The 72089-nt window shown below is 37.4% G+C and overlaps 1 protein-coding gene across 1 annotated transcript; it reads left to right on the plus strand.

The window, feature by feature from the left end:
* The first annotated feature begins 11529 nt into the window (after window positions 1-11529).
* Window positions 11530-33628, plus strand: LOC143554035 (plant intracellular Ras-group-related LRR protein 7-like). The gene is made up of 10 exons (XM_077043898.1): window positions 11530-11630; window positions 14061-14130; window positions 14374-14420; window positions 14653-14761; window positions 16251-16336; window positions 16905-16995; window positions 31063-31148; window positions 32891-32977; window positions 33066-33201; window positions 33470-33628. The coding sequence occupies exons 1-9, from the start codon at window positions 11532-11534 to the stop codon at window positions 33174-33176; spliced, it is 786 nt and encodes a 261-aa protein (XP_076900013.1). The 5' UTR covers window positions 11530-11531; the 3' UTR covers window positions 33177-33201; window positions 33470-33628.
* Window positions 33629-72089: the final 38461 nt, after the last annotated feature.

Raw genomic sequence — 72089 nt, forward strand, 5'->3', positions numbered from 1 at the left:
TCAACAATTCTCATGAAGCAATACCATGATGAGGACAATTTTTAATCATCATGTTAAACCTCTCGAATGCTTCATGAAACATTTCCCCCGATTGTTGTTGGAAGGTTCTCAAACATCTTCTCGCATCGTTTGTCTTTTGGGCCGTGTAAAATTCTTCCAAAAATCTTTGTTGCATTTCGGCCCAAGTATAAATAGACACGGAAGGCAAAGTGTAAAACCATCTCTTTGCCTTATCTTCCAAGAAAAACTGAAATAAAACCAACTTTACCTCATCCGATTTAAAACCTTGACCCCCAATTGTGTTGCAAATGGAGTCATATGCCTCCAAGTGGAAGTAAGGTTCCTCCGTTGCTAGACCTCTATACTTCGGAAGACTTTGAAGGGAATTGGTTCTTACTTCAAATGTCCTCCCTTGATGATTGAGAGGGATAATCACCGGAGACGAATTATTAGTAATTATGGGTCGGAAATGGGCTTCAATCCCCCTTACCATCTCTCTTGCATGCCTTCTTGGTACCCCCATGGGTACTCTTGGTTGACCCATTTGCCTATAAACGGGCCTTGGTTGCGCATATTATTGTTGAAACTGTGGTTGGGGCATTTGCGGTTGGAATTGTTGATCTTGAGGTTGCCCTTGTGGTTGTTGAATAATCGGTGGTGGTTGAACTTGATTAACAACAACCGGTGGTTGTTGTTGATCTTGTATAATTGGTGGTGGAGCTTGTTGAATTGGTGGTGGTTGTTGTTGAATAACCGGCAGTGGTTGTTGTCGATTAAGCTCTTGCAATTGTTGGGGTTGTTGCCATTGACCATAACCAAAAGTTCCCGGATTTACCATTGTTCCTCCATCACCTCCCATGTAGTAACCTTCTACTTCATACCCTTCAAATTCACTGTCAAACCCATAACCGTATCCGTCACCTTGTGTTCTTGAATGTTGCATGAAATGTTGGGGTTGATATTGGTAGCTTGATTGTTATGGTTGAAAGGGTGGTTGTTGATGTTGTTGAGATGATGATGATGAACCAAATGTAGGAAAAAGGCTGGTAATAGGTGGCAATGTGGATGATGTTGTATAGGTGAATTAAGCATTGATGGGTTCAGTTATAGGTGGTGGTTGGAGTTCACTTGATGCTGTAGGTATATTAGTACTGATTGGTGGAGGTGGATTTGGTGGAGGTGTGGTTGGAATTGTTTGACCTGAAGTGGGAACTGGTGAATCCATGTTGTTTGATGCAGTTGGAGAACCAAGAAGCTTGTTCTCCCTAAGTAAGACTCGGTTTCTTCGAAGTGTTCTGTCAATCTCGGGATCAATAACTAGCGGTGATGACCTGTTAGAGCTTCTAGTATGCATACACCTGTAGGTACCTGCACACTAACACAACCAGCGTAAACCCGAAAATAACAAACACAAAATACTAAAGTTAACACACGTTGCGCACTACTCCCCGAAAACGGCGCCAAAATTTGACGTGAGGTCGAAGACTCACTCAAAAATAAACCGAATACAACTAGTTAGATAGCGGTAAGCGGTGTATCGAACACAGGGAGTTTGTGGAAATTGTGTTACCAAGTAGTTATGGAATTTATCTAAATTAAACTAAGTGCAAAAAGTAAATTCAAAGATTTAGTTGTTTGGTTTTGATTAACAAAAATAGCTAAAACAATTAAACAAGTTTTAATCAATATGCGAAAATATGCCTTCCCTCGGTTTCAGGTTTCCATGAATGTTATGGTTAATGTTTAATTGAGATGAACAATTTATAAAGTTCGTGTTTATATAAACGATTGCGATAATTGAAGATCAAGTACTTGGATTCGCAAGGTAATCACTCAAAAACCAATTAGTTTATCCAACCCTAAATCCCTCCCGATAAATCTCGATTACTTAAAGAACCAAGAACTGACGGTTTAGAACACAAAATCGATAAACTAATAATCTATCAATCAATACATCAACACCATAATAATTTAATCAATATGATCAAACTAATATCTCAGAAATTTCATAAACAATCAACCAAACAAACATAAGAAAACCTTACAATCCGAGGGAAAACACAAAGAGAATTAGTCGAGAATGATTCGATTCATCATCCCTTCGATTATAGTAATCATATGAATTAAAATCGAGTCTTTAGTGGTTACACCACTCACAATTGATCTAAGGCACCTCAAATTCGCCCCTAGGTCATCCTTGGATGAATGAAAGATAATGATTAGAATGTCAAAAGCCAACCCTAAAACGAGTTTATAAGGTTGTTACAAGTTTCAGCGTCAGTCCCACCGTAAGCTACGGTGGCCACCGTAGCTTAAGTTGGCTTCAAAATGCCCTACGGTGGCTTAAAACTGCCATACGGTGTAATTTTCTTTAGAGGCCACCGTAGCTTACGGTGGCCACCGTAAGCTACGGTGGCTTCCATTCTTGCCTCCTTGTTTTCTTCATAACTTTATCGTTTCAACTCCGTTTTCTTCACCGTTTTCGCCCACGTTCTCGTAATTACATCCTTTATCTTCTCCTACCTGCAATTATATGAGTAACCATAGTAAACTAATTCCACAAAATAAACCGATTGTATGCATGGTTATTAACGGTCTTATATCACTTAAGGGTTGTCCCATGGACCACCCGTCATAAAGACACTCTCGACTAACTCGGGCATGTTTAAATTAAGTGGAATGTCTTTTTCAAAGAATACTTTGCTTAGACCTTTTAACTTAAACACTCGACCAATGTTTTCATTAAAAGAAGTTGGATTGATGAAACCTAGGAAATTCGCATTAGAAATCTTTGGTTTTTCTGATTTCTTAGCCTTAACCTTTGCTGATTTTTCCTTTTTCACTTTAGATGTATTTGAACCATACACAGCCTCCTCAAATTCTTGAGGTTCACACAGAATGTGATTCGAATGTGGAATGTTCTGGTCTTTGTGCACAATTTCGGGTTCAACTACATCCTCAATGAGTACATTCTCAACAAAAATTTTGTTTCTTTGAATATGTGGTTTTTAAGTTGAAAACGAAGCAACAAATTTGTCATCACTACTTTGTTTAGGTTTCTCTTCATCCATGACTTGTTCATTTACAATTTCTTCTTTTCTCGCAAACGGATTTTGGGAATAGTCATCATGAAATGGTGGAGGAACTTCAACAAATCCTAAACCATTTTTAAAACCCTTTTGCTTTCCTGATACTTCAATTATTTCATTTAACAAAAATGACTAGTTTATAAACTTGTCTAATTTACTTTTCAACTCTATAACCTCATTTTCAAGCTTAGTTATCTTAGTTCTTTGGTTGAGAATTTCTTGAAATTGTTTATCATTAATGGTCATTTTCACTGAAAGTTCTGCTTTCAGATCATGATTACTTATAGACAATCCCTCAATTTTTTCCCTAGATCTCATTTGTGACTCTAAAGATCGTCAATATGTATCATTGATTGAAGCAAGTTCTTTCATTAGTGAATCACTATGAGCATTAATTAAATCAATTTTTGACTTAACATTTTTCCAATCAGAACATGACACAATTTCAGATAATTTCATAGATTAAGAACTAACCTCATCGATTTTAGCCATGCATGCAAACGATGTTGGCTGCATATTGCTAGAATCATCAGAATTTGATTCTGTATCAGATTCATTCTGATGGCAATCCATTTCCACTAGCATCTTGAAAATTTTTAGTTTGCTCGAACATTGCCAGATTAGATTGACCTCAATTTCCCAACAGTCGTTGATTCCAATCTATCCCTTCAACAGTGAGCAAAGCTTGTGATCCTGCATCCTTTGAAGAATCTCTCCCAGAAGGTTTATCTTTCACCTCAGTAAACGTCTTTCCTGAACTTCTGCCTTGAGAATAAGGACCATTGTATTCCTTCTGTGGCTTATCACATTCCTTAGCAAAATGACCAAATCTTGGCAATTGTAACATTTGACCTTCAATTTATCAAAACCAACCCGTTTGTTCAAAGATGACAAATCTTTTCTAGTTCATTGCATAAACTTCTTTTCTTTCCGTACAATCATAGCCATGTTCCATTTGAGATCCATTAACTCTAAATCATCAGGATCAATCTGATCATAATCTTCATCAGTCAATTCACTTGTAGAAATCTTGCTACCCACCAAGTTTTCATAGGATGTCATGAAAGCACTGAGGAAAGCAAAATTATGTTCAGCCTCCTTCATGTTTACATTAGGTGATGTAGTGAAGACATTAGTAGTAGATCGACCAGAGATGTCATCAAACCCGTAAGCCATGAAACATACATTCTGATCACTATAGGAAGATGATCCCTCTTGTGAAGTTTGAGTAAGAAATGCATTAATTGGAGCTGCAGAACTACTCAAAGGTAACAAACTCAATATTAAGTAGGGTCTTGAGTTTCTTTTCATGACTTTTGGCATTTCAAGTCATACTCTCTATCTTCAATCTTTTGCATAAATTCCATTGCAGTAAGATCTTCATTTTTAAAGAAACTATTTTCTTTAAGTACCATGAGAAATGTCAAGTAAGAACTTGGAAGAGCGTTATTCACAGTATAAATCTTATCAACTTCACTCGGTTCCATCTTTAACTTATTCATCTCAGCTATAAGATGATTGAATCTTGTAAGCATTTCCTCCACAGTCTCTCCTTTCAACAAGTTAAAATTTCGAAATTGAAACTTTAGCATCACCTTTTTACTTTCTTCAGTATTACCCATACTTCTCACTTTAATGTGTTGAAACAAAGATGCACAAATTTTAATACTTCCCATTTGATGGAAATATTGTCAGGTAATGCCATTGTTAACGTGGAATATGCCTTTGTTTCAATCTCTAAAGCTTTCTTTTCATCTTGAGAATATTGAGAAAACGCCTTTGGTGTAAAACCAGTAGTCTCATTACCAACCATAGGCACAATGTACACATCATCAAGACATCGCGAACAATCATGGTGTACGGACCCTAGATGTGCTCTGAATCGTGGTTCCCATTTAGCAAAATCGCTAAACTTCATTAAACGAGGGCATTTTGAATGAGATCCCATCTCAGCATCAAGATGTAACATTTGTTGCATCAATACGTTCTGATAAGCCAATGCGTAATAACCAACTATCTCAAAATGTAGATTAAAGTTTAACAATGTCCAAACTTAATACTTAGAGGTTTAAAATGAAAAATCAATAATGAATGGGAGGACAAATGGATGATAATGTAACGAATGATGTACAGTGGCAAATGACGAATGAAGTGATGAATGGCTCTTAATCTTTACGATGAGGATAATGGATAGCTATCACGAATGAAGGGTCAAAGATGATTAATCAACACCCGAATAGCTTAGCAAATGGTTGACGAATGTGTTAACGAATAAGATAACGGATGGTATGATGTCTATGTAGCGAATGAATTTGGCACGTATGTGTTTTTGTGACGAATGAGGATTCACTGGATGACGAATGAGAGATGACGAATGAGTTTCAATCATGAATAGCTAATAACGAATCAACTATAGTAACGAATTAGGTTGGTTTTTAGTTGTAACAAACTTGACACGTGGCACGAGTCGGTTAGATCCTGATAGCGGATGATTATCAATCTTATAGAGAATGGATAAATAAGACATAACGAATGTGTCTATGAATCTTAAAATCTTCAAAACCAATTTCCAGATCTGGAAAAACCCGTATTCAAACAATGATCCAAACAAATATAAACTTATGAATAAATCAGCCAATTCTCAACCAAATCACGCAATCAATAGCTTAATCAACTCGTCTCAATCATATGAACAATCCCAAACCATTCCGAACATCTATAATCAGTCCAAATTTAGTCCAAAATCCAAAATAAAAAAACAGACTCCTCTGTTCTCGTAACACACTACTTCAATCCAACTCCATTTCAATTCACGTTAATAACACAATTCAACCACCACACAATCCAAACAACCAATACCGAATCTAATTTCAATCAATTCCTCATCTAATTAACATCTCATCATGTTAATTCAATGAAAATCAATAAAATCAAATTTGAATCAAAAATCAACAATCAAACTGTGAATTAAGAATCAATTCATGCTGAAATACCTTAACACATACACAATCTAACCCTGGTAAGCTTTGATACCACTTGAGAATGCCTATGAGCTTCGATAAATGAATTAATTCATAACAATTGATCACCGGATCTAGTTATATGATATATGTATGTTTATAATAATCTTAATTAGGTTAACGAAGTGTTGAGTAATCAGTTGGACAGAGTAACGACAAGGAGAGAATAATCTGAAAACACTTAAATTAATATGCAGGCTGATATGCCTATTTATGGAAGACAAATGTCATTCGTTACACATTTCGTAATGAATAGAATTCATTCGTCTTCATTACATAAATAACAAAATAGTATAGCGAATGACTCATTCGTTGCACCCTATTCGTCAACATTCCATGACGAATGGATACATATCAATAACGATTAAGGTCCATTCGTTAAACATCATTAACGAATGGACAATGATAATTACTATTGGTCTCATTCGTTAAACATCCTTAACGAATGATCCATAACATTAACCAATGGGACTTATAAATTACTAAAATACTCTTACATTAAAATAATAATAATTACAAACGATTACAAAGACTCGAGACGACCAAAACCGTGCACTAACAAAAGAGGTCAGGAAGAGCCTTTTAAAAAAAGAAACACCTCCTAAAATAATCCATCTTCTTGCTGATTGCGCGCCACGTGCCCCCCCATTCTCCCTCTATCACTACGCACGGTCTTATAATATCATGTGGATTTTATAATCGTTAAGTGTGTTTCTTTTCAATGAAAATTAATAAAAGAGAATGCCAATCACTATCGAGGTTCAGTTTATTTTTGAAAGAACCCATTTTAAGCCATGGTTATCTGTATGCTGTGCTATCAAAACTTAAAAGCAGAGACAAAGTGAAACTACTCATTTTCTATAAAGGGGGTAAACTTTCAAATAAAACTACATATGTTGCATAGAAAGAAATATTTAGAGATTTATGAAGCCCTAAAAATATAATTGTTATTTATCATATGGTGTAGTGTGTAATTTATCCAACTATAATACATCTTTATATAATCTATCTAAAACACATAATTTATAATTTGTTTCTACAAAAAATAATGAGACAAGGGACGTATACATCTATGGGATTGTTGGTTCGTCACCTTGGCGGCTTCCTCTGGCAACATGAAAGAACTCGTTAGAAAACGGGCCAAAGATTGGGCACCTTACTTAGACCTAGTATTCTTTTTTGATAGAAAATCCTCCATTGGGATTGGATTCTAATAAAAGTAATATACCAAGACCCTTGACCCTTCTGTTCTAAAGAAAAATTCCATATAAGTCTTTTTCATTCCGTCGAAAATCTATTTTACGGTATATACACTTATGACCTCCCCCTCTATGCCTTGCGGTAATGATTCCTCTGGCATTACGATCTTTTCCACAATGATGTTGTCCATAGATCAAATTATTTCGTGGATTGGATTTCACTTAACTATCTACAGTTCCATTGTGTGTGCTCGGGGTAGAATTTTTGTATAAATGTATCGCCGTGCTATTAAGTATTTTGATCTGGACCAATTTCTGACGCTCAATATTAGTATAGATATCACATGAGAATACAAGTAAGACAACACATATAAGTATCTGTACAAGATCAAGAGCATGGAAACATGGTCTCTACATAATAAATGAAAATTTGCTGCTAAGAATCTTAGAAAGCATATTGGAAATCATATTGACAGAGCCTCCCTTCATTCTAGTTCATCAAACTTGCCCCTACTCGATGGAATTCTTTTTATTGAGACAGTCGTTTTCTTGGCATGCTAGGTGCTTTGGAGATGTAGGAACACATCCATCTTTCAACCATCCAAGCTAAGAAGCAGAGAGATTTTTGTCTCTATTTTGTATTATTCGTACCGTAAAGTTTTATTTTCTTGGGATGAGTGGTTAAAAAACCCTCTTCTCTTTATGTAAGTTGTTTGTTTTGTTTTCGGCTTCTTTCCGAATTCAACGTTTTTTAATATAATCTCGATCGTTCAAAAAAAGAGCATGAAAACATGGCCACTTGGCTGCTTTCCTTAGCGATGAAGTTCTTCAGCAGCTCAAAGACTATTTCTACAACTATGTAGATACAACAGGAGAGAGAGAGAGAGAGAGAGAGAGAGAGGTGCAGATGATATTGAAGTGTGCCAAATGCACCCTAAATATAGAGGGTTGTTGAATTAGTAAACTCTTTGTAATAGCTGGAAGACCATAAGAACTTTGCTGCCATATGTTTTCGACCTTTGCACAAAAGGCTTACTACGTTGGGGAAGTGAGGCTTATTATTCGCTGGATAATAAGAGACCTTCCTTTTGATGTTGCCATGTCGTTGTAATGCTAGAATGATGTCGTTCGAATCTCTAAAGCATTCAAGCATTGAATGTATGAATATGCCATGAGTATTGGACTTTGAGGCTTTGGTCTTTTGGTGGTGTCCCCACCATGTCATTATAATTTATATAAGTTTATATAAACTTTCAACACTTTAGAGCATTCTTAACAGTTCTTTTTAATTTTTGTGAAATAATTTTGTAAACTATAGAATATGGCAAAGAATGGTTGAGTAGAGAAGAGTAAAATATTAGTGATTTTTTTTAAAAAATTTGGGAAAAATTTGTTTTCCTCATTTATCTTTTAATGTTTGTTGAAATTAGTTGTGAGTAGGAATAAGAGAAACTATAATAATCAATACAAAAAAATAATATTTAATTAAACATTGAAGAGAAATATAATGTGGTGTTTTTTAATGTAATTATAGAGAGATGAGAATGCTCTTAGGCTATGTGTAATGGGCGACAAATATGGGGCGACGGTGACGATAATTTTGTAAACTATAGAGCATTCTTAACATATCTTTTAAATTTTGTGAAATAATTTTGTAAACTATAGAATATGGCAAAGAATGGTTGTGAATAGACAGGAGTAAAAAATTAGTGATTTTTTTTTTTAAATTTGGGAAAAATTTGTTTCCTCATTTATCTTTTAATGTTTGTTTAAATTAGTTGTGAGTAGGAACAAGAGAAACTATGATAATCAATACAAAAAAATAATATTTAATTAAACGTTGAAGAGAAATATAATATAGTGTTTTTTAATGTAATTGTAGAGATATGGGAATGCTCTTAGGCTATGTGTAATGGGCGACAAATATGGGGCGACGGTGACGATAAGGGGCACGAACACCGCCCCTGGGCGACTTTTGGGGTAAAAAGGGGTGGGGCGAGGAGAATTACTCGCCTGTTTGTGTGTGTGTTTATTAATATTTTATATGTGTGATATATATATATATATATATATATATATAGGGGTGGGTTAAAATAAAAATAAATAGTTTTCTAGGAAGAGTAAGAATAAATCTAGACCATTGGATTTAAGATCTAATGGTTGAGATTGGTAGTTTTTAAACTAACAAATAGTTTCCTAGGATTAAGGATTTATGCTACATAGTTTCTTAACTCTAAATTTTGTGTTATTCCTACTCTTCCTACAAAACAATGTATTTTTATTTTAACCCCTTTCTATATATATATATATATATATATATATAAAGGGGTGAGTTATTGTACAATAATGACTTATGGTACATTACGTACGCGACATTGCTGGTCATCGATTTCAATTTCACGCGGTGGCAGTTTGGTAAATAACCCAAACAGTAGTTCACGATCAAATTCATCGATATAAAATCGATTCCGATCCAAATTCAGAACTCCTTAATCTATCTCATCCAATTTCTAAACTCTAATCACAACTTACAGTATGAAATCTCAAGTCAAAACCCAAAATTGAAAAGAACGTCACTGAACATTAAAAATCTTCAAATTGATCAAAAATTGATGATTTAATCAATCGAATTGATGTGTAAGAGGCTTTAGAATCATCAATCGATTATGAAAATACAGATTAACACACTTAATTGAGCTATGATTAGGGTTCATGTTTAAACGTTCTGACCAAAATAAACACCAAAATGATGATTAAACAATCGAATTGATGTGTAGAAGCATTTAGATTCATCAATCAATTATGGAATTGCAGAAATAACGCACTCAATCGAGCTCTGATTAGGGTTCAAAATATTATGTTTAAACGTTCTGAAACAAAACTGAAGACCTTTAAATGTTCTGACCAAAAAAGAACATCTTTAAACGTTCAAATACATTCAAAGAAGTTTTGGGTGCTCAAAAAAAACGAACATCTTTAAACATTCTAATACGTTTTAAGAAGTTCAGGGTGTTTAAAAAATTATTGAAGTTCTGATAAAGTTTAGAAGTTCTAAAAAGTTCTGGGTGTTCAAACTGGTAAAGTTTAGAAGTTCTGGATGTTCAAACTGGTAAAGTTTAGAAGTTCTAAGAAGTTCTGGGTGTTCAAAACTAATAAAGTTTAGAAGTTCTAAGAAATTCTGGGTGTTCAAAACTTCTAAAACTAACAAAAAAAAAGTTAAACACCTGTAAACATGATATTGAACTTTGAAATCACTTCATATAATCTTATAATCATCAAACAATCGTCAATCGACCGTTAATTTGATCATTGATTCGATCATATGAACAAAATATGAAACGTCTGCAACTGGGTTTACTCAAAACTCAAAATTGATTAATTGAAACTTCAAATTGATGATTAATTGGACCAATTTCAAAGTTTAATTGATCAATTAGTTCAACAATTTCAATTTCAATTTGTCAATTTTATCAACTGACCTGTGAAAAAGGCGTGACGAGGAAGATGGTGTTCACGACGGTACCGTCGACGGTTGCGGCGGTAGATGCAATCATTGGACGGTGACGGTGAAGGCGTACGGAATAGATGGAGCAGTGGAGCACAGGATTAGAACGATCGCGTGTTTTTTGAAAATCGATGGTGAAGAAACTCGCGTACGTATTGTATGATAAGAGATTATTGTATTTGATCCTTTATCTATCTATCTATATATATATATATATTATATATGACTACAACACCATTACACCCTAAAAACAAAAATCCACCATTTGCTGACCGGGCGTCATTTGACGCAAATCGCCCAATTTTGTAGCCCCTCCACTACACATAGCCTTATAGAGTTTAAATAAATTTATTTATTTTAACCCCTGTTACATAGTATATCAAACCTAGTATAATACTATTAAATGAAAAATGAATTAAACTAGTAAATTGTATTTTTCACATAACATTGTATATTGCCTTTCCAAAAAAAAAATAAAATTGTATATTACGAATTAGGTATGAGAAAAATGAAAAACACTAGTAACATTGATTTAAACATGTACATCATTTGTAAACAAACCGTGGCGTTGCATAAAAACAAAAGTGATGATATGTTGTTTACCAAAAAAGCAAAACAACATATGTTGTTTTCCAACATTAGATCGATCGTTTTGTCCTTGAAAAAGTCTCTCCCATTTCAATTTCAAAACCGTCTTTGTGAAGGGTTGGGTTGATTAATGGGGTGTGCAGCCAGCAATTCGGCTGATTCTAAAGCCGACCGCCTCTCACGCTGGCAAGCCACCGGCATTGTCGGCTTGCGTGACGCCAAACTGAAGGTAATATCTTCCTTCTTCCATTTTCTTTTTTTTTTTTCCTTTTTTATTAATGATTAAAAAACACACACGTGATATGATCCATCATCAAATGGATAATCTATGTATGAATAGCTAGGAAGCACGGAAACACGAAACAGGGTGGAGTCCCCGTCCCGGGGACGGGTAAGCCGGGGAAACGCCGCCCGGCCGTTCTGAAAATCGGGGACGGGATGTTATAAGTTTCCGGGCTTGGGTACGGCGTCGTAGAAGTTTTTGAAACGTTTCCTTGAAATTTTGGGCTTTTTAATTAATTTTTCAAATTTCTTAAATAGGTTTATAAATTAATTATAATAGGAGACGTTTGAGTTTAGTTTGACGGCTGGAGAAAAAGCAAACAAACTGTCCATATTATACAGGCCGGCCCAATAGTGTAGAAAACTAAAGCCCTAGCTTTAGGCCCCCAAAATTTTAAAGCCCATTTAAAAAAAATATTCCTTTAACATTCATATTATTTTATACTTGCATTTAATAAACAATTTATACGCAGTGTAGTGGTATTTTTGGTGTTTTATTCCATGGGGGGCATAGGGTCGAATCCCCTTCCTGTTTCCATTGGTTCTTTTACTTCTTAAAATATGCGTCATATAAATTTCTAATACTTGTTTCCTATTATTAAAATATTAAATTTGATCTGAATACATGTTCGCTATTTGATCTGAAAAAAAAATTTATCATGTTGGTCATTATGATTGTTTCTTTTTAAGAGTGCTATATTATATTTTTATGATATACATCGTCGACCCTCACAACTCACATTTAACAGACTTTCATGGGTTAAGGTTTTTAAAGTTTGATTATTTTCATCAATCTTTCATGATTGAAGGATTCATTTTCATGATTCAAAGATTCATGCTTAGTTGATTTGGCATAATTTTTCTCCTTCATTAAATCTACTAAGTTCATTAGTTGGTTTATGTTAAAGTTCTTTTTACTTGTCTTATTGTTGTCGATTTTAAAACGAAGTAGCTAAAACACCATCCCATATAAAATATTATTAGTTAATTTCATCATATTTCGACGTGCTATGATCGTAAGCAAAAAAATTATATATTTTGGAGAAAAGCCCCATATATTTTAATTCGCTTTAGGCCACTAAAAAGGTTGGGCCGCCACTAATATTATATGATATATCTTCTCATACTCCATAATTTCAAAACCGTGAGCAGATCTCCATATTATATGCACTTTTTTATATATTTTTTGGTCGTACCCTTGCCGTACCCGTTTCTTGGATTTTTGATTTTTGCCGTTTCCCGTACCCGTAAAGTCCCCGTTTCCTTGTCCCGTACCCGTTCCAACAGTTTAAACAATCGGGAAGAATTTTAAAGGTGTAGGGTTGACGGCCCGAAAGTGATCAAACACGAGAAAACGTGTCTTGACAACCAACGCTTGTTTATTCCATTCACATTTAATACTTTTGTTTTCTTAGTGCCTGATGCCGTAGGGTTACTTAGTTGATCCCACGTTCTATTAGTTTTGCCCGTGTGCCTTCTGTATCGTTGTAAATGCTACTTTTTAATGGAATAAAAACGTGCTAATCAAGTTGGTGGGTTGTAATAAAGGTGGATAAACGTGTCTTTGGACTCGTTAATAATTAGTTTATCACTAACACATATTAATAATTAATAATTATTATTAGTCCAAAAATTTCCAACAATTTAAACAATCGGGAAGAATTTTAAAGGTGTAGGATTGACAGCCCGAAAGTGACCAAACACGAGAAAACGTGTCTTGACAACCAACACTTGTTTATTCCATTCACATTTAATACTTTTGGTTTTTTAGCACCTGATGCCGTAGAGTTACTTAGTTGATCCCACGTTCTAAGAGTTTTGCTATCCTAAAAGGGCTAGCGACGCAGCTTGTTGCCCGTGTGTCTTATGGTATCGTTGTAAACGCTACTTTTTAATGGAATAAAAACGTGCTAATCAAGTTGGTGGGTTGTAATAAAGGTGGATTAAATGGGTTAGTGGGTTGGTTTGTTTAACTAAACAAGTTGGTGGGTCGACTTGTTTAACCAAACGAGTTAATTAGGTCAACATGAAGAGGACACTTATTTTTTTTGTGTAAAAGATAACAACCCAAACCTGCACACTCTTAAAAGTTATAATCGTGTAACCCGAACACGATTCGTTTAACCCATTTATTAAACATGTCAAACGGATTGGCAGGTGACGACCAATTTTGAAACTTGTTAATCGAGTTAGTGGGCCTACCTGGATGACTAAACGGGTTAAACAGATCCACCCGTTAGATATGTCAACCCAAAACCTAGTTATGTTTGTGTTTGTGTTTGTGTTTGTGTTTGGGCTGTGTCTAAAATTGCCGCCGTTAAGGAAGATAAAAGATTCGGGTGTTTAAAGATATAATTTAGTTTATTTAATGAAACAGTCATTTCCAGATGAAGTTCTTGAGCTGGATCGATCTGTACGGATGCTTGATTTGACAAACAACAAAATAGGTACTTATTTCTCTTTTTAATCAAATTGTGTTATGGGTTCATCATGATTTTGCTTGCTATCATATGATTGTTTTCTATAATGTTTATTTATAATTTTTTTGTTAATTTTGTATTTTATGGTGTGTGAACTTGTCATATGTATTTATTGGATGTTATCAATCTTTTAAGGACTTAATGGTCATTTGTGTTGGATTTTATCAGTCTAATAGTTTTTAATAAAATTCTGATAAATTTTTTGAACAGCTGATATTCCTGAGGAGATCAGCAAACTAACAAACATGCAAAGGCTGGTATGTTTTATAAGCTACCACTATTTTTTTATTTATGTGTACATTTTTCTGTATTTTTGATCCTCAATTTTAGAAATTTAATTTTGATATGGTTTTCTTGAATTTATTGGCAAGTGGACCAAGTTTGTGATTTGACTTTTGTCATTTATTAAGATATGTTCTGTTTGTGCTTTCATGATAATTTGTTTAATTTATAAAATATTAATGTCTTACACATATTTTTTTTTTCCAGATTTTGGCTGGTAATCTTATCGAGCATTTTCCAACGAACACGGGCAAACTACAGTCATTAAAGCTGATTAATCTCGATCAAAATAGAGTTTCTATTTTGCCTGATGAATGTAATAACAAAAGTTCATCCCTGCAACAATTTAACTTTTTTTTGAAGCCCTAAAAACCAGATAATATAACTAATTTCTCTTATAGATTGGTTGCTTCATAGAACCTTCTATTTGTTACCCACCACTCTCAACTTTCACCATATTTGTCATTTATTAAGATATTGGTTTTTAATACTCACAACTTTCACTCGTGGATGAAATCACTCCCAACTTTCGATTTGTCACACACTAGTTCCAATTTTCACCCTATTTGTTTTTGTCACTCCCTCTCTAACAGATGACTAACGTCGTTAGTGAAGATGCCGATGTGGACGTGTTGTGGATGAGTTGACATGCCTACGTGGAAAATACCCTTTAAAAATTATAATCTCATTTAACCGCCCTTTAATAACAATAATAATAACAATAAGTGGGTCCCACCCTACCACCCTTTTCTTCTTCCATTACCCCTCCCCCCCCCCTCCTCTTCTTCCTTCACTTATGCATACCTGCAACTAACGGGTCCGGTATAGTTGTCGGGATGGACGATGATGTTTTCGAGGCGAGTTTTCTTCGACGGTTCTGGTTGATTTGAAGGGCTTGGTGGTGGGTTGTATGTTGTTGGTGGTGGTGGATTGCAGCGGAGAACGATTTTTCGATCACCATGGTGGTGTTAAGGTTTGAGTTACCAAAAGATGATGCATAGAAATGATTGAGAATAAGTTGAATGGTGGAACTGAACGGTGATAGGATGGATTTGAGGGCAAGGTTTTAAATTTTGAAATTGGGGATTTGAAATCAGGTAAGGAACAAAACCTGGATGTGAAAATGCTTTAAAAAGTTGCTCTTATGTCCACTTTATTTGATAACCTGGAATTAGTAAATGAAGAAGGATGAGGAGATGGTTGGTGAGGGTTGCAGGTGGAAGAAGAAGAAGAAGAAGAAGAAGAAGAAGAAGGAGGAGGAGGAGGAGGAGGAGGAGGAGGAGGAGGAGGAGGCCACTTATATTATTATTATTATTATTAAAAGGTGGTGAGATGAAATTAGGATTTTTTTAAACGAGTATTTTTCACGTAGGCATGCCAGCTCATCCACAAAATGTCCAAATCAGCATCTCGACTAACAACGTTAGTCGTCTGTTAATGAAGGAGTGACAAAAACATATAAAGGTGAAAGTTGGGAGTGGTGGGTAACAAATCGAAAGTTGGGAGCAATATCAAACAACGAGTGAAAGTTAGGAGTATTAAAAACCAATATCCCATATAAAAAAAATATAATATTTTTTTTATCATAATTGATGCGTTATTAATTTACAAACAAAATAAAATTAATTGTGGACAAAAATGTTTTATAGGTCAGCCCGACCTGTACTGACCAACATCTAATAATTACGGTTTTGACCCATTACCCGATCCACCTATTAAAATGTTGCAATTTTCTTGAGTTTATTTTTCATAAATTTTTACATTTTGTTACAAATTTTGTTGATTTTTTACAGTTTTTTGTTCAGTGGGACAATTGGTGAGACTTGAAAGATTATCCATCTCAGGTAACCGGTTAACTTCCCTACCAGAAACTATTGGAAGCTTGCGCAATGTAAGTGACTTCCTCTAAGAACATGCAAAAGGAACCAAGCCTGAGCTCGGCTTGTTTTGACTCACAAGATCTCGAGCTCAAGCTCGGCTCGTTTCAAGCACTTTTTCCAAAGCTTGAGCTTGGCTCGTTTATTATTAAATAATTAGTTTATATACATTTCTAATTATCTTTATATATTATATTAAAATTATAATATTTATATGTAACATAATATATTTAATTCAGTGATTTTTATCGTACCGAGATATATATATATATATATATATATATATATATTATAAATATATACTTACTACATTATAAAAAAGTTATATACAGAAGAGGTTCGTGAGCTAGCTTGAGCTTGATAAGTGAAGCTCGGGCTCAGGCTTGTATTGAAAAAACTTATTTTAAGGCTCGAACTTATTTAAACCCGGCCTGATTTGAGCTTTTAACGAGCCGATCTCAAGTAGCTCACATAACAGGCTAGCTTGGCTCAAATCATTTATGCCCCAACTTGCAACTATTTTTGAATGTTAGTATTATTTTTTTTATTTTATTTTTTAAAGTTTAATTGTTGAAAATGCAGTTGTTGCTGTTAAATGTGTCTAAAAATCAGCTGAAGTTTCTTCCTGAATCTATTGGAAGCTGCTATTCATTAGAAGAGCTACAAGCAAATGGTACTTATTATCGTCATGAAATTTTTTAATCATTAAAGTTTATGCAGTGATAAAGATATCAATTTGAGTTTGTTTTTGGTCTTAATTTTCTATTAATTTGTCCATTTTTGTTGAAAAAAAAAAGGATTGCTAGTTTTGCACAAGAGGTGGCAACTAGCAAAACAGGCAAGTGTTGGGTGACGGGTCAACACAAGTATTATGCATGGGTTGGGTTTAGGGGGCCGTTTAACCCATTTAGTTTTTTTAAAATGTGTTTAATGTATTAAAAGTAGTTATAATATTATTAACTAAATTTATGCTAATCTAGACACTAAGTGTAACGCCCTGGAATTTGACTGGTAGACAAAAATCAAGGAATCATCGGAAACTATACACTTTGGGGTTCTGGACGATAAGTTCGGAACCCATATCATTGGAGAAATCTGCTTTTATCATTTGAAATGTTTATTTTATAAAACGACATTTACGCCTGGAAAATATTAATTTTTATGCTTTTGAAAAATAAAATGTTCTTATTTAAAAAAAAAAAAAAAAAAAAAAAAAAAAAGATTTTAAATAATTATTCGGAAAATGGTTTATAAAAGTTTTGCTGAAAAAGTTTTAGTTTGTTTAAAAACTTATGAACTCGACTAGTCTTGACCCGTCGGTAGCCTAAACCCGAACCCGAGTCACCCGAGTATTTAAGCGGAAAATCAAGTATTCTTACACCATCTCTTTCATTTCCACCAACACTTCCCACCCAAACACTCCCACTTCTAGAGAGAGAGTAGTGAGAGAAAGTCATCCAATCTAAGATTCGAGTCCACCAATCTGTTTATCGTTGTTGTCGGTAAGATCTTCTTGAAAATCATACGTTTTTACAACCAAAACCCGCCCCGAATCGAGCAAAAACTCCGACTTTTGTGTCAAGTGTGTTCTTGGTCAAAAACCGTCATTTTTGGTGTCAAAATGCAAGCTTTTGTGTTTAAAAGTACTAGGAATCGATACCCCTTTCAATCCCGAGCATTTCCATGTCAAAAACTTCGATTTTGGGTCAAAAATCTGGAAAATCTGGAAAACCCGTGGGTATCTCCGTCGCCCAGCTTTCAGTCGATCGAATCAGTTCATTCGATCGAACCAGTCGATCGAATCAGTTCATTCGATCGAATGTGTCGATCGAACCAGTCCAGTCGACCGAATAGGAAAGCAACCGAATGGTCTCCAACTCATTCGACCGAATGAGCTTCGTATTCGATCGAACGTCTGTCTATTCGATCGAATGTGTTTCTATTCGATCGAATGTGTGTCTATTCGATCGAATGTGTTCCTATTCGATCGAATGTGTGTCTATTCGATCGAATGTGTTCCTATTCGATCGAATCAGGTCAGAACCAAGCTGTTTCGTCTTTAAAACCTAGTTTTTGCTCGAGATCGTGTAAGGCTTACACTCTTAGACTTAAACTGCGTTGTTAACTTATTATGTCCTTGTCTAGACTTAGAGGATCGACGTTTGACAGCACCCGACCGCCCTAGCAACCACACCTAGTCAACAAGGTGAGTTCATAGTCCCCATTTTTCTTTTAAAGCCTTTCAAATCATTGGGGGTGAAAACATGGTAAATGTACACGTTTTGACAAAACACATTTATTCAAACATTACTTATCATAAACACTTGACAAATCTTTTGCAAACAATGAACATTGGGAAAACAAGTAATCATGGCAGGTTACGCGTACCTTAACTTTCTCGGAAGTTGTGTATGCATAATCAAATATTCAGGAGTAAATATGGGAATCACTCAGCGTTTAGGGAACATTGGACGTTTGGAAATCAAAGTCATGTACCCGTTATACTTTATCATGAAAACACATTATTCATTGGTCAGTCTTGTGATCGTGTGAACAGTGGCAATATAGGTCACAATAGTGCATAGGTTTGATCTCCAAGTGGTCGATTGGTAGACAGGCCGTCACTAGATGTGGGATTCTAAAGTGATCGATTTAGAATACACGTGACCTATGGGGTTCTTAAGTGTTCGATTAAGAATCCGAAGGATCTCTTAAGTGTTCGATTAAGGATCCGAAGGATCTCCTAAGTGATCGATTAGGAATCCAAGAGATACTAAAGTACGCTTTAGAATTCTCTCATGGTACCCAAAGTGATCGATTTGGGTTACCATCAAGGAAATCAAGTAGCATAGTGTGGTCTTGTGTGGGGTCGATGTCAGGTCTTGTGTGATCATTATGCATCATTATCATTTTTCATCATGGCATGGTTACATATGATTCTTGGGTATCTTATACATATATCCTTGATACCGTTCCTCCTGCATGCATGGAAACAATAATTGGAATCTTTATACGAAACTCTTGCAGATTCAGTTGAGATGATAAGCATACCAAGCATAGTAGGATAAGTTGTAGGAGTGGTGGGTTAGCCGATGGTACACCCTATATATAAACCCCTACAACTTAGCCTAGTATGCTTGTGTAGGGCTTATCACTACAGTATTAGTTAACCTATGAATTCACTCATCTACTTTTTGTAGTTGACGTTTTATTACATGTTTTCAGGAAATGAAGCAGGAAGTAGCTAATAGCTGATAGAGGCCTTAGAGAGATGAAGGCTAGGCTAGGAGTTGTTTGGAAACTTGATATTTTGTATTAAAACAATTTGTTTCATGTTACCTGGATGATGTAATATTTGACAGTTTGGTTATGTTTATGCATTTAGACTTTTATACTATTGTGCTCAATCAATCACGACCTAGTCGCCACGCCTCGGTTTTCCGCCATTACGACCGGGGTGTGACAGATTGGTATCAGAGCCAATGGTTATAGGGAATTAGGAAACCGACCTAGACTATAACCTAGGACCCTTAACTCTAGATAATTCATGCATCACTATCACACGCCCACACTTATGTGCTTGCTATGTGCTTATGTGCTGCATCTTTAATTGTGTCTATCGTAGCGATGTATTCTTTGGCTATTCCTTATCCTGTTATTCTTATTCCCGGTATCATTCTTGCGCGTTCTTTTTCTTTTTCTGAATGCCTCCTCGTCGCTCGTCCGTTAATGCTGACCCTGCTGACCTCGCTGCCATCATAGCGCAGCAAATTGCAGCAGTTCTTCCGGGTCTGGTTAACAACCTAAGGCAAGAAGGAACCTCGGGCGCGCCACAAGCCCCAGAACCGAATCCTACTCTTCAGGCCGACAGGCTCTATAAGGCTTTTACTAACACTGGGCCTACGAGCTTTAATGGATCCGAGGGAGCTGCTGGTCTTCTCCAGTGGTTCGAGAAAGTCGAAGCTTCATTCAACATGTGCTCTTGCCCGGATGAACTCAGGGTCAAATTCGCGGCGAGTATGTTCCACAAACGGGCTCTCACGTGGTGGAATATCGAGATTAGAACCAGGGGGCGAGACGCGGTCTTAGCCTTGCCCTGGGCCGAGTTTGTTGAGCTAGTCACGCAGGAGTTCGTTCCGAGAACCGAACTCCAGAAATTGGAGGCTGAGTTTAGGGCGCACACGATGAAGGGCGCCGATCACATGAAGTACACGGAGAGATTTCATGAACTCTCCCTATTGGTGCCCCACATGGTTACCCCAGCTTCTCGCGCTGTCGAGCAATACATCAGCGGTCTTCCGGACTCTATGAGGGGCATTGCGGTTGCAGTTGACCCCACTACACTTAAGGCAGTGATCGATCTCACTGCCCGTTTGACCAGGGAACAGCTCAGGTCCGGTGTTTTGCATCAGGATAAGGGCAAATCTTCCGATGGGAAAGCGAAAAAGGGGAACAATAGGAAGCGGAAAGCGACCTACTTAACTGCGATCACTGGTGCTACGCCTATCAACTCCATGGCCCCCGTTTCAGCCGCAACAGTCCAGGGAAGACCGAGAAAGGAATATACTGGGCCGCATCCCAAGTGCAACTTATGTTCTTATCATCACCCAACAAGTGAGTTGTGCCGCAAGTGCACAAATTGTGGACGATTCGGACACCTGGTGGAGCGCTGCAGGAGTCCTGGCAACCAATTGGCTGTGGGGAATGCTAACCCTCAGCCTAACCCTGCTCGAGGCTGCTTCGAGTGTGGCGCGATGGACCATTACAGAAATCGATGCCCTCGCGTCACCAACGTTCCTCCGGCTCGCGGGAGGGCCTTCACCATTGGAGCTGCCGAAGCACGCCAAAACCCCGATGTTATTACTGGTACGTTTACTCTTAACAACAATTGGGTGTCTGTCCTATTTGATACAGGAGCTGATAGGAGTTTTGTCTCTTGCGAATTGGTTCCTTTGCTGAAATTAAAAATTTCCGAGTTGGAACCTGCCTTGGTTGTTGAACTTGCTAGTGGAGAGTCCACACAAGTGAGGTCTGTCATTCGATATTGCACCCTTACTCTTGTCACCACATCGTTCAGTATTGACCTTATACCTTTTCGTCTTGGAAGCTTCGATCTAGTTGTGGGAATGGACTGGCTGTCTAGCAATCGCGCGGAAGTAATCTGCGCCGAGAAACTTATTCGTATCCCTCTGTCTTCTGGTGAAATTCTAACCATTCAAGGGGATAGGTCGGGTGGATGCCTAAGAATCGTTTCTTGCTTAAAAGCCAGTCGGTACCTTCAAAAGAAGTATCCCGCATTTCTAGCCCGTGTTACTCTCAAGGAATCCAAAGTCAAGAGACTGCAGGACTTCCCTGTCGTGCGTGAATTTTCTGATGTTTTTCCCGATGAGCTGCCTGGACTTCCTCCTAGCAGGCAGGTGGAATTTCGTATCGATCTTATTCCTGGTGCTCTCCCTGTTGCTAAGTCTCCTTATCGTCTAGCTCCGCTGGAACTTCAAGAATTATCGAATCAGCTTCAAGAACTTCTTGGCAAGGGATTCATTCGCCCTAGCTCGTCTCCATGGGGAGCCCCAGTACTCTTCGTCAAAAAGAAGGATGGGACTTTCCGTATGTGCATTGACTATCGGGAGCTTAATAAACTGACCATCAAAAACCGGTACCCGTTACCGAGAATTGATGATCTCTTTGATCAGCTTCAGGGTGCTACGTTTTTCTCTAAGATCGATCTGCGTTCTGGTTACCATCAATTGCGTGTTCTGGAAGAGGATATCCCGAAAACTGCGTTCCGAACTCGTTACGGTCATTACGAGTTCATGGTTATGCCTTTTGGAATGACCAATGCCCCCGCCATTTTCATGGATCTGATGAATCGCGTTTGCCGTCCATATCTCGACCAGTTTGTCATTGTTTTCATAGACGATATTCTCATTTATTCTCGTTCGAGGACCGATCATGAGCTTCATCTCAGGCTTATTTTGGAGCTTCTCAGGAAGGAACAACTATATGCCAAGTTCTCCAAGTGCGAATTTTGGCTAAAGGAAGTTCAATTCTTGGGACATGTTATCAATGTCGACGGTATACACGTCGACCCTGCCAAGGTAGAAGCCATCAGAAATTGGGTAGCGCCTAAAACACCTACCGAAATCCGTTCATTTCTTGGATTGGCTGGTTACTACCGCCGATTTATCTCAAACTTCTCCAGGATTGCCTTGCCTTTGACCACTCTGACTCAGAAGGGAGAACCCTTCGTGTGGGGACGAGATCAAGAGGAAGCCTTCCAAACTCTGAAGAATAAACTTTGCCGTGCACCGATTCTATCGCTTCCGGAAGGTGACGATGACTTTACCGTTTATTGCGATGCTTCAAATCAAGGCCTCGGTTGCGTTTTAATGCAACGAGGGAAGGTCATCGCTTACGCTTCTCGACAACTCAAGGTGCACGAAAAGAACTACGCCACGCATGACCTCGAGTTGGGTGCTGTGGTGTTTGCCTTAAAAATCTGGAGACACTACCTGTACGGCACGAAGTGTGTCATCTATCCCGACCACAAGAGCTTGCAGCACATCCTCCATCAGAAAGAGTTGAACATGAGGCAGCGACGCTGGGTCGAACTTCTCAGCGATTACGATTGTGAAATCCGCTACCACCCGGGAAAGGCTAATGTGGTGGCTGACGCATTGAGTCGTAAAGAAAGGACCCAGCTGCACTCTATTAGAATTCAATCCAATCTTCCCTCCTTAATTCGCGAAGCTCAGAATCAGGCGCTTGTGAATGGAGATCTCAAGGGCGTTTTGTCGTGTGGAGCCGAACAGAAATTCGAAACCAAGTTGGACGGCATCCTCTATTTTCTTGATCGAGCATGGATCCCAAACTCTGAGCCTCTTCGAACGCTTATTCTAAGTGAAGCCCACAAGTCCAGATACTCGATTCATCCCGGCAGCAGCAAAATGTATCAAGATCTTAAACCTCATTATTGGTGGCCCGGGATGAAGAAAGACATCGCTTTATACGTGATGAGATGTTTGACTTGTTCGCGAGTCAAGACAGAGCATCGAAGGCCGTCTGGGCTGCTTCAGCAACCTATTATTCCTCAGTGGAAGTGGGAAGAGTTAGCTATGGATTTCATCACCAAGCTACCGCGGACGCCTAGCGGTCATGACTCAATTTGGGTTATTGTGGACATTCTAACTAAATCCGCTCACTTTATCCCGGTTCGTGAGGACTACACTACGGAAAAGTTGGCGCGGATATACATTCGTGAGATCGTTTCCCGTCATGGTGTGCCTAAGGGCATTACGTCTGATCGCGACAGCAGTTTTTCTTCCAGGTTCTGGAAATCTTTGCAAAAGGCCTTTGGGACAAGTGTGAAGCTTAGCTCTTCCTATCATCCAGAAACTGATGGGCAGAGCGAGAGGACCATACAAACCCTAGAGGACATGTTGAGAGCTTGTATCCTTGAATTCGGTAATAGTTGGGAAGCTCATCTGCCGCTGGCAGAATTTTCTTACAACAATAGTTACCACTCTTCTATTAAATGCGCGCCGTTTGAAGCTCTTTACGGTCGCAAGTGTCGCTCACCCTTGTGTTGGTCCGAGACCGGGGATTCACAGATCATCGGCCCGGAACTAATACAGGAAACAACCGATCAAATCGCTATCATTCAACAGCGACTCAAAGACGCCCGTTGTCGGCATAAGTACTACGCAGACAAACGACGCAAGCCACTCGAGTTTCAAGTTGGTGACCGTGTTCTGCTGAAAGTTTCCCCCTGGAAGGGCGTAGTCCGTTTCGGGAAGAAGGGAAAGTTCGCTCCTAGGTATGTTGGACCATTCAAAATCCTTGAAAGGATCGGACCAGTTGCCTATCGTCTTGAGCTGCCGCCGGAACTCGGTAGAGTTCACAATGTTTTTCATGTTTCGCAGTTAAAGAAGTGTCTTGTTGACGAGGCCCTTCTCATTCCCGTCGACGAGGTTCGAATTAACGACAATCTGCTTTTTGTTGAAGAACCCGTCGAAATCTTGGATCGCGAGGTCAAGAAGACCAAGCGTAGCCGCATACCGCTTGTGAATGTTCGATGGAATAACAAACGCGGACCCGAGTTTACATGGGAACGCGAAGATCAAATGAAGGAGAAATACCCTCATCTGTTCTCTTAGTCTCTATTCTTGTAATCTATTGTCTAGAAGTCAATATAACATTTGCAGCATGTATCAAATAATTGTGTTATTCAATGAATATCGTGTTGCCTTATTATGCTTATAAGTATTCTTTTATTTGCATCCACAAATTTGGCTACTCAGGGCTCATGCTGGGAGCACAAGTCATATCTACTCAATCATATGAATTTTGGGGAAATTTATACATTATTTAAGCCAAAAATTTGTCATTCATTCTTGCATTCATGGAGCATGGTTGTGTGTATGTGTGTGGTGTCGTGTCAAATTTTCTAGCCGCACACAATAGAGCTTATACATTGATACAAGGTGAGCTCGTAATTATAGTCCGGAATATAATTACATCAAGGTCACAGGTGTATACGTGTATAAGCAATATGCTATTGTGTAACTAGAAGTCGTGAACTCAAGGTTCGTGTAGAGAAATATTCGACAAAGGTTGAAGAAGTGGTGGGTTAGCCGCTGGTACACCCTATATATAAACCTCTTCGGCACGAGTTGAATATGTCTGAAGCGAAACCTGGAATTAGGGACTTATAGTTAGCGTGGCAGCTGTGAGACATTGAATTCAAGAATTACCGAGGGTAATATTCGCGGAAGATTGAAGGAGTGGTGGGTTAGCCGCTGGTACACCCTATATATAAACCCCTTCAATCCGAAATGAATATGTCTGATGTAAAGCTTGAGGATGATGCCTCGTAGTGGAAAATAGTGTGTCGTCCTGTGTGTCATTGATCTAATAGGAGTCGAAGGAAACACCCAAGTAAGGTTGAAGGAGTGGTGGGTTAGCCGCTGGTACACCCTATATATAAGCCCCTTCGGCTTGATTTGGGTGGTGCCTGAGACGAATATTAGAAGTGGTGGCGCATAGTGGTCATCATGGGATCATGTAATCTTAATCATCGATGCATCAAGTATACTAAAAAGCTAAATTTCGGGACGAAATTCCCCTAAGTTGGGGAGGATGTAACGCCCTGGAATTTGACTGGTAGACAAAAATCAAGGAATCATCGGAAACTATACACTTTGGGGTTCTGGACGATAAGTTCGGAACCCATATCATTGGAGAAATCTGCTTTTATCATTTGAAATGTTTATTTTATAAAACGACATTTACGCCTGGAAAATATTAATTTTTATGCTTTTGAAAAATAAAATGTTCTTATTTAAAAAAAAAAAAAAAAAAAAAAAAAAAAAAGATTTTAAATAATTATTCGGAAAATGGTTTATAAAAGTTTTGCTGAAAAAGTTTTAGTTTGTTTAAAAACTTATGAACTCGACTAGTCTTGACCCGTCGGTAGCCTAAACCCGAACCCGAGTCACCCGAGTATTTAAGCGGAAAATCAAGTATTCTTACACCATCTCTTTCATTTCCACCAACACTTCCCACCCAAACACTCCCACTTCTAGAGAGAGAGTAGTGAGAGAAAGTCATCCAATCTAAGATTCGAGTCCACCAATCTGTTTATCGTTGTTGTCGGTAAGATCTTCTTGAAAATCATACGTTTTTACAACCAAAACCCGCCCCGAATCGAGCAAAAACTCCGACTTTTGTGTCAAGTGTGTTCTTGGTCAAAAACCGTCATTTTTGGTGTCAAAATGCAAGCTTTTGTGTTTAAAAGTACTAGGAATCGATACCCCTTTCAATCCCGAGCATTTCCATGTCAAAAACTTCGATTTTGGGTCAAAAATCTGGAAAATCTGGAAAACCCGTGGGTATCTCCGTCGCCCAGCTTTCAGTCGATCGAATCAGTTCATTCGATCGAACCAGTCGATCGAATCAGTTCATTCGATCGAATGTGTCGATCGAACCAGTCCAGTCGACCGAATAGGAAAGCAACCGAATGGTCTCCAACTCATTCGACCGAATGAGCTTCGTATTCGATCGAACGTCTGTCTATTCGATCGAATGTGTTTCTATTCGATCGAATGTGTGTCTATTCGATCGAATGTGTTCCTATTCGATCGAATGTGTGTCTATTCGATCGAATGTGTTCCTATTCGATCGAATCAGGTCAGAACCAAGCTGTTTCGTCTTTAAAACCTAGTTTTTGCTCGAGATCGTGTAAGGCTTACACTCTTAGACTTAAACTGCGTTGTTAACTTATTATGTCCTTGTCTAGACTTAGAGGATCGACGTTTGACAGCACCCGACCGCCCTAGCAACCACACCTAGTCAACAAGGTGAGTTCATAGTCCCCATTTTTCTTTTAAAGCCTTTCAAATCATTGGGGGTGAAAACATGGTAAATGTACACGTTTTGACAAAACACATTTATTCAAACATTACTTATCATAAACACTTGACAAATCTTTTGCAAACAATGAACATTGGGAAAACAAGTAATCATGGCAGGTTACGCGTACCTTAACTTTCTCGGAAGTTGTGTATGCATAATCAAATATTCAGGAGTAAATATGGGAATCACTCAGCGTTTAGGGAACATTGGACGTTTGGAAATCAAAGTCATGTACCCGTTATACTTTATCATGAAAACACATTATTCATTGGTCAGTCTTGTGATCGTGTGAACAGTGGCAATATAGGTCACAATAGTGCATAGGTTTGATCTCCAAGTGGTCGATTGGTAGACAGGCCGTCACTAGATGTGGGATTCTAAAGTGATCGATTTAGAATACACGTGACCTATGGGGTTCTTAAGTGTTCGATTAAGAATCCGAAGGATCTCTTAAGTGTTCGATTAAGGATCCGAAGGATCTCCTAAGTGATCGATTAGGAATCCAAGAGATACTAAAGTACGCTTTAGAATTCTCTCATGGTACCCAAAGTGATCGATTTGGGTTACCATCAAGGAAATCAAGTAGCATAGTGTGGTCTTGTGTGGGGTCGATGTCAGGTCTTGTGTGATCATTATGCATCATTATCATTTTTCATCATGGCATGGTTACATATGATTCTTGGGTATCTTATACATATATCCTTGATACCGTTCCTCCTGCATGCATGGAAACAATAATTGGAATCTTTATACGAAACTCTTGCAGATTCAGTTGAGATGATAAGCATACCAAGCATAGTAGGATAAGTTGTAGGAGTGGTGGGTTAGCCGATGGTACACCCTATATATAAACCCCTACAACTTAGCCTAGTATGCTTGTGTAGGGCTTATCACTACAGTATTAGTTAACCTATGAATTCACTCATCTACTTTTTGTAGTTGACGTTTTATTACATGTTTTCAGGAAATGAAGCAGGAAGTAGCTAATAGCTGATAGAGGCCTTAGAGAGATGAAGGCTAGGCTAGGAGTTGTTTGGAAACTTGATATTTTGTATTAAAACAATTTGTTTCATGTTACCTGGATGATGTAATATTTGACAGTTTGGTTATGTTTATGCATTTAGACTTTTATACTATTGTGCTCAATCAATCACGACCTAGTCGCCACGCCTCGGTTTTCCGCCATTACGACCGGGGTGTGACACTAAGTAATAATCCTAGACTCTTAACTTAACTAAAACTATTAACTGGCAAGTGAACCGGTCGACTCTAGTACAACTAAGTAAGTCCGGATATCGAACCCACGAGACTCTTTAAATTACGTAAATTAACTAGACTAGACTCAACTACAGACACGACTATTTATTTATTATTATTGGGGGGTTTTACTAAAAAATAATATTAAATTAATATTAAAACTAATTAATAAAACTTAAGACGACTTAAACCTGGACTTAAATCAGATGATGAAGGACAACCACCTAGGCTAGAATCCCTAATGCATCAATTATCAAATGGTTGGAAAATGCTAAAGTTATGGAACCGGGATCTTAAATTATTCACTTAATGGGAAACCGAACAGGACCCTTGCCCTTTCTCAAGAAGACACCTATGGAATCCTAATAAGCTATTAAAATTACCGGTTTTAATTACACTTACTTACGATCGCTAATTTATTTTTATGACAAGTACCTCAACAAGAAATCCTATCTTACAGCGCAGAAATCAAAGGTAGTTTAATGAAATCACTCGACTAGATAGATAAAGTTGATAAATCAAACCTAGACAGACTCCTTACAGAGAACTAAATCTAGCAACTTAACCAACCAAGACCTATCACATAATCTATCACTTTACAACTATTTAGATTAGCAGCACACTTTGGTCTACTTGATTTATTAATATTGTTCCTATGGTATTATTGCAAATCAACCATAAACTAGTAAAAAACACACAGTAAATGACCTAACAGAATCCTATTATATGACACATAATCACCAAGGAAACTGTGAAACAATAAAATTCATCAAACAATCCTAAGTACACATATGTATCGAATGAAATTCACGAAACCTTATAGTTAATCATAAACCATAGACAAAAACAAAATCCAAACCAAAATCCAAAATCAACAAAAGTTCATCACAAGCCTAGGTGGTCTATAAAGGTTTAGCCAACAACCATACTCAAGAACAAACCAAATAAGTAATGCTCAAAAACTGAATTCATAAAGAAAACAATAAAATCAAACCGAATAATAATAATGTTTGGGTGAGTAGGTGTTGAACCAAGACGTTCTCTGCTCAAACCAAAGCTTGCTCTCTCTTCTTTCTCGTTATTTGCGTTGCCTTCCTACTCCTTTTGAAACCTCCTACTGCTGTGACCTGCTTGGCTCCTACTCTTTTTCGGCCGTAGGTTTACCCCTCCCAATCATCACCTTTGTGTCGGCCTATTTTGTTACGTAATTTATATTATTTATATTTATGTTTTATTATTATTTTAAAGTTAGGGAGTGGTATGCTATTTTGGTTTAGTTGGGGATGTCTTTTGTTATTGGAATTCTATTTAGTTACGTTTGATTTGGAATGAAGATCAAAATGTTTTGAGATAATATTTCCTCCTCTATTTGGTTTCTTCTTCTCCAATCTTTGTAACCGTATCATAGGTATCAAAGCTTTTTCCAGGCGATCTTCATCAGATTCGCAACCGCTGAGATGACTAACACTCGCAATCAAGAGGTTGAGAAGACAATCAAGGATCACGAAAAAGCCATATCCGAACTCCAAGCAACCCTAGCCGCCATGATGAGCCAACAAGAACAAATCTTGAAGGCGATTAATGGTTCTGGTATTAGTGATACCCGCAACACCGATGCAGATGCACGAGTCAATTATCGGCAGATGCGAGTGGGTAAGGTCGATTTCCCCAAGTTTAACGGGGAAAACGTTGAGGGCTGGATTCATCGTTGTGAACACTTCTTCATCATCGATGAGACTCCAGATAATGCGAAACTCAGATGTGCGGTTATACATCTCGAAGGGGATGCTATCGAGTGGCATCAAGCCTTTATGAAAATCCGCAAGGGTTCCGTAGCAGATCTGCCATGGGCAGACTATGTGAAGGCTATTTCAGCACACTTCTCTAATGCCATGTTTGAAGATGCAATGGAAGAAATAGCATCTCTGGTTCAGATTACTGATGACATCGATGGCCTACATGACTATAATTCAGGTTTCGATCGCTTGCTTAACAAGGTTACGATTAGTGAACTATATGCCGTTAGCCTAAATGTGAAAGGTTTGAAGCCGGGAATAAAAGGTCCGGTAAAGATGTTCAAGCCCCAAACGTTACATGAGGCGTATGGGTTAGCGAGACTTCAAACCATCAACAACACGAGCTTGATGGATCGACTTAAAGATGTGGAGGATGGTTCGCAACGCGAAGATACCAAAATTACCCCTCCTATCAACGCTTCAAAACTTCCCTTGTTGCCAAATCCAACAACTGGAGTCAACGAGCCATCGGTTTATAAACCGAAAAATGTCAACTCGAAGCGCTTGACGAGTGAGGAACTTGACTTAAAAAGGTAAAAGGGGGAATGCTTTTGGTGTTCTGAAAAGTTCGTCCCGAGGCATAACTGTAAGAAGAAACAACTTTTTGTGATTCATGTTGAAGCTGATGAGAACCTCGAACAAGATGATCTAGGTTGATGCTTGAGTTGAAGGGCTTACCTTTTGAGGGCAAAAAGTAGGTTAACGGAGGAGTATTGTTACGTGATTTATATTATTTATGTTTATGTTTTATTATTATTTTAATGTTAGGGAGTGGTATGCTATTTTGGTTTAGTTGGGGGTGTCTTTTGTAGTTGGAATTCTATTTAGTTACGTTTGATTTGGAATAAATATCAGAATGCTTTGAGATAATATTTCCTCCTCTATTTGGTTTCTTCTTCTCCAATCTAACCGTATCATATTAATTCCTTTTATTCCCACTCATGACCTATTGAGCGTTCATTCGGTGGGCCAATACTTCTTTTCCTTTAATTATAAGCCCAAAGCGATGGTTGACTTCAATCCGAATCCTATTACGTTTACATTATGAAATAATAAATTAATAAACAAACATTTACCATTCATTATTTTTTAGCTTACGCTAGCTTTAATTTAAGGTTTTGTTTTTTGTAGACTGTTTGCAATAAAATGCATGTTGGGCTACTTTAGACTCGTTTATATTTTAGCTGATATTTTTAATTTGAACTGATTCTTTTAGCTAAATTCTTCAATTTGACCCGTTTTGTGTTTCTAATTTTCTTATTTTTTTTTGTTAGAAAATTCAATTGAAGAAATTCCATCTTCCGTTTGTAATCTTATTCACTTGAAGTCGTTATGTTTGGATCATAACAAGGTGAAACAGGTAGCTTCCATTTGCCAAACTACCATGAAAAACCAATGTACTTTCTCTTTTATCTCACAAAAGTCCCTCCACAAGCTATTTTTGAACAAAACTGTGATTTTTTTAAAAACCGGTATTCCAGCCAAGATATGTTTTCGCCAGCTCTGGTCAAGTCAACTGACTTGTTTTAGATGGGTTTAAAATGCTTGCAATTGAGTTTCACACATTGGCGATGATGGGGTTCTAACCAAGAATTGCAGATATGTAGCGATGATGTTTGGGTGCGGTAGGAGACGGCTTCTGTTGCGTTGGTGTTGAGTCGCCTGCCTGGAATTTGAGGTCGCCGGAGGAGAGACCGGACTTGCAAAGGGGCGATGAACAAGTGACTTTAAGGGGGTGTTTGGGATTCGTTATTTTACCTCCTTATACCTTATTTAAGGTATTAGGTATAAGTTACAAAGTTGTAACTTATGCCTTATACACTCACAAAACCTAACTTTTCCAAACACCTTATAACTTATAACCAATAAGTTATAAGATATAAGGAGCTAAAATAAGGAATCCCAAACACCCCTTAAGTTCCACTATCGGGGTGGGGTGGGGGTTATTCATTATTGTACCTTCAAACATGTGGGTTCATATATGAATTATGTAATCGCCTTCTATTGTTTTGGATGGAGCTAGGAAACATATTTTGTTACATTAAATTTATTTTAGGGGTATTTCATTTAATGGAAATAGTTATACAAACAACCGGTCTTTTAAATTGTAACGTTTTGAACTTGGGAACTAAAGTTGTAAAATGGTCAAACATCAATTTTTTTAAAATCATAATTTTATTAAAAAATAACATGTAGAGGGATTTTAGTGTGCAAAAAATTGTTCGAGTGACTTTTGTGAAGATAAAGATAAAGTATTGTATTTCCCCTTTAAGTTACTAAGGTTTGTAGAAGTAATCTATTTTTGCATCTTTTAAAAAATCAATGGTAGTTCAAGAAATCACATTTCTTTTGATGTTGAAGATTTTCACAACCTTCAAGGGCTGTAAAGAGCTGACCCAGTGTGGGCTCGGGTTCGGCTGGTTTACAAACCCCTTGAAGCTAGGGCTGTAAACGAGCTGAGCCGAGCCATTGTGGGCTCGGTGGCTTGGCTCATTTACAAACACATCCGAGCTGATTCGGCTTGTTTATCTTACGATGTTGAGCTCAGATCAGCTTGCGGCTTGTCGAGCCAGCTCGTTTATTTTTAAGTTAAAACTTTTTACATTTTACGCATTGATATATGTAGAAACCTAAGTTAGTATTTTTAACATATATATTGCAGAATTTATAAGCTACAAAATTCACAAGTTATCTTTGTTAAAGTATGGGTTATAATTCACAATTTATATAGTAAACGAGCTGAACAAGAATTTTTAGTGTTACTATTTTTATACATTAATACGGCTTTAAGTTACACACACACATATATAAACTTGGGCTTGAATGTAAACGAGCCAACAAGTGAATCAAGGAGTGAGTGAATGAGCCGATCCGACCTTGGCTCGGGCTCGGCTCGTTTATAAACCGAGCCGGCTTGGATCATTTACAAACGAGTCAATCTCCAGCAGACTTTTTCAAACGGGCCGTGAGCACATGCCTAGCGTAAGCTGCATTTTACCTGGTCCCACTAATTAGCAACTATTGGTGGGGCCCACAAGTTTTTCTCAACAAATTATCATGATCACCAAAAATAATGGAATTTTCACATAATTCACACTACAGATACCTCCGAGTTTATTAAAGGCATGCAAGACTCTACACAATATTTTATTGCATAATAATCCCATATCTATGGATCAGTTCCAATCGGTAAATTTCAACGTCTTATTTCACAATTATTAAGTTCTGCAATTTAGTCAAAGGAGTCAACTTTGTTGTTTATAAAAAATGATCTCAGATGGAAGGATTTGAAGAATTTGAAGCTCGTAGGAAAAAGAAATTTGATAAACAGATAAATTCGAATGTGATGATTGGTTCTAAAGGCGTTGATGAAGGTGTTGATTCGTGACATTAAACTTAAAAGTCTGTTTCAGGTAAATGTTTTTGCTTTTTGTTTCTTAGTTCATCATAAATTCATAATCAGACTCGGATAAGCATATCCAGGTTTGGTAATTAGAGGGTGTTTGGATAACTTTCTAAAGTGATTATGTGGTTTGAAATAATTAGTTTGGATAGCTTAAAAGTTTAAACAGCATAAGTAAAATCCAAACACTAGTTTTCATCTATTTAATGTCAACATAACTTTTGTAGCTAATCTTTCTTTTTAACGACATTAATTTGATTTTTTTTTCTATTCCATAGCTAGCAGGCTGGTATCTGTTGATTTTTTTGAGTCGCTTGCATGATCAGGGCGGTTTGTGGTTTTGACATGTCTTATCTTTATTTTCTGGTCTGGTAAGGAGCCCCACATATTGTACATACAAACATATTAAAACTGCATTTACATTATTGAAATAGAAAAAAAAAAGTGTAATAGTTAAAAGAGTAAAGATGCCCCTTTACAATACTTTCTTTATTATTGTCTTGTTACTTTCTAAGTCACTAGGAGATCCTATTTAGAAGTCAACAGTCATAGGTAGTTGTTGACTCCAATCTTAAGTGTGTTTGGGTGAGAGAAATTCACAATTGATAAACCTTTTGGAAAGTTTATATTCAGATAACTAAAAACAAATTTTAAATCATAGTGTTGGATACCTTGCTCTCATACCATTTGTAATACCTTGCTCTCATACCGTTTGCAATACCTTGCCTCTTGTACCTACCTATCTGGCCAAAGGCGCACATGAGGCGAGAAGGGTGAGCTTGGGCCTAGGCACAAGGTGCTTAAAAAGTGAGGCGGATAGTATGAAAGAAAATACAATTTTTAGTTTGATATAGGCTTGTTTAAGGCTAGCATAATTGTTTCGGACCTATTGATCTTTGGCCTGAAATTGCGAGCCTGGCGCCTGGAAATGATTCTGTCTTGGGGAGGTGGTGAGAATGGATGCTTAGGCACACTTTTGATAACATAGGTGTCAACAAATATTGTCTTTATGTGCTCGCTGGAGGAGGCTCGTGGATATAGTTTGGTTACACGAGACTTCTGAGGTAAGTACGCATGACCGTGATGTCTTATTATTCGAGGCCAAATCACCAAAACTACATTGATAAGGTGTAGCTTGTTTTTTAAAAGATAAAATGTGTGCAGTCTGCGGACCACATTTGCAGGCATTTGTAGTAGAAGAGGTGGACCAAACCTCTGCAGACTGCTAAAATAAAACAGAAATTTTTAAATAAGCTGAAATTTATATAAAAAGTCATTCAACATAGAAATTTAAATAACAGTCAAACAACACTGGAATAATATTCATAAAACTATAATAACATTTTCTTTTAAATAATTTGTTCGGTACTTTGCATTTACTGCTCAGCAATTTCATCTCGTAACTGTGCCATATATTCCTATTCCTGGTCTGATGCAGTGTCATGTGCTTCAATCTTGTCTTCTTTAACATCAACGTGCACATTAGTATTTTGCAAACTCAAACCTTTTCTACCCATCTTGATTACCTATTCAATGGAAGTCTCTAATAAGCATCTTAGATGCTCATTTGACCATTGTTGTTTCTCTCCCATTTCTATTAATCAACAACCAAACCAAAACGTAAATAATATTCAAGTGCTCAATTAACATTAATCAACAACAAAACCTAAACTTAAACAAATTTAAACCTACTAAAAAAACTCTCAACAAAACCAAATATAGAAACAATTTATTCATAAACAAAACCGAACCGAACGAACTAATGGTAATCAAACCTATTCATAAACAAAACCGAACCTATTCAAATCAACCCTTTCTATGCCACCCATCTACATGTAATGTCTCCAACCATGCAACCGTTTACCAACGATATGTTCTATCGAATGCCAATGCCGTTTATGCATTCGCAAGTAACTGAAACTCAAACACCCCAAACCCAAACACCTGAAACCCAAGTACCCGAAACCCAAGTAGACGAAACGCAAGTTCGTCGCAAACGAAGTCATAAAAAGAAGCATGATGACGGTCAAACAACTACTGAAAGGGTCGAAAGAAAAAAGTGGGAGGCATATAAGGAATTGGCGTTGGTGCAAGCGTGGATCAACTCATCCGAAGACTCAATTAATGGTAAGTTATAAATTATTTATATCTATTGCATGTTTTAATTTTTTGTTGACTAATACTAAGCTTTTATAAGTATCGAAGGTGATGGTAAACACGACCCTGACTTTTGGGATGAAATACATACTAAGTTCTTTGCTATAATGGGTCGAGGTAGCTACCGCATGGAGGATTCCGTCTCCAACAAATGGAAGGCAATGAGCTTAAAAATGAACAACTTCTCCGACATTTACACCCCGCGTTACAAACAATAGAGGAAGCGGCATGTGCGATGTCAACATAATTGAGACTTGCTTAAAACAATACAGGGTCATTTATAATGCAGATTTCAACATGTTGGAAATTTGGAGGCAATGCACGAACTTGCCAAAGTGGCATCCGATCCCAACATCTTCACCGCGACTAGAGGTGCACAAAAAACCCGAACCCGGAACCGGACCCGAAATAAATACCCGGAACCGGTTTTTCTAATACCCGGGTTTTTAATACCCGAACCCGAACCCTACCCTACCCGTAGGGTATGGATAAGGTATGCATTTTGGCACTAAAACCCGAACCCGAACCGGACCCGATTTATACCCGGTAATACTCGAAAACCCGATTTGTACCCGGTAATACCCGAACCCGGAACCGAGGTTTTCCAATACCCGAAACCGGGTATTTCAAATACCCGATGTATACCCGAAAAATACCTTAAAAATACCCGAATAATACACCTAAAAAGTGTAAACTTTTAAAAAATCCAATCTATATAAAAAAATACCGGAAAAAAACCCGAAAAAACCCGTAAATAGAGTTTTTTCAATACCCGATAATAGGGTATTCAAATACCCGGTTTTAGAATACCCGGTTCTATACCCAACCCGAACCCGATGCATAGGGTATGATTTTTAGAGACAATACCCGACCCGAACCCTACCCGATTATTACCAATACCCGGTCATACCCGTACCCGGTCATACTCGAACCCGGTTCTATACCCGAACCCGGGTATTTAGAAAACTCGATTTGTGCACCTCTAACCGCGACTGTCCTAACGATCAAAGACAATGTCTACTTTGGCCGATCAATCGCCGTCTCAAGCCGGGTCGGATGCTTGTTGTCAATTTAACTTAAACGAGATTGATTCCAATCTTGTTTTTGATGTACCGGATGAGTTACCATGTCCGGTCGGAAGAGATAAAGCCAAGGCGGCGGCTAGATGTGGAGGATCTTCGTCTAGAACGAGATGTTCGATGAGATCTGATGTGAGCTCGCGCTATAACAACTTGAAGCTTAGACTAAATGAGATTATCGATGTTAAAAAACACTCAAAAGATGAACTCACGAGAATGCATGAAGAAATAAAAGTGATGCATGCTGAATACAAGGCGATGCATTTAGAAAGAACAAAAGTTCACTTGGAGCGGTAATGCGAAAAAGATTTTGAGCTCCTCGCAAAGGATCTATCGCATATAGATCGGCGTTTTTGGAGAAAATGTTAGCAAGGATAATGGCCAAATATGCACACGAGGACGAGGACGACGACGAATATTAGTTATTGCTTTTTATTTTTTTATTTGTATGCTTTTTATTTTTATTTTTTTTATTTGTAAGTTTTTATTTTTATTTTTTTATGTTTTATTAATATGTTTTTATATTTAATTTAGTTTGTATTTATATTATTGTGTTAGTTTTTTTGTTTTATAAAAAAAAAGTTTAAAGGGGTTTCGATGCCCATCATCATAGAGGGACATTATAGCTTGGGGCTACGATGCCCCCGTGCTCACGTGACGCTGACGTGACATTTCGGAGGTCATCGATGCCCATCACCATAGAGGATAGTCTAATGACACGTGGGTGATGTTCATTTTTCTAAAGAATGTCTGTGCAGGCTCTTTTATCTGCTTCGCGCAGACCACGTGTAAACATTAACATCACAAACTGTTTGTTTTCTCGAAGACGTCACTTAAAAAACGTCTCCACGAACTCTTCTTGGTACATGACTTGGTCCATCCACTTTTAAGATCTTCTTAGGTATGCAGAGGGTTAAGCACCACCACTACCAACACCCACTGTCCACCACCCACCACTCACCGTCCGCTACCATCCGCCATCACCCACCACCACCGTCTACCACCATCACTGTCTACCACTACCCACCACCGTCGTCTTCCACCTCCACCATCACCACAACCCACCATCCGCCGCCACCAACGCCCATTACCATCACCACCCATCATCCGTCACCTACCACCACCATCTACCACCAACTGCCACCATTCGTACACTACCACCATTTTATTTTAGCAGTATATAGACGTTAAAAAACAGACAATCTTCTTCTTACGTACTACATAGATTTGGTCCACCTCTTCTACGTATGTGGTCCAAAGACTGCAGGTATTTTATATATATGAAAACAAATAGCGCCTTGGTATGCACCTTAGATTTAGGCTAGAAGTTAAACAAGTTAATTTGATTCGACTTGTTTATCTAAACGAGTTGAAACATCTCAGCTCATTTACTTTTCAAATAAAACTTGTTCAAAGGATTCAAATTTTTTTGGTTAGTGTTTTAACGCTATCGATGTAAGGCCCCGTTACCGGTAGCCCTACTTTAGCGTCGGATTTACTCATAAACACAGTTCTAAATATCAGAGTTAATTAAAACATTTACGCGGAATATAAAACTTTCATAAAACATTACATAATTCATAACTTGTCTCAAAACATCCTTTGTCTTTCAACATTAAAGCATTAAAATTTAAACATCATAAGTCTTCAGACGCCAGACTCTTGTTCAATGCCACGTGTCTCCTCAAGCGAGCTGCCCCATCCTACTCACCTGCGTGCATACTAAAAGTCAGCTACGCTGAGTGAGTTCTAGTTAATCATACACTATACAATACACATAAACTTATATTCTTTCATTCATACTTTCATACTTTCATACTTTCATACTTTCTTTTGTATTAACTTACCTTCATATCTTATGTTATAAAGAGCATTACGCCCTACATTCCTTGAGTATTATTAGGGCTCGGTACCCTCTTTCCTCGAGTATTATTAGGGCTCGGTACCCTCCTTCCTCGAGTATTATTAGGGCTCGGTACCCTCTTTCCACGAGTATTATTAGGGCTCGGTTCCCCTCTTTCCACGAGTATTATTAGGGCTCGGTTTCCCTCTTTTCTCGAATATTAGTAGGGTTCGGTTCCCTAGTTCTCGAATATTAGTAGGGTTCGATTCCCTCTTCGTTACCATACAACCATACATCATACCTCGAGTATTATTAGGGCTCGGTACCCTTTTCGTAACCATACAACCATGCAACCGTCATTTCTTTCTTTTATTAACTTTATCACGTTCAAACACATAAGCATACATATCATACTTACCTTACACATAGCGTTACAACCTGACAGTACGTGCAATATCCGAAGATCGTTCACGTACCATCAAGCAATCATTCATACATTTCACATTATTCACATAAGGCATACACTTATCTCTTAGGATAAGCGTATTAACAAACATATTGAGTATGCACACAGCCCCGAAAACATAACACATAAATGGGGCTAGAAACTCACCTGAACACGGTTACGTTCACCGTTAATCGTAATTCCTTTCTTCAGTTGTGCACGGCTGACTGTATAACATGTATACGTATCAATTAACTATCACTTCTCATAATGTATTTCTATCTTTATATGACCCACAATGAACGGGGGTCCGGGGGCAGCGCCCCTGGCAGCGGGGTCTAGGGGCGGCAGCCCCTAGCAGGGTCCAAGGGGCAGAGCCCCTGGCTGGGGTCGAGCTGCCAGGTCAGCTTGGAAAAATTTTATTTCCATTAACTGTCTTAACACATTTTTCATTAGGTTTTTAATTTACTTCCTAATCGAACTTGGCTTTAGGCGAAGTTAAACCTTAGGCGAACTTAGCTTTAGGCGAAGTTAAACCTTAGGCGAACTTAGCTTTAGGCGAAGTTAAACCTTAGGCGAACTTAGCTTTAGGCGAAGTTGTCATCAGGCGAACTTAGCTTTAGGCGAAGTTGTCATCAGGCGAACTTGGCTTTAGGCGAAGTTAAGCCTTAGGCGAACTTAGCTCTAGGCGAAGTTGTCATCAGGCGAACTTAGCCGTAAGCGAAGTTATCAATTAGGCGAACTTGGCCTCAGGCGAAGTTATCGCTTTGAAGGCGAAGTTATCGCTTTGAAGGCGAAGTTGCCCAGTTGCAGGCGAAGTTGCCCAGATCAGCCGCTGTTTCGGTTTCTGTCCAGCATTTCGAGCGATTTTAACACCCTTGCTATGGTTCAATATCACCCACTACGCTTCCCGACCATTTTCGGTTGTTTATACACTAAAAAGCTTGGATCTTTAAACTTCAAAGATCAAGAATCATACCTTTTTGAGCTTGTTTGGATCTTGTTTAACTTGTTAGCCCCAACTAATCTCTCTCTCTCTCTCTCGGATCTCGGTCTTCCTTCTTCCGGCCGCCGGCGAAGTTGGTGGTGTGTGTGTGTTTTTGGAGTGTTAGGGAGTTTGGTGAAAATGAAAGATATTTTGGCTTTAGGGGATATTTATATCCCTGAAATCCCATGGATCTAAGGCCCATTCTCATTTAACCCATCTCAATTAATCCAAGTCCATGATCCGCTCCTTACCCGATATTAATTAATTACGTGAAATCACTAAACATAACTTCCTTTATTCGACATTAAATTTTAGGATGTTACAATCGAAATATAGACAAAGCAATATCACAAAAAGGTTCGACAAAGCCGTCATTCGACAAAGCAAGAAAGGAGTATTGGAAGAAGGTTTTTGGTATGGATTGAAGATAAAAAGACCTAGCAATATCCAATAGGGATTTTGTTTGAGCATTATTGTCTAATGCAAGGTCTTGTGGGCTGAATATGTCATATGTATATGTTTAAGGGACTGAAATGTGAATATTAGATTGTTTGTTAAGGAGCGTATAAGTATAGCCACCGTATAAGACTTATGTAACAACTCGGGTTTCCCAAAATCTAAACTACCCTACCCGTTTTCAGTTTCGGAAAATTTTAATTAATAAACGTCACCTTTATCGAATTAGTATTATTTTATCCTTATTATTTAGTATTATATTGTTTATTATAATTATTATTTATTATATAAATTTAACTTTGACTTATATTCAATTTGTACCATAAGCTTAAACTTTTACCCATTTATGTTTCCACCTGCAACTCCCGGGGACTAAAGTGCAAAATCCACATTTTATAACCCATCAAATCGGTAACCCGGATCCATTACCCAAACCCAAGTAACCATATTCATGATCCAGAATGTATCTGCGACCCGTTTAGGATTCTTGCACCACAATTGTCGCTCTAAACAAGGAATTGATTTATGTTTGTGATTACTCTTACCAAATGCGGCCTAACCGACACCTTATACGAGTTTACAATATCAATTAGTGATCCGTTTTCCTCTTTTCTTAAGTCGACAACCCTAATTTCCTAGAAAATACGAAATCAGTTGTTATAATACAATTAAACACGCGTATAGCATCTTCAAACCATCGCCTGCAGTAACCCCAATATGAATTTGATTATTGTAACCCGAAAGACCTCGCTCCTGATCAAGACATGGCCGACTGTTTCATCGTCTAAATTAACCTCCTATTTGCAACTGTTAAAGGTAATCAGTTACATCATTATACTCGTCGAGATCTTCTGATCAATAAACCTAACTCTAATTAATCAAACGTAATCGGGATTAATCAATTGTGGTTTCTAGGGTTTATGTTCAAATTTGATTATATCAGTTCCAGTATTTATCTTTATGTTGTCGTCCCTAATCAACTAACACACCTAGAGCAACTGGTTAGGCGTGTGGGTGGTGTCTGGGATCCGGCCATCTGCTCAGGTTCGAGCCTAGCCAGCCCCTTTTGCTTCTTTATTTATTTTTGTTTTGTTATTTTTAAGCATAGTAATGGTTTTATAAATTATCTTAATTAATATTCAACATCAAATAAACTTTATTTTATCAAACCGACATGCTAACTAATTTTGTTTCGAATCTTGGTTTAAATCATATATATATATATATATATATATATATATATATATTTATATATTAGAAAATTAAAAGATTTATAGAAGGTGTTAGTAAATATTTTTTTAAGGTTTTGATAAATATTTTAAAAAGGTTTAGTTTAGAATACATAATACAACTTTGTTAATTCACATATTAAACATATAGCTTACGTAATAAAAGATCTTATTTTATATAAATATCATTTGTTATCTACGATATTAATATAAAAGAAAGCTTTATTATTAATAAAAATATAGATGAATACATGTAACGCATTTTTGGATTAAAATTCTCTTTGTATAAACTATAAAGTTTTATAAATATTTAATTAAGTACTTTTATGTATTTTAAATCATATTAGCTATGATATCTTAAATAACAAAGGTAATTATAATTTAAAGCAATAAATGCTTTCGTCAAGAACACCCGATTAATCTCAATCTCTTTAATGCATCTATTGGTTCATTGTATCCTTTGGGTATCTTTATTACTTAGGATTCGTTCTTTGATATACCTCGAGTGTGACGTTACTTTACCGTTGTACCGTATTTATTCCTGTTTCATTCATCAAATCAGGTGAGTACCACATTCCCATATTTTACTTGTTTTCTCACGTTTTGGGGACATATGTGTAAATATATTTCTCATATATATTTATACACAAACTGCAACTTTGTCTTATGTGTTAACAACTTATACCTTACTTGTTTATGTGCTTATTTGCTTTGTATGCTTTCGCATTCGGAGAGGTCCAACATAATCTTAGTCTAGTATGATTATACGCCAGTCGTTAGCCTTTGTGCTTCTCGACATCTCAGTTATACTTGCTCATTTGATTATTTTGTTATTCTCATATGAATTGTTGCGGCTACGTATTTTGTTATATATACTATATGTACAACTAAACTCCTGTGTTGCTTACTCAACATGTGTTGTTGACAAAATTTTATTTTATACGCATATGCAGGTTATCGTAGAAATTTAGTGCAGATTGGTGAAGACTTAGTGAAGAATTTAAGTTAGGAATGATACAATCAAGAATTTAATTTGTAATTGTTGTATGTTTATTAAGTTGTATTTTGTACTTGAATTATTAAATCGAATTAAATAGATATTGTCATTTAAATAATGTTGCATGATAGTAACTTTTGAAAAGCTGTGAGAAATCAGTTCGCCCCGGCATTTCCGCCGTAGGTTGGGGTGTGACAGATTGGTATCAAAGCCGAATGTTTAAGATAGGTTGTTAGAATTTGCCCTAGACACATGTTTAGAAGCCATATACGTGCCTATCTGTTTACCTTTATGTGTTCAAATTAAATTGTTTACAGCTTTCTTAGGTAATTATTTATTACTGTATTGTTATGCACACACACACACAAAAACTCCGAGGCTATGTCTCAACATTCAAAGTAAACTTTTTGAAAATTAGATTGCTTGTATTGTCGGGAAATTTCTTAAGAATTCCCACCTGTTTTTTTTGCTCGTACACCTTAGGGCTAGGTTATGTGGCATGTCCTTGTGATAGATGAAAGGGTAAGAGAAACTTTGAGTTGGGCACTGGAAAAACGGATCCAAGAACCAAAGGTAAGACGCTAATCCTTACCTGGGTGATAACCTGACCACAGTACTCAACCCTATGGACCCGAGCGAGACCCACAAATGCCATATGATTGACACCCTAGGCTGTCAACCATGACCACATTAGTGGTTGCACCCTATAATATTTTTAAACCGAATTCACGGTGGTTCGTGGCTAAACTCAGTTTTTTCGATTATTGTGTTTCGTTATTTAAATGGCTAGTTAGGTGAAAAATCAATGGAACCCATGGGCACTCATACTATCCATTTCTCAACTTGTTTTCGTGTTTTTGTTGGAGTAATCAAAGTGGTGGTTCACAAGATACTCCGATTACCCATATTTATTTCGATAGTTCGTTCTTTAGTTTGGTCGGTTAAAACACTGTGTAACGCTCATTGGGCCGACAAACTTCATTGCATTGTTAATTCGTTAATTAGTTGGGACAATCAAATTGCCATGTAACGCTCATGGGCTGTCCAACTCAGCTGTTTTTCGTTAGTTCGTTGGGCCATTCAAATTGCCATGTAAAGCTCATGGGAGGCCAACATCCACAATTTATTTTTCGTTAGTTATTGTAAACTTAATAATCTAAATTTTAAACTGACTTAACTCCTCATGTAGTCATCACACATTAATCTTATTGACTACATCATTAACAACTATTTACGCATTGTACCCCCCTCATCTTATAAACTTTTACCTTTAATCTTCATGACGCAATTCCCTTACTTCTTAACGCAACATTATTATAAGTTATCTTCATAGTTAAGCATTTTGCTATTCTTATGATTTCGTCAATTTATCCTTCATCTTACAAATCCTCATTTTTGGCCCCTATAGAATGTCCCATTCAAGAAACCACCGTCATCCTCGACATAAATCGTTTGATTCTCACGACCACCGTATGGCTGCCTGTATCGCCAAAGAGATAGCTGCTGCGATCCCTAGGATAGTGACCCGAATTCAGGACATCAATGCAACCGATTCAACTTTTCCTACTAATTCCTCAACTGGTGACTACAAACCATCTATCTCCACTCATCCTCATAATAATAAACATAAGAACCGTGCTGCAACAAAACCTACCCACCCGCAAGTCTCCTCAAATAAGAAACTTTACCTCGGTCCTTTTCCGTCATACTCCATTTGTAACTATCATCACTCGGTTGAATCCCTAGGCGGTCGCTCCACCCAATGAATCGTTATGGCCATCTTTACTCGGTTGAATCCCTATGCCGTCGCTCCACCCAATGAATCGTGATGGCCATCTTGCTAATGCCTGCCGTGTCCCGCCTACTGCACAAACTGTCCCACAACAACCTACCCCTCATGCTCAGCCTGGTGTTCCCAATACCCGTGCTTGCTACCATTGTAAATACTCAAATCATCTCCGTAATGCGTGCCCTCAACTTACCCAATCTCATCAAGCCCAATCTACGACTATACCCTACTACTTGACCCATGCTCAAACCCATCAACCACATGTACCTCAAGCTCCTCCCATCAATCAAGATCAACCTTATTTAACCCAACACTATCAAGCCTCTCAACCACAAGCTCAAGTTTACCAAACATATTTCCACCAAACAACCTTCTTGCAAACCGTTCAAGCTCTAGTTTTCCAAGCACTCCCGAATCAATCTACCTCAACTGCTCCTACTCCTGCAACTCCTCATGGTGCCTCAAGTCACGTCAATCAAGCTACTCAACGATATTGAAGACCTTTGCCGTTCCCTTTTATCTATCTTACCTTATTTTGTCTTTTTCTTAATTATTGTAACGCCTCTTATGGCCTTTTGAACTATCTATCTTTTATAATCTTTCTTATGAATAAAGTTTCTTTTTGATTAAATAGATTGTTTATTTAAGCCTACTTCTATCTTATTTCTTTATCTTCACTATTTATAAGCTACCCTTCTTAAATTTTAAATACTTATAACTTTACGTTTAAAGTCGTCCTAAAAATTTCTTTGCTTCATTAAAATTCACTACAACTTTTGAAATTATTTTATACATTGGTGACTTTCTAGTGTTCTAACTTAAAACTCCTTAAAACTTTTGTTTCCTCAAAGTCATGTTTTAATCAAACGTTTTGAAAATCCGCACGATGGGACGAATCATGTGGACCATCCGGCGATGAAAATAATTATGGTCCGAAACATAATTATCAAAGTCCTCGCATGGAAATCATGATGCGTAAGATTGTGTGTCATAATATAGAATTGAAAGTGGTTGGAATAACGGTACGAACGCAAAGATGATAAGGACATGGTGGATACGCCGATGGTACATCCTATATATAAGTGCCTTTTGGTGCATAATGTCAGTAGTTCAGTATCTTGTGTTTTGTCTGTGTCTGTAATCGTTTAGTTTGTTTGTAATGTTTTGAATATTGTTTATTGTATGTTCGCTAGTGTTAGGCGAACTTGGAGGATAATCGAAGTTATGACAACTTCGCCTAGTATGTTAGGCGAAGTTGTCGAGGTCTATTTAAACCTCCACTTCGGCTTTTAGGGTTGAGTTTTTGGAGAGAACGTGTTTTTGGTGATATTGTGCATCACGTGTTGGCAATAGAAATACATCAAGTTCTCAAGTATTATCTCGTGTGTTTACATACTCATTTAACGTATTGCTTATCTTACACTCGTATCGTATTACGCGGGGATTCCGCACCCTCGTGTTACGAGATACTCCTGTGTAGATCCGGCTGGGAACCTACAATTGGTATCAGAGCCATTGCTCGTGATTGTGTGGTTCGGGATTATCACACGGGTGTTAAGATCGTTCCGTTTGACTATTCGCGGAAAGAGTTTACGTTGAAATACTTTGTTTTTGTCGTTTGTCCATCTTCCCTCATCGAATATACCTCCAAATCACCCTCACGACCCTCGCAATAAACCTAACTAAAACCTGCAAAACTCAGTTGTTCATCAAGCGAAGTTGCCGTCAAAAAAGGTAGGGTTTAAGCGAACTTGTAGGGTTTAAGCGAAGATATAATATTTGTCGAAGTTGTTCAGTGAACTTAAGCCCAAGCGATGTTAAGTAGCAGGCAAAGTTGTTAGGCTAGAGAAGTTGTTCAGATTTAAGGTTCAAGCGAAGTTATATTAAAGAAGTTAGATTGAAGAGAAGTTATATTAACTTCGCTATTGTTGTTCACAGAATTCTGTTTTTTGATTCTTTAATCTCTATTCTTCAACTATGACTTCGAGAAACATCACAGAGCTGGTAAAGATGGAGGTTGAAGCCGGTTCAGCAACTAAAGCTCCGAAACTACTGAAGGGTACTGATTTTGTTGCATGGAAAGATCGTTTTGAACAGTATGTGAAGTATCAAGATGCTAAGATGTGGGTTTGCATTCAAGACGGTTACATTCCACCAACGTCCTTGTTTGAAGGTCGTGAACAGATTAAAAAGTACAGTAAGATGGAAGAGGATGAAAAGAAAATGTATGAGGCAGAGAGTAAAGCGCATGCAGCTATAACAATGGCACTTCCACAAGCGATTCTCCATACTTTCAAAAAATACAAAACTGCTAGAGAACTATGGGAAGCGCTAGAAAATAGATATGAAGGTAATGTTGGGATACGTACCTCTAAGACAAAGCTGCTAAAGACTCAATTCTCCGTATTCAAGTATCTGAAAAACGAATCACCTGATGATATTATCACACGATATTATCATTTGATAACCGAACTAAATAATTACTCCATTGAATACAAGGAAGAAGAGGTAGTAGAGAAACTTCTTGATGCTCTCCCACCGAAATGGGAAATGTACACTGTTCTGATGAGAGAAGATAAAGACTTTGCCAAGATTGATTTGGAAACAGTGGTCAATAAGTTACGAAATTTTGAACTTAACATGGTTCGGAAGGAGACACCAACTGATCAGGTTCAGGATCCGGGAATGTATGGTGCGAAAGTCACTCCAAGCTCAAGTTCAATATCAGAATCCACTGCCTACTACTCAAAGGGAGAATCAAACTCAACTCAAGATGGTCATGTGATTCTCAATATGGATAGTGACGTATGTTTCATAGCTGGAGGTAGTAATCATTCAAAACCTCAAGCCACAACTGGAAATTTCTCATCAAATGTTCCAAGCTATAACTACTCACAGATGCCCATGAGTGTTAAATCAGCTGAACAGCAGTTTGCTCTCTATGCATCCTTCATTGCATCTTATGAGAACTACATCAAAGGTAAAATAGTCGACCCTGCAACTTTGGATGAAGACTATGATCAGATCGATGCTGATGATTTGGAAGAGATGGACCTGCAGTGGCAGATGGCTATGATAGTAAGAAGGGTAAAGAGATTCATGAAGAAAACGGGTAGAAAGTTCGTTGGAGAAAGACTAGGGTTTGATAAATCAAAGGTTTGATGTTACAACTGTCAACAAAAAGGTCACTTTGCTAAGGAATGTACAAATGAGAGAGTCGAACGAAGTCAGACCAGGCCTGCACAACAGAATGGGGGTGGTAGTGAAAATAAGGCTATGGTATCTCAACAGAACGGTCGATACAACTGGAATATAAAAGTTGAGGAGATGTTCGAACAGGCAAATCTGGTAAACATTAAAACTGGAGGAAGTGAGAGGGAGACGGGAGAAGATCAAGCATACATGGCAGAAGTGAACGATCAGCTCTATGAGGTAAGTTCTGAACTTCATTGTGAACAATGTGAAAACCTGTCTGAACAATTGAAAACATTAACTGATCAGTTTGTTAGTTTGGACACACAATTTAAAACCTTAAAAGAAGATCATCACTATACTAAAACTAGAGAAAACAGTTACTCGGTAAAAATAAAAGCTAGTGAAAAGGATATCAGAAGTCTTAAAGCAACTCTAGCTGAAAAAATACAAGTAATTGATCTCAGTTATGAAGTTTTAGAAGAAAAGACCAAACTAATTGCTGAAAGAGATAAACAGATAGCTGATTACCAGGTAAAAGTGGTAGAACTGAATAGAAAAATTGAACAATTTAGAAATTCTTCTAATATGTTAGATCACATAATCAGTGTTCAACGTCCCCCGGTTAACAAAGGGGGAATTGGATTCTCTGAAGTTCCACCACCATACAACAATAACTTTACTTATAATCCTAGTAATCAGCAATCTGCAAATGTTGAAGTTGGTCAGACAGTTCCAATCAAAATATCTACTAAAGAAACCGAAGTTAATAAGAGCGAAACGAGTAAGTCAAGTTCTAATGTTACAAGTTCTGTTCCTAGCTCTGTCTCTGTCCCTAGCTCTGTCTCTGTCTCATCTAATTCGGACAAGTTGTCCGAATTGGGTGAGATAAAAGAAGAGGTTGTGTTACTAAAAACAATGGGAGGACTATAAGTTTGATGAAAAGAAATCTTCTCTAAATCCGTTCGTCCCACCATATGTGAGACAAACGGATAGTAACGCTACCTCAACGTCTGCAACAACTTCTGAGACGAAAGTTCAACAAAAACAGAAGAACATAAGTTGTTTCAGATGCAACAGAGTAGGACACATGGTTGCTGATTGTCCTGTGAAACAGAGAAAATCTAGAAACATGAGGCCTCCAAATACTGAGAATAAAACGAATACTAAGTATGATGCAGGTAAGAACGTGAACACACAAAATTTCAATCCTTGGACTAATTCAAGATTTCAAAGAAATCAGTCTCGTTTTTTCCCATTAAACTACCAAACCAACTGTTATAATTATGCTAATTCACGAAGGTTTGGATGGCCTCATAGCCAGTCTTCTAGAAGTTTTCCATTCAGAACTCATAGAGACTATTCTCAAACTGACTTTGGGCAACCAAGGTACTGGATGCCGGATAACAGGTTTACTCAACCCAAGAACAGAAGGTCTTGGGTCCCCAGATTTTAATCTATTTCTTTAATTGTGCAGGAACAGTCAAACAGGGCTGTAAACAACATGCGGGTTGTAGACAGTGGCTGTTCCCGGCACATGACTGGTAACAAGAAATTGTTACGTGACTGGAAATCTGTTCAAGGAGGAATGGTTAGTTTCGCTAGAGAGAGTGGAGGAAGAATCAGTGGTATTGGAACTGTGACGAATGGAAGAATAAAGTTAGAGAAGGTGAATTTTGTGGAAGAGTTGAAGCATAACTTGTTGAGTGTATCTCAGATTTGTGACAAAGAATAAACGGTGCATTTTACTAAAAATGAGGCAATCGTTCTTTATCCTGGTTTCAAGATACCAGAGGCCTGGGTTGTGATGAAAGCTCCAGGAGAAAAGAACACGTATGTAATGGATATGAGGTCAACTGAGATGACAACAGAAGAGTCATGTCTTCTGTCAAAGGCAACTGAGTCTGAGTCAGAGTTGTGGCATCGAATAATGGGACATATACATCTTCGCAAAATGAATTACATTATCAAGAATGGGCTGGTACTTGGGGTTCCCTTGAAGAATTTTAACTTTGAAGATCAATGCTTGTCGTGCAAGAAAGGAAAGCAACACAAAAAGCCTCATCACTCCAAGAAGGTTAACTCATTTGTCAGCACCCTAGACCTACTTCACATGGATCTCTTTGGTCCTGTGAATGTAAAGAGTCTAGGTGGAACGTCATACTGCTTGGTTGTAACCGATGATTACTCTCGATACTCTTGGGTATATTTTCTGAAGACAAAGAATGAGACAGTTCAGTTGGTAATTAACTTGATTACCAAGGTGGAAAATATTATTGGGAGGAAGGTTAAGTACATCAGGAGTGATAATGGGACATAATTTAAGAACTATCAGATGGAGATGTTTTGTCTACAGAAAGGGATAGAGCATCAGTACAGTGCCCCATATACTCCACAACAAAATGGAGTAGCTGAAAGGAAGAATAGAACTCTAATCAAAGGCGCCAGGACCATGCTGGCAGATGCTAAACTTCCCGTGGTGTTCTGGGCTGAGGCTGTGGCTACATCTTGTTACATCCTTAATCGTGTTTTAACTGTTAAAAGATTAAATAAAACCTGTTATGAACTTATGCATGGTAGAAATCCAAACTTGAAAGGTCTTGAACCTTTTGGGTCCCCATGTTCGATATTAAAGACTAACTCTAAATTTGGTGAGAAAGCTGACGAAGGTATTTTAGTTGGCTATGTTGTTGGGACACCCAACAGAAGAGTCTTTAATCTATCGAACTGCAAGGTTGAGGTGATATGTAACACTGACATCACTAGTTACAGATCACCAAGGCCTAGCATGGGACCGGCAGATGCTTTCGCCTATGATAAACTATTCAAATCTTTTAATGTGCCTTACTTGGATTTTGCAGACACCGATGAGAAAATGGCCTCACAAATACTGTATGATGAGGAGGAGAACATTATGCAACGTCCACAATATGAAGAAAATCAACCAACTTCGTCAAATGCAGTCGAAACTCCTGCTGTCTCGAAGGAAGATGAATTCTATAATCCATTTCACACTCAACCTCAGTCTCACACTGATGAACTTGCCACAAATCTTGAGAATAATCAGGAAGTCAGTCCGGTCCAGTCCACCAAAATTCACAAGAATCATCCTTTGGAAAATGTGATCGGTAATCCCACTGATGGTGTACGTACTAGAAGAAGTTTGGATGAACACACATGTGTTTATGCAAGCTTTAAAGATACGAGTATTATAAATGAATGCTTGTACACCTGCTTCATCAGCCAGATTGAACCACATAATTATCAAATGGCACTGAAGGATAGCTCGTGGGTTGAAGCCATGCAGGAAGAACTGGCACAGTTTGAGAAGATGGAAGTATGGCAGTTAGTTAAAAAACCGCAAGAAGTGAACGCTATCGGTACAAAATGGGTATTTAATTGTAAGAGAGATGAGAAGGGGATAATCATACGGAACAAGGCAAGATTGGTAGTAAAAGGGTTTAATCAGCAAGAAGGAATCGATTACAACAAAGTGTTTGCTCCTGTGGCAAGATTGGAAGCAATTCGATTATTTTTGGCATTTGCTGCACACAAAGAGATGAAAGTGTTCCAATTAGATGTGAAAAGTTCCTTTCTTAATGGTAAAGTCGATGAGGTGGTGTATGTTGAACAACCTCCGGGTTTCCCTGACCCAGATTTTCCTGATCATGTGTACAAACTGAGTAAAGCTTTATATGGTTACATCAGGCTCCTCGTGCCTGGTACGCAACATTGTTAGACTACTTGCTAGAAAATGGGTTTGAAAGAGGAAAGATTGATAGTACGCTGTTTGTCAGGAGAAAAGGGGGAGAGTTTCTTCTCGTTCAGGTTTATGTGGACGACATCATTTTTGCTGCATCAAAAGTCACTATGTGTCAGGAATTTGAAGCGGTCATGAAGAAGAGGTTTGAGATGAGCGCCATGGGCGAATAAACTTTCTTTTTGGGGTTGCAGGTAGATCAGAAGAAGGATGGCATGTTTATTCATCAAACGAAATATGTCCATGATGTGCTCAAACGCTTCAAAGTGGATGATAGTACCCCATTTGACACTCCAATCTGCGTCAACCACAAACTGGGTGCTGATTCCGACAATGATGAAGATGTGGATCCCACTCAATATCGAGCAATCATAGGTTCCATAATGTATCTAACCGCATCTAGACCTGACATTATGTTTGCAGTTTGTCTTTGTGCTCGTTTTCAGGCAAGCCCGAAGGAATCTCACATGAAGGGAGTGAAGAGAATCTTGCGGTATCTCAAAGGCAAGCCTAAGTTGGGATTGTGGTACACGAAAGGGGGAGAACTGGATTTGGTAGCTTACACAGATTCTGACTATGGAGGTTGCAATCAGAACAGGAAGTCAACAACCGGTGGATGTCAGTTTCTCGGAGGAAGATTGGTGTCGTGGCAGTGCAAGAAGTAGACCTCAGTAGCCATTTCGTCATCATTTTATACGGGATTGTGCTGAGAAGAAATTAATTGTGCTTGAAAAGGTTGATTCTTTGGATAATTTTGCCGATCTTTTTACTAAAGCGTTTGACCGATCCCGTTTTCAAAATCTTGTTGAGCTTAATGGCATGATCAATCCCGAGTAACCTTGTTTTCCGTTTTATTTAAAAAAAAACATCACTATCGTTTAAAATTATGTCGGTTGCTTAAGTTTGAAGGACATATCTTCGGATATGTTTGGTCCTTACTTCTACTTGTAGATTATGTGGATAGCCATTAACCAGATGACTGAAAGTGACCGGGGCGGTTTATGATGGGTTTTTATTCTTTCGCTGAAAAATAGTCGTTCATACTTAGTTAGAAGGACACATACTCGTATGTGGTCGGTCCAGCTGATCCATTGGATCTTCAGGATAGCCCTTTACCTGAAGACTTTGACTTGATCGGGGCGATAGAATTTTAAATTTTTTTTGGGAGATGATATAATTTTTCAAGTCCATAACTTACTTCGTAAGAAGTTTCAATACGATGTTTAAAAGAAAATTGATCCAACCTTGGAAAGTGATAGAAAAACTGATTCTGTTTGCTTAACTAGTGAAGTTATTAGGCCTAAAAGACTCTAGAACAGTCATTGTATGTTATGGTAGCTTTCTATGGTGCGTAAAAGTAGAAGTGATACAAACTAAATCTCCTCGATTTAATGTGGAGAATTATTCTGAGTTGTGCATGTCTCCATATACATCTTTCCGAATGATAGGTAGAAAAGTGATTACCCAGTCATACACGAGCCCGTGAGTGTTCTGATTCCCGCGAAGAAAGTGTCAAGTACCCGCAGTGATCCAGATTCGGGACTTGCAGTAATTTGAAGTTGTATTAATGTCTTTATTTGTAAAAAAAAAAACGTGTATATTGTTAAGCCTTCTGAAGCTTATGTTGTTTCAAATATCAAGAAAGAGGCAAGAAAGAATATTTCAAGCATAAGAAAGAACGGGAAGAAGACTCCAAAGATAGATGTGTGCACATTGTTTAATCAGACACTACGGGTCGAAGTCAACTCGGGGTGACTTGGGAAAAGCCAAATACGCTTTGAGAATAGATAGGAGGCATCACAATCTCTCATGTGATGTCCATCTAAATTTTGAGCTTAATTGAACCTAATCCGTATCACCGAAGTGATGAAAACCATACTAAGTTTTATACCTGCCTACAACCTGTTCTTTTTATGTCATAATACCGCTGAACACGGATCTGAGTGACAGCCGCTTAATCAGTATGATTCCTGTTCGGATCTTTTCTAAAACAAGCAGGCTCGTCAAGACTGAAATTTGATCCCGTCTATTCTATTTTACTCAAATTTTCGTTTTGTATTTCGCTTTATGGTTTACATTTAACTAACTTGGTTACTTGGTTCCTTGATCGTCAAGTATAAATTTTTACCGGAAATTTTAAACAGCAAAGTGCTCCTTGTGTAAAGGTTCGGTCTTAAAATGGGCGACGTTTTGTTTGTAATTCTCAAATTTTTATAAACCAGCGATGTTAACTAAATGGCGAAGTTCATTTATAAGCAACACAGGCGAAGTTGACCAGCCTTTGACTTGGCGAAGTTAGGTTTGGGGCGAAGTCATCACAACTTCGCCTCTTGGGTTTTCTTCCACCTATATAAAGGGTTGTTGGTCAAACAAGTCAAATTATTTTCAAACCCTCTAACCCTCGGCGAACTTATACCCCGAATCGAACCTCTTATTGTTTGATCTCTGTCAGTGATAAAGGTTTGTAGGATCATTGTGACCTGTAATTCGCAACATTCGATGATAATCAGTGTCTTGATGATCCAATTTGTGGCTTCGGTTGAACGGCTCTTTAAACCCTCTTTCAACAATTCGTGTTAACAGTGTTTTTGTCAAGATATGGTCATCTGAATCTCTATCGTACAACCTTTATCGTGTTTTCATCCTCAAATTGGCCAAAACTAGCTACAATTGGATCATCATGATGCGCCGATTAAGAGGCGATGTTAGGGTTTAGGCGAAGTTGTTCATAACTTCGCCATTTGACTAACTTCGCCTGCACAGAAACTTAATACCTAAGTTTTCTGGTTTATTGATATATACTCTCTGGCGAAGTTGGTTATGTATGCTGATCTGTTTACTCAGGCAAAGTTGGGCTTCTGCGAAGTTAAACATAAAAGATATCATAACTTCGCTCATGGTAATAGGCGAAGTTATGATCTGCTACGTCAATGTTCTAACTTAGACCGTTTGTTGTGCAGATATGGCTACTGTGGCAGGTGCTGGTGGTGCTGGTGATGACGAAGGTGGTGACAACAACCGACAGTTCTTTCCGGGTCACAACATGTATATCACTTTGGATCCGGATGCTAGTGGTATAGACGACTATCGTGAGATCATTTCATTCCTCGTTCGCTCACGTATTTTTCATGCCATCACGACTACTCTCCCCATTACGCTACCAAATATCGAAGACTTTTGGCGAACGGTTGAATATGACTGTAGAGTTGATCCTCCGGTTATGCGCGCTATAGTGAACAATCAAGTAGTACAGTTCTCGGCAGATCAAATAAGGGTTGCTTTACAGTTCAGGGTTGAAACTACAAATGATCCCACAGACTTTCCGGCTACATTCAGAGATGGTGCGTTTCTGCGCATGGGTTATTCGGGTCCGTTGGGTGACACTCAAAGGAGAAAGGGATTTTTATTAGATCAGTGGCGGTTTTTAATGCACGTGATGATAGTGTGCATGTCTGGTCGTAAAGCTGGTACAGACGGTATGGGGGCAACGATGCAATCTGCAATGACTGCCCTGACTTACAACAAGCCCTACAGCTTTAGTCAGATGGTTTTTTTTGAGATTGATCGTCAGAGACGCGCGGTCGCTAGGGAAAGATTTTTAATGTATCCGAGATTCCTACAGATGATTCTGAATCACGTAGCTCCTACTCTGCCTCAACGACGTCCTATCCGTTATGTTGAAAGTGTAAATAAGAGAATTTTTGCGCAATGTAGGTCATCAAGTGCTCGTAGCAAACCAGAACTTCATCCGCGGCACACTGCATTGTTTGGTTATTTGGTGAATCCTGCTTATGTTGCTCCTCCAGGAGATGAATTTCTTGATCCGGCACCGCAACAGGCTAATGTTCCTCAACCACCTCCTGTGGTTCAACCTCCACCCATGGGACAGCAAGCACCGCCTGCTGATCTGGAAGTTTCCTTTGGAGGGCAAGGGCTGTTTGACATGGATCCGGCTACTGAAGCTCATGTATCAATAGCAGAGGCATCTGGTGTTCATGTTTCTATGGTCGCCACATCTGTGGCGGATTCTGAGAGAACCGACTCTGACTCCTCCACTGACGATATCGTTGAAGCACAACAGATTCTTGCCAGACAAGAAAGAATACATGGCAAGAGAAAGAAAGACTTGGATGACAGCGAATCTGATTATGAGGAGGATTTGTTTCGTTTGGTACGAAGATCAAAGAAGGCACCGGTTGGTGAAAGTTCAAGTGTTGGTGAAGGTTCGAGGGTTGTTCGCTTTTCTCCACCCTCGTTATCCGGTATGACTATGGTTCTTGCTTCTATGACTGTCACAGCGCCGATAACCTCAAGTGTTCCCTTGGTGACCACGTCGTCATCTTTTGGTACTCCTCCAACCACGTTTCAGTTTACCGCCCCAGAGATTGTCTCTTTACCGCCTCCGTCTCTTACTCCATCGGAGGTTGTTGCACGGTATGTTGAGTCAACGGTGGTATCTACTGCGGGGTTGTCTATTTCGATACCACCCACGGTCACTATTAAGTCTATATCGGATATACCAGCTAGTTTGGGAATTCCTCCACCGTATGCACAGGATATTTCTCACATGCGTTTTGAGTTTGATGCTACTTTGTCTGATTCTGAGAGGATAGCGGCTCTTGAACGGGCAGTTGCTGAACAGTCAAGAATCAATCTCATCCAAACTCAAGCTATCCAGAGACTTGTGGCAGAGAATCAGTTACAATTGTCTCTCCTTGTTGAACACGGTAAACTATTTGATGCTCTAAAACAGTTCTTAGCATCTCAGGGGGAGACGAGCTGCAAGGGTGATGAGTTGAGAACCAAAAAGAGGCAAGACTGAGACGATGATCCCAATGCATCGGAAGGTGCAGGTGGTGAGTTGCCAAGAACTGAACAAACTCCTGGGACTTCCACATCTCAGGGGGAGTCTGCTGGTCAGTCAGGCGGTACGGGTTGTGAGAATGTGGTAGTTGTAGATGATGAGGAAGCGTTGGGTAATGATGATTTTTTAGGAGATGATGTGTTAACAATTGATGAGATTGAAAAGATAGGGGAACAAATTGAGATTGATAGTGAGTTAGAAGAAGGGGAGATTGTGGATGATGGTGTAGAACATGATATTCCAGATGTTGACATGGTGAACGTGAGCCAAGATGCAAATGTGTCAGATGAGTCCGAGTGGGAAGAACAGTCGAGATGGAAAGAAGGCTGTGCTCAGTGGTTCTTCAAGAAAAAGAAGCCTGCAGTTCCAACAATGTTTAAGAAGAGTTACAACATCAAGGGATACGCTGAGTCAAAGAAAGGTATCATTTGCTGGTTGTATGATGAAGAGATGAAGTTGTTTGTGATTAAGCGTTATGATGGAATTCAGTATTTTAAGAAGGCTTTGAGATCGCTTAACACCTTGCCTGAGTGTGAGGTGAAAGATTTGGCTCGTTTGAGATTGATTAATAGGAGTGATGATGATATTGCAAGAGTAATTGGAAAGATAGTATGGAAGGAAGCTATTAAGGAGAAAAAGTTTGAGCTTCCAAAGCCTCAGAAAGGAAGGTTGGTTGAAGATAAGGATCAGGGAATGAGGGCTAATGGCAAGCCTTGGATGGTGATGAAGTATAAGCCGATCTGGTGTTTGAAAGAAGTGCCGATGAAGATGATGCCCAAGGATGTTTTAAAGAGTCTCAAGTGGTGGTACGTTGATAGTCAGACAGCTGAAGCTGTTATGGAAGATGAGGACGAACAGGAGATTCTGAGAGTGTATGATCCCATGCATTTGGTAAATTTTTCTCAAGCTGATTTGCAGGTACTAAACGATAAGAAGATATTCTACATTCCTGCGTGGAAAGATGAAGCCAAGAAGTACCAGAGGGTGGTCTCTGTCTGTGTAAGACAGGGCGTTCATGCTTGAAGACGGGTGGCACGAGATTTTTGGGATTACTAGACACGAGAAAGAAGATAGAGATATGAAGCTACTGTCAAGGGGGAGTCTGTTGGTGCATAATGTCAGTAGTTCAGTATCTTGTGTTTTGTCTGTGTCTGTAATCGTTTAGTTTGTTTGTAATGTTTTGAATATTGTTTATTGTATGTTCGCTAGTGTTAGGCGAACTTGGAGGATAAGCGAAGTTATGAAAACTTCGCCTAGTATGTTAGGCGAAGTTTTCGAGGTCTATTTAAACCTCCACTTCGGCTTTTAGGGTTGAGTTTTTGGAGAGAACTTGTTTTTGGTGATCTCGTGCATCACGTGTTGGCAATAGAAATACATCAAGTTCTCAAGTATTATCTCGTGTGTTTACATACTCATTTAACGTATTGCTTATCTTACACTCGTATCGTATTACGTGGGGATTCCGCACCCTCATGTTACGAGATACTCCGGTGTAGATCCGGCTGGGAACCTACAGTGCCATTATCAGATTTGCATTTGGAGCGTTATTTTAGCTATTCAAAGTTCTGTGCTATGATAAATTTTTTTAAAATTTTATTTAAATTTTCCTTTTCCTCAAAAATCTAATGGTTTTGTTATAGTATCATTTAATTTCGGGACGAAATTCCCTAAAGTAGGGGAGACTGTAACAACTCGGGTTTCCCAAATCTAAACTACCCAACCCGTTTTCATTTTAGGAAAATTTTAATTAATAAACGTCACCTTTATCGAGTTAGTATTATTTTATCCTTATTATTTAATATTATATTGTTTATTATATATATTATTTATTATATAAATTTAACTTTGACTTATATTCAATTTGTACCATAAGCTTAAACTTTTACCCATTTATGTTTCCACTTTCAACTCCCGGGGACTAAAGTGCAAAATCCACATTTTATAACCCATCAAATTTGTAACCCGGATCCATTACCCAAACCCAAGTAACCATATTCATGATCCAGAACGTATCCGCGACCCGTTTAGGATTCTTGCACCACAATTGTCGCTCTAAACAAGGAATTGATTTATGTTTGTGATTACTCTTACCAAATGCGGCCTAACTGTGACATCCGTGGCAAAACCGAGTACACCTTAGTACTTACAAACTCGAATAAGCGTTTAACCGCTTATTGCGTAACGAACAAACGAATAACCAAACGGGTCTGGTTATGGTCCGGATATCCCAGGGTGCTATCTATAAGCGATATATGTGACATTCGTGACAAAACGAGGTATACCATTACGTAACAAGTAAACGATAAATCGGTTAATTCGTAGTGCTTAAACGAGTAACCGACCGATACTAATTATGACCCGTATATATACTGAGGGGTCATATACGAGTTATATATATTATAGAGGCTAACATATTGATATTTAGGCCCCAGTACGTTTAAAACTCTTTAAACGAAAAAGGTTTTGTTTATCGATACGCTATAAGCTTAAACGCAATCGTTAATATCAAAACGAGCATTGTAGCATCCGTTAAGCCGAAAAAGATTTATAAAACACTTATATGACATGTTCTAAGAAATTCGTGAAAATATTTTGGAATTTTACAACGAGTCAGTACGTTTTTCTTATTTTACAAAAAGAAGCTGAAAAACACTCGTTTTCGCGCTGGTTTTCGCACTCGAACTAGTTTTCTTGCGAAAAACCGAACCCGAATTAAATTTTGGACCGACGTTTACGTGTGGCACGAAAACCGAGGCACCATTGGGCCAAAAAGAGGCCCAATGGGCCTTATATACTTGCGGTCGCCCCCCTTTCATTATTCTACCAAATATATTACCTTGAAAGCTTCTTGAATAAGCCACCTATTTTATACATTAAACATAAACACCAGACCTTCTTCAGCTGTGTTCTTCAAGTTCAGCCAAAGTTTTGAGGTAAACCCTCTAATTTTCATTGATTTCATACTTAATTAACATAGTTTAAACATGAAAAATTAATCCTTGATTAGTTTTAAACATGTTTAACCATCCAAAAATCATAAAAATCAAGTAAAATCATATTTTGATGTTAAACATGTTTACAAACCAGGAACATATACTTTTTTGGTCAAAAACGCGGATTAGAACATGAATATAACGTTTTTACGGTTTGAAAGTTCGGTTTGAACCCAAAACCGAAACTCTAATTATCAAGGCTGTCACATGGATGATTTATGCTTGGTTTGATGTTATATGATATGTAGATACACTGAGATTGCAACCCGAGACTCGGAAAGTCGTTTAAGCTAGCAAAACTCATCGAAAACCGACAAGGTAAACCCGTTCACTCGTTTAAGGGCTGTTTATGTTAAGGTTTTGATGTGCATATTATTAGACCTTGAAATTTTCAGGGACATCAGGGACCATGTCATTGAGTCCTTGTTAAAATTTGGTAATTTTTTGACCATCCGAGAATATTTGGCGAATTTATCACCGAATTAGGACGTTTATTTGGGAAAAATAGCTAAAATACTTCAAAAATTATGAAATTTTTCTGGCAACTCAGATTTAATGTATTTTGATCACATTTGAATTTTGAGATCATTTGGAGAAGTCTAAGGGTGTTTTGTACATATGCCTTCATGCGAATTTTTAGAGCCGAATTTGGATCGAAAATAATATTGAACAGGCTTTTTACATTCTGGAATTGATACAGGTTGTTTTGGGACATGATTTGAGTATTCAGGAAATTTTGTGGAATTTTTGGAAATTGTTTGGGATAAACAGACGATTTTCAGGCGAAATATAGCTAATAAAATGAATTTTTATAAATTATTAAATCAGTAAATAATTCCAGAAATATTTTTATAAAAATCTAAATATTTTAATTGATAAGTGGCTAAATTTTCATAATTTAATGATTAATGGTTAATTCATTATGCTAATTTAAAGATTAAACAAATTCAGTTTTTATAAAAACCGGCAAGTTCGCGACTAACGAACCTGCGGGAATATCAAAACACCAAGAGTGATCAAAAATCATATTTTTGGACTAATTAAGTAAAAACGAAATTTTCTATGAAAAACCTGGACAATCCGGATAGATTGTGTGCGTTTATTCTTAAATCAAACTGAATAAACGGAAACGGACCCCGAGGCTAATCCGGTACCTCAGTATGTGATCCTTCTTTATAAATTAATCATTTTATTAACCAATACATTTACCCAAGCATATTTTCCCATAATTGTTTTCTGAACGCGTAAACAAACAACTTGGCCCAGCTGGGAAAACGGGAATCTGAGCCAAGTTCAGTTTTAAGTATTAGACATTAAACAACATCACAGCCTAAGCATATTACCACTTTCTGGGCGTACCAGCTATACCCAGATTAGTTATACAGCCCAGTTTAATACTGAGATTATAATAATATTAAAATATTAATATTATTATAATATGGACTATAGGGACTAAGTGATAGCAAGGGAAACGAACCCCGTGCTGATCTCGCACTGAGTGCCTACAAAACCGTGAGTTTCATGACCCCACTTTTTAAACTATTTTACGAACTTTTGGGGTGGAAAGCATGTTTTACACGTTATTTATCTAAACATGGATCAGAATATAAAATATCTGAACATTTATATACGAAAAGTCCCTTCAAACATAATGACTGACTACGTGCTGATGAAAGATGATTATTATCGTTGATTGATATATTGAGTGGAGATAATACGAATTGCAAAACATAATGAAATTACACTTGACAGCATGTTTATACAAACACGTTATGTAATGTTAAACATAACTAATTTGTGAGACAACGTGGTCAGTAATGGCCATGGGGATAACGTGGTCTGTGATGATTATGGGGCTGTTGTGGGCAGAAGGGGGGCCACAATAGTAACAAACTAAAGTTGAGTATAGCCTATGAGCCAAGTTCTGCTGCAACTTACTAAACTAAAGTTGAGTATGGCTTATGAGGCAAGTTCTGCTGCAACTTAATAAACTAAAGTTGAGTATGGCCTATGAGCCAAGTTCTGCTGCAACTTATAAACTAAAGTTGAGTATGGCCTATTAGCCAAGTTCTGCTGCAACTTATTAAACGAACTAACTTGATTATGACATGAATGTTAAGAAAATAATGTGATTATGCGTATTGTGGGCGGATGGGGAGCCACAGTATTTGGTGATACGTGATAAATACTATATGTGTATATGTGTCTATATACATGCTATGTGATTAGCCGTAGGAAATACTATGTGTAGAATATACTAATTATTTGCGTGTACACTATATAATGTTTGAGTTTACATGGAATCATTGTGGGTGGAAGGGGGACCACAGTGGTTGATGTTAATGCGGAACCGTTGTGGGCGGAAGGGGGGCCACAATGGTTGAGTTTATGTGGAACCGTTGTGGGAGAAAGGGGGTCCACAGTGGTTGGTTAAACACGGAAATTGGAAACAGGTAGTACGAACAAACAATCACGATTTTACCGAAATTTCGAATTTATATTATAAACTTACATGTGTGCATATGCACACACAAGGATATGGCTGTGCATATTTATACAACCGTAAATACATATTTTTACATACGCGCGTACATACAAACTATGACTGTATGGTGCGCAGAACTGATTTTGTTAAAACTTATGAAACTCACCAACTATTCGTAGTTGACCTGTTTTGACATGCTTTTCAGGTAATCAGATATGAGAAGTAATTTCCTGTGCGTTACGTGTCTGATTGGTGATTGATGTCGTGGGCATTTGAGTTAGAAGTAAAGTGATTGAAGAACAGGTTATATTGTATCACTTAGTTTGTAAAAGATGTTAGAACGATGTAATAAATTGTAAATTAGTTAGTAATGTTTCTTTATGAACAATGTATTTGATACCAGTTGTATCTGTTGCATTTCCGTTTTACGCTTCCGCAATTCGCTTAACGGGGTGTGACAGAAGTTGGTATCAGAGCCATTGGTTATAAAGAATTAGGTTATCCCATAGGATACCTATAATATAACAGTAGGCTCGATTATCACTGGGAAAGTTAATAATGAGTAACGATAGATACTGATGGATGCCGGGATGAACTCGAAGGGCAAGTGAGTTATTATGGTCGGGAACGTAATAACAGACTTGCTTGTACGAGGGAATTCGGATAGAAGTCGCGGAACATATTGATAGGTAAAAATGGCAACATACGTGCATAAAGGTGATGTGAAGTATATATGACATGTGCATACGTGCTTATTTGAGACGAGGTATAGGGATACGTGTACGTACGGTACTACGGATGACATTGAATCTTATCATAACCAATATTATATTCGGTTATAATCACTATTAATTCCTATTCTAATCAAAATTATATCTTACCAAAATTAATATTATATTTATTGTAATTAATATTATATCTGTTCATAACAAATAAAATATTTTATTTCTACCCTAATTAATAATATCTTTTGTGCGGATCTAAACTATCGAAAAACATTCTCTTCTGATTAGCGATTGCACCGAAAGATGTGAGTAGTTTTAGAATTGATGAAGAACCGGTGTTGCCCGTGAGTGAGAATACAAGAGTGAGTGAGAATACAAGAATGCTTCAATAAGTTTAAACTAAATCTGGTGATGTGACGGAACCACAAATGGGGCTTAATATATAAGGCCCGGGAACGAACCGTTGGAGGTGTGACTTACATATAATAATTTCAAGAAGACATATATATATATATATATATATAATACTCCACAGTTTGAATCCAATCCTATCTTATAAACTGGTTCCTTTGACATTAATCTAAACTATTTTCCGGTCATCCTTCCAATTCTGTTGTTCAGAAACAAACACCATCCCTAGGGGAAATACCTAGTGATGAGCCCGATTTATCAAATTATAAATATGATAATTACCAAAACTGAGTTTTCAATTATAATATGAGCAATCGTTACTACCAGTACATATAATGTACTAATAATATTAAGAAATATTAATAATAGTAATTTCCTTTACGTATCACCAGTACAACTAACTCTAATGAACCTCCCTAACTAGCAAACTCTTCGAACCATCTATGAAAGACAACCTCCAACCTCTCCTGTATTTTGCGAACCATCTATGAAAGACAACCTCCAACCTCTCCGGTGTTAGTAAAGTTTTTTTAAGGTTTTGATAAATATTTTAAAAAGGTTTAGTTTAGAATACATAATACAACTTTGTTAATTCACATATTAAACATATAGCTTACGTAATAAAAGATCTTATTTTATATAAATATAATTTGTTATCTACGATATTAATATAAACGAAAACTTTATTATTAATAAAAATATAGATGAATACATGTAACGTATTTTTGGATTAAAATTCTCTTTGTATAAACTATACAGTTTTATAAATATTTAATTAAGTATTTTTATGTATTTTAAATCATATTAGCTATGATATTATAAATAATAAAGTTAATTATAATTTAAAGCAATAAATGCTTCCGTCAAGAACACCCGATTAATCTCAATCTCTTTAATGCATCTATTGATTCGTTGTATCCTTTGGGTATCTTTATTACTTAGGATTCGTTCTTTGATACACCTCGAGCGTGACGTTACTTTATTATTTCGTTCATCCAATCAGGTGAGTACCACATTCCCCTATTTTACTCGTTTTCTCACGTTTTGGGGACATATGCGTAAATATATTTCTCATATATACTTATACACAAAACTGCAACTTTGTCTTATGTGCTAACAACTTATACCTTACTTGTTTATGTGCTTATTTGCTTTGTGTGCTTCCGCATTCAGAGAGTTCCAACATAATCTCAGTCTAGTGTGATCATACGCCAGTCGTTAGCCTTTGTGCTTCTCGACATCTCAGTTATACTTGCTCATTTGGTTATTTTGTTATTCTCATATGACTTGTTGCAGCTACGTATTTTGTTATATATACTATATGTACAACTAAACTGGTGTGTTGCACACTTAACATTTGTTGTTGACAAAATTCTATTTTATACGCATATGCAGGTTATCGTAGAAATTTAGTGCAGATTGGTGAAGACTTATTGAAGAATTTAAGTTAGGAATGATACAATCAAGAATTTAATTTGTAATTGTTGTCTGTTTATTAAGTTGTATTTTGTACTTGAATTATTAAATCGAATTCAATAGATATTGTCATTTAAATAATTTTGCATGATAGTAACCTTTGAAAAGCTGTGAGCAATCAGTTCGCCCCGGCATTTCCGACGTAGGTTGGGGTGTGACAACTTATACGCTGAATTTAAGTCTTATACATCAGGATACATATACGGCCCATAGGCAGTTGTATGAATAACATGTTAATGTCATATTTTAAACAGTTTTTTAGAGAATTATGATCAGAGAGAGACTACATTGTATTTTGACAATGAAATCTAACAAGTTCAGTACGTTTAACTATACATGACCAAAGCGATAGACATTTTATGTACTAACAAATCCCCCTTGGAAATTGCTTGGTCTTGCTGTCTAAGCAGTAGACATTCATGCTTCAACAGACTCCCCGTCGGATATTGGTTAGACTAGGTTCTCAAAACTTCGATCATTAAGTCATCTTCAATAATTCTCCCCCTCAAGTCAATAGTTTTAGAATCTTCAGGCGTATTCGTTAAATCACAACTCTTGATATCTGAAATTCCAGAATTGACATTTAAAAACCGTTAAATTTTCTGAACTTTCGGATTTGAATGATATGACATTGTTATTCGAACTTTCAGAACATGACTCTTTTTCAACACGAACTTGATCGGATGAGTACTTTTTCTTAATGATCCAATGATATAACTTTGATTTGTATCTTTTCACATAAAATTTCAAACTTTCAAACCTTTTTACATCACAATCTTTCAAATCAACATTCTCAACAACTTTTGGTTTCCCCGAAACATTCATAACGGTGACGTCTTTTCTTTTGAAAGTTTGTTTCGGAGGATCCTTTGGAATGCTTGATTTGACGTTTGAACCCGTATTTTAGATTTTAAATTTTGAAATGTTTTTTTTTCTGTTTTAAGAACATATTGGTTGCCTTTAGATGTAACAACATCTGATTTTGTAATGTAAGCAAACTTAGGACTATTCTTATAACAAGAAGGTTCCTTAGTTTGTTTACGTTTGTATTTTTGAATAACGAAATCCTTATTGAATTGATTTCGATACTGGATTTATTTCTCGCTCTTAGATGTCGTACCATGTGTGAATTCAACCTTATTAACTTTCTCATGCCTTTGTTTCCAAGAACATGATCCACACCAGTGTTATTCAAGATGATCTTGAGCAAATTGATGTAGATGACCTAGAGGACATGGATCTAAAATGGCAGGCTGCTATGTTGGCATTAAGGAGCAAGAGATTGTTTAATAGAACAGGAAGATCTCTTGTATATGGTCCTAATGAAAGAATAGGTGTTGACAAGTCAAAAGCAATCAACTACAACTATCAACAACTTGGACATTTTGCAAGGGAGTGTAACCAACCAAGAAATTTCCAAAAAAATCAATTTGTTCAACCAAGAAACCAGTACCAATACCAACAAGGTCAACAAAGAAACTACAACAATTTCAACAACAACAACAACTTCAACAACCAACAACCACAACATAACCAACAAGTTATTCCCCAAAACAAGATTATCAAAGAAACAACAATTAAAACCCTCCACAAGCTCCTACCAACAACAACAGAAACAACAATGTCAATCAACCCAGAAACCAAGGCAATGTGGCAGTGACTGCTCAACAACAAGAAGGAAACTTTGACTGGAGTGATCATGCCAATGAAATAGAAAAGGCAAATGTGGCATTCATGGCCAAAATTGAGAATGAAGCTGAATCTTCTACTTCTCAGGTACATTCAAACTAAACACTTGAATTACTTGAAACAATTTAATCATTAAAAATGAAAGTAAGAAAGCTTGAAAGTGAATGTTTCAAAAAGCAAAGCATGATCAATGTGTATGAATCACGTGATATGACCTATGAGGAGAGGATCAAAGGCATAGAGCAAGACTGCATGAATAGTTATAGAAAACAGTCTAGGTATGTGACTGAGATTGATGGTTTGAAGAAAATGGTTGTTGATGAGAAAGTGAAGAATACCACACTTCAGGTTGAGAATGACTTCTTGAAGAATCTTGTCTAAACAGGAAATATTTGTGGGATTCTGAACAAGATTAAAGAAGAAGATAAATATAAGGTAGTACCCCCACCTTTCAATGACAATTATTCATTAAAGGTCGATATGGAGAAAAGGGAGGCATACCTTAATCAGTTTAGAGATGTGTTCAAAGATTAGGAAGAATTCCTTGAAAATATGAGTTTGTGAAAGTTGATGAGAATGGAGAGTTTGTGGTGAAGGAAGATATGAAAGAAGAAAAGTCTATTGGCATTCAAGTTTTTGAAGATGACTTTGATGAAGAATGTTGGAATATGGATGACTTGAGTGATTCCAGTGTTGATGGTTCCAATGAAGAAATATCAATGCAAGTCCACCAAGCAAGATCCCTAATCTACCAAAAATCACACCAAATATGAGAAAACATCATGAACAGATGACAATAGAACATGTGTCATTTGACATATGTGAAAGACCAAATATTAATTGTAATTCTGTGAAGCCACCAAGTAAAGAAGTTCTAAAGAAGAAAAAGGGTAATGACAAGAAGAAGATTGAAGAAATTGTTAACATTGAACAGTTCATTCCTGTTTACCCTGTGTTTTCAAGCCAAGAATTGTTTGATATTGGTGAAGTTGAAACAATGGAAGAGTATGAGAGAAGACAATCAAGATTAAGAGGAAGTATTGAAGATAAGACATTCAATATGGAAAGAATAACTTTTGTGAAAAGTATTGTTGATAGGAAAGAGATCAAGATTGAAGAATTTGTGCCATTCTCAATTTACTTTGATGGTCTTAAAACTTAGAGAACAATTGGTATTGATCCCCCAAGACCAAGTGGAAGATTCAAGAAAGAAAAGTCAAGTGAGAGCTTCAAGGGAAACGCTTTGTGAAAACATTGTGTTGAGTATGGTCATCACACTGATTCTTGTCATGAAAGGTTTAATTCACACAAATTAATGTCTCAAATTAAACAAAGTTTGGACAAGACTTTGGTTACTACAAAGAAAAGTATGATGACGATTTGGGCAAAGGAAAAAAGCCAACTGATAAGGGAGTAAAGAAAGTTGAAACAAAAGGTGAAAAGAAGATTGAGACAGTTGAAAAGATAGTGAAGAAGAATGTGGTTCCACAAGTGAAAAGGAAACTTCAAGTAAACACACAACCCATGAGAATTGTGCCTAACAAAGACTCCTAGTATGTGAAGTCTGATGAGTCTGAAAGGTCACCAAGAGTAGAAAAGAAGGATAAAAAGGTTGTGTTCTCAAAGAAGAAGCCAAGAGAGCTTAATGGTGATGAGAAATTCTTAATGAAACATGGGTTTGAATCACAAGGTTTCCTTTGGAAACCTAGAAATGAAACACAAGTGGGAAGAGAACCAATTAAGTCGAGTGATACTGTTGTAACTAGTGTGAAGAGAAGTTATGTGATTGAAGAGTGCAAGAGTATCATTCCATATGTGGGAAGCACAAATGATCAAGTATATGAATCAGATGAGACTGATTCTTGCGAAGTTGTTTATGAGGACCCTAAACCTATTCCCAATCCTAATGCAAAAATTGTCCAAGTCACTGATGATTTGCAAGTTGATCAAGCTTGCACTTCATTACTTAACTAATCACTTTCTTTGATTTGTGCAGGAATAGTCCACACCAAAGAATGAAGTATGGTATATGGACCGTGGATGTTCCAGGCACATGACATGTGACAAGAGGTCACTAGTAAAATATGAAGAAAAGTTTGAAGGCCCAGTTGCATCTGGGAGTGACGAGAATGGAGGGAAAACTGTGGGAAAGGAATACTCACAAATGGAAAAGTCACTTTTTATAATGTTTTCTATGTTGAAGGATTGCAATATAACCTATTGAGCATATCCTAGATGTGTGATAAAGGTTATAAGTTTGGGTTTGATGATTCTCATTGTTTTATACTCAAACCTGACTTTGTAATTCCACCAGACATGATTATGATGATGGCTCCAAGAAATGGGAATTTATAGAAATTGAATATGAAAGATGGCATGTCACACCCTCAAAATCCACCAACAAAATTTTACCGTTAGAGTGTGTGAACTAACAAGATCGTAGTCATTAGTTATATCAAACATCATTACTAAAGTTTAAATTCAAACAAAACATACAAGTCTGAAATAAATGCGGAAGCGTAAACAATAATGTAAATTGTTGCGTCAACACAGGATGACTTAAAGCAACAGTTGGTATGATAAAGTTAAAAGCAATATAAAACATATGAGAATTGTGCATGCATGACCTAAACCACGCGCCCGCCTCAGCTACCTGAGATAAACATACTAAAAGTGTCAACACAAGGTTGGTGAGTTCACATGTTTAAATAAAATAATCATTGCGTTTTAGCGTTACCAGATTGAGTTATTCAAATATATATCAAGCATGTATTACTAAGTGTTCGACATCGAAGCTGACTGATTATACGTTTGCCTTGCCCCATGTCAACCATAACCATGGTAATGTGTCAGCCAAAATTACACCCACTCGACCTACAGTCGAGTTTAGAGTCGTGTGAGGTTTGTCAAACCCAGTAGTACTACTCAACACTGACCCGCTATTATCCAATATTTACCGGTTCGATTGTTTCTAAAGGACTTAGTTGGTTTGTTGCCACTTAGTCTTACAAGTGATATATAAATAATAAACAAAATCTATAGTGTTTGGAGTATGTTATCTCCCCCCTAATAAAACGTTAAAAGGTAAAAGGGGTCGTGAAACTCACTATTTGCGAAGTTACTGAAGTCCGAGAAAAAATCATGCGTAAATGAAATCCTCACTAGTGCTCTAAAACAAAATGAGATTTCTAAGTGTTTTGAACCATGAGTGAGTCTCAAGACTCGACACACAAAAGTTATGCATGAGGTGTGTTCGTGTTACATTTGTGAAACAAGTGCGACTCAACAACACGTTAGTGATAAGTTACGGGCATGATCAAGTATGGCATTTAATGTCGCTACAATATATTTTCAGTATATCATCAATTACAAGGGCATATATGTCAAGCAAAACTCAAACATTGATCGAACAATCAACTTTTCAAATTACAACAAGAATTCAGCAGCTAAGTTTTCGAGGCAGAATTTAGCATGCCAAGAAGACTCTATTTCACTATTCATAACATGCATATAAATCACCAAAGTTTTATCAAAGAAGCACACGTGAGTTAGGTTTCGGGAAATATTTTTATTATATTTTTAGCATGTACGGTTTTATCACAAGAGTTAAATCAACACAGTAGGTACACAGCAGTCATTATCAGGCGCAACAAAAGGTTCTCGACTAGTCCCATTACATGGGTAATCCAATTAATGCAAAGACAATTGGGTTAGATTCCAAATTCAATTTATTAACTTCTGGAGGTGAAATCAATTCAATTGGTCTTGTCATTTGTGAGATATGCTATTAACAAATCAGTGTATTAAAAGGCTTCCCGAACCAGAACTGCACAACTAATTTATAAATTCATAAACAGTGACTTCCACGTGTCCAAAAATTATAAACTTGGATTCCCTGGAAACTAGACTCGACATAATACATCAGGGAATTAATAACCACTTCAAATTATGTCATTAAAACCAACCTACAGTCAAATAGAAACGGATTTTTAGTCCAATCAGCATCCTGTTTTCATCTAAATTCAATACTAAACAAGTTTTTCTACCACAATCCAAGCATAAACCCTACTAGACACATAATAAATCAAACATGCTTTTCAATTTCACTTTTCATGCATATATAGGGTTTACATAAAAATTCAATTTAGAACAAACATGCAATTGACAATTAATTACAACATAACTAGTAATCAATTAACTTGTATTTTCCAACAATTGCACAATTAAACCCTATTTCATCACCATTCATCAATTTTGAGATTTAGGGTTTTGATTAACATGATTAAATGATGAAATTGAATCAATAGAAAGGATGGAGAGGGTGTTAGTTACCTAATAGCACCTTGGATCTTTCAATTACACTTGAAATCAACTTTTATGTGTGTGTGTGTGTGAGGTGCGGCCGAGAATGGAGAGGGGGTGGTGGTGGGGGTGGGCAACCGTGGGAAGGGGTGGGGGGAATTAGGGTTGGGAAATAAGTTGTTTAAATATATTAACATGTTACAATTCACACCCTAATCTTCTAGTTAACTTAATTCTAGAACAATTTAGTTTATTTCATCCATGATATAATGCTAACTAGTCCCTCTAATATTAATTCATAAAGTACTTCTCCTTTTGTTAAATGGTATTAATCATTAGTCGGAATTGTACGTAATCATCAAAATAACATGTAGCACACTCGTTACACATGCAAGCACGTAGTCACGTATAAACATATATTATTACATCATAATACGTATTTTTACCAAATACTTGTTCAGATTAATTATTGTTTGTTCACTAACGCTTTGAGTCGACTCGTGTGCGGTTCGGTAAAACTCCAAATGACTATTTGTGTAATAATCGACACATTTAATTTATACCCTAATTAAATGCAATGAGCCGCAAGTGTAAAGTTGGATAAACGACAAGAAGCCTCAAGTTCAAGGAGATAAGATTACTTTTTTAGCTTAGGTTTACTTTGTAATGTCCATGGGACAGAATTTCCAACTTGTAATATTTTGATTATGATATGTAATTTTCTTTTGAAATTGAATGTTTATTTTGGCTAAGTGTATGTAACCTTAGAAGTGTTTTGGTACAGTTGAGGTGTTCCATCTAGGGGAGATTGTAGGGTCAAAGATTTGACAAGAAAAGACATAAGGGATTGGAATCTTCTCAACACTCTCTGAAATTAGCTAAGTATGGATAACAAGCACACTTAGGCCTCCCAGCAAGCTTTTACTTGTCCTAGCAAGGTATTTTGCTTTCCGGGCAAGGTTATCTTATAGAATTCCTCTTAAGTGTTAAATCGAGCAAGGTTCACTTTGTCTAGCAAGGTTGTTCTTCAAGTCAAGCAAGGTTTGCTTTCGAGCAAACCCTTGACTAAACCAAGCTGATACCAAGTCTTTTGGAGATCTAGCAAGGTTTATTCTTAATAAAAAGTGGTACCAACAAGATTGAAGGAAGTTAACAAAGAAATTTAATAAGGACTTCTTCTAGCAAGGTTCAAACCAGCACAAGCTACAGTGTCACCAGCACACTTTGGTTTGTTCAATAAGTTAAAGTATTAACAAAGAGTTGAAGGGACTTTTGAAGAACAAGTTTGCTCGTAGGACTATATCGAGCAAAGCTTGCTATGGTCAAGAAGATTGAAGCCTGCTAGGTGAATATTTTATTAGGAAAATATTCTAAGTAAAGTTTGCCCGAAGAACTGTTCCCCAGCACACTTTGATTACTAGGTCTTCTCGAAGACGACAAAAGTTGCAAAGCTTGCCCGAAGACCTGTTTACACTTAGAATCTTTTGTATTTTGTTTGAATATGTAATGTTATTATTATTAGGGTTTCTAGAAGGAATGTCAGGTGTCAGGGTAATCCTATGAAAGGAATAACTTAGGGCACGCCTATGACACACGACACCTAGAGCTTACACCTGATAGTGATTTGACGGCTGATATATTCCTGTACGGAGATCTGCCCTAGAATCGAAACATTCCATTCTAAAACCCTTATCAATTTCTGTTTGATTCTGAAACTTATTTTAATGGAAATATTTTGAGTTACAGCGTGTATTTTTTTTACCGTTGTGTCTAGTAAGCAACATTTAGTGTGTTAGTGTTTCCACCATTAATACTCTATTGTTCTTTCTCAAAATAGCAAGTCATTAACCTTCTTGTCAACACTTATGTGTGGGTTACGATAGTGAGATATTGAGTGATTGAGCGATATAAAACGGGACCGACAATGTACTCGTGGAGTAAAGATTGCTCGAAAGCACTTGAAATTTGCAAGTATGCTTGGAAAAACACTTGAACTATTGTAAGAATAACCAAGTGTG

The sequence above is a fragment of the Bidens hawaiensis genome, unplaced genomic scaffold, assembly GCF_021521415.1.
Source record: "Bidens hawaiensis isolate Kalapana, Puna unplaced genomic scaffold, B.hawaiensis_p1.1 tig00017472_1, whole genome shotgun sequence".
NCBI classification, from domain to species: Eukaryota; Viridiplantae; Streptophyta; class Magnoliopsida; order Asterales; family Asteraceae; genus Bidens; species Bidens hawaiensis.

What these genes read in the sequence shown, in the direction of transcription:
- LOC143554035 (XM_077043898.1), top strand. Translation starts at nt 11,532, where the DNA reads ATGGGGTGTGCAGCCAGCAATTCGGCTGATTCTAAAGCCGACCGCCTC. An exon ending in TTTGACAAACAACAAAATAG is followed by an intron (nt 14,131 to 14,373) that starts GTACTTATTTCT and finishes TTTTTTGAACAG; the next exon opens with CTGATATTCCTGAGGAGATC. An exon ending in TAACAAACATGCAAAGGCTG is followed by an intron (nt 14,421 to 14,652) that starts GTATGTTTTATA and finishes TTTTTTTTCCAG; the next exon opens with ATTTTGGCTGGTAATCTTAT.